This window comes from Coffea eugenioides, chromosome 8, assembly GCF_003713205.1.
Source record: "Coffea eugenioides isolate CCC68of chromosome 8, Ceug_1.0, whole genome shotgun sequence".
In the NCBI taxonomy this organism is placed as follows: Eukaryota; Viridiplantae; Streptophyta; class Magnoliopsida; order Gentianales; family Rubiaceae; genus Coffea; species Coffea eugenioides.
Genome location: NC_040042.1, coordinates 36,196,821 through 36,268,909, shown reverse-complemented (window position 1 = coordinate 36,268,909; position 72,089 = coordinate 36,196,821). Strand labels below are relative to the sequence as shown.

General features: G+C 35.2%; 3 protein-coding genes and 2 long non-coding RNA genes across 7 annotated transcripts; all 5 read left to right on the top strand.

Moving 5' to 3' along the window:
* Positions 1-7,885: 7,885 nt before the first annotated feature.
* LOC113780656 lies at positions 7,886-8,575 on the top strand. Its single transcript, XM_027326437.1, has 2 exons — positions 7,886-8,302; positions 8,486-8,575. The coding sequence occupies exons 1-2, from the start codon at positions 7,886-7,888 to the stop codon at positions 8,573-8,575; spliced, it is 507 nt and encodes a 168-aa protein (XP_027182238.1).
* Positions 8,576-21,642: 13,067 nt separating this feature from the next.
* LOC113779287 lies at positions 21,643-27,578 on the top strand. Of its 2 annotated transcripts, none has more exons than XR_003469473.1 (3): positions 21,643-21,839; positions 23,105-23,165; positions 27,169-27,578. It is a non-coding gene; the product is annotated as an uncharacterized LOC113779287 (long non-coding RNA). The 2 variants fall into 2 exon arrangements; XR_003469472.1 differs by lacking the exon at positions 21,643-21,839 and adding an exon at positions 22,368-22,568.
* A 9,806-nt stretch (positions 27,579-37,384) lies between these two features.
* LOC113780655 (geraniol 8-hydroxylase-like) lies at positions 37,385-39,609 on the top strand. Its single transcript, XM_027326436.1, has 2 exons — positions 37,385-38,278; positions 38,998-39,609. Exons 1-2 carry the CDS (start codon positions 37,385-37,387, stop codon positions 39,607-39,609), a joined length of 1,506 nt encoding a protein of 501 aa, XP_027182237.1.
* A 12,318-nt stretch (positions 39,610-51,927) lies between these two features.
* LOC113779286 lies at positions 51,928-52,851 on the top strand. Its single transcript, XR_003469471.1, has 3 exons — positions 51,928-52,110; positions 52,202-52,241; positions 52,400-52,851. It is a non-coding gene; the product is annotated as an uncharacterized LOC113779286 (long non-coding RNA).
* Positions 52,852-66,583: 13,732 nt separating this feature from the next.
* On the top strand, positions 66,584-68,369 carry LOC113779282. Of its 2 annotated transcripts, XM_027324831.1 has the most exons (3): positions 66,584-67,094; positions 67,451-67,516; positions 68,109-68,369. In XM_027324831.1, exons 1-2 carry the CDS (start codon positions 66,748-66,750, stop codon positions 67,509-67,511), a joined length of 408 nt encoding a protein of 135 aa, XP_027180632.1. In that variant the 5' UTR covers positions 66,584-66,747; the 3' UTR covers positions 67,512-67,516; positions 68,109-68,369. The 2 variants fall into 2 exon arrangements, with proteins under 2 accessions (XP_027180632.1, XP_027180631.1); XM_027324830.1 differs by lacking the exon at positions 67,451-67,516.
* The last annotated feature ends 3,720 nt before the right edge of the window (positions 68,370-72,089 follow it).

The window sequence follows — 72,089 nt, the reverse complement described above, 5'->3', positions numbered from 1 at the left end:
TTTACAGGCGTTTCATAAAAGATTTTTCAAAAATTGCTCAACTATTGTCTCGCCTGCTTCAAAAGGAGGTGCCATTCATCTTTGGAGATGATTGCAAATTGTCCTTTGACACACTCAAGGGTATGTTGACCACGGCACCAATCATCCAACCCCCAGATTGGAAGCTATCCTTTGAGCTCATGTGTGACGCCAGTCAGTATGCCGTAGGAGCTGTGCTTGGACAGCGGAGTGGGAAGTGTAGTCACGTGATATACTATGCGTCAAAAACATTGACACCAGCTCAATGCAACTACACCACCACGGAGAAGGAGCTTCTAGCCATTGTTTTCGCTTTTGAGAAATTTAGATCATATCTATTGGGGTCAAAAGTAACGGTTTACTCTGATCATGCAGCTTTGAAGTATCTCTTGTCAAAAAGGGAGTCCAAGCCAAGACTCATTCGTTGGGTGCTCTTGCTGCAAGAATTTGACTGGGAGATCAAGGATCGGAAAGGGGTGGATAATTCAGTAGCTGACCATTTGAGTAGGTTGATAAGAGAAGAGGAAGCAGTTCCCATATCTGAGGTATTTCCTGATGAACATCTTTTCTATCTCAAAGGTAAGGAACCTTGGTATGCAGATATTGTGAACTTTTTGGTCAGTCATAAATTCCCTATTGGCATGAGTAAGAGTAAGAGAGATAAGATAGTCCATGATTCTCGATACTATATTTGGGACGAGCCATATCTGTGGAAAATAGGCTCTGATCAAATTATTCGTAGATGTGTACCTGAAAGTGAAACTCCTTCTATCCTTACTCATTGTCATAATTATGCATGTGGTGGCCATTTTGGACCTAAGAGAACTGCTAGAAAAATCCTTGATTGTGGCTTTTATTGGGAAACATTATTTCGTGATGCTTATGCATTTTGTAAAAGCTGTGAAAAATGTCAAAAATTTGGAAGTTTGTCTCATAGGGATGAAATGCCTCAAGTGCCTATGTTATTTTGTGAAGTGTTTGATGTTTGGGGTATGGACTTTATGGGACCTTTTCCTAGCTCTTTTGGATTTTTGTATATTCTGTTAGCAGTTGACTATGTATCGAAATGGGTAGAAGCAAAGGCTACCCGGACTAATGATTCTCAAGTTGTTGTAGGATTTCTCAAATCCCACATTTTTAGTAGGTTCGGGGTGCCGAGAGCCATCATCAGTGATCAAGGTACCCATTTCTGCAATCGCACCATTGCAGCTCTCATGAGAAAATATGGAGTGCACCATCGTGTGAGTACAACATATCATCCTCAGACCAATGGGCAAGCTGAAGTCTCCAATCGAGAGATCAAGAGCATATTGGAGAAAACGGTTAACCCCAACCGTAAGGATTGGAGCTTGCGATTGGATGATGCTTTGTGGGCATATCGAACGACGTATAAAACGCCCATTGGAATGTCCCCATATAGGTTGGTGTTTGGTAAGATGTGTCATTTACCTGTGGCTATTGAGCATCGTACATTCTGGGCAGTCAAGCAATGCAATTTGCATGCGGATAGAGATGGCAAAGAGAGAAAGCTCCAACTCCAGGAGTTGGAGGAAATTCGTCTTGAAGCATATGACAATGCACGTTTGTACAAAGAGCGTACCAAGCAGTTTCATGACCGCCTATTGCGTGCGAAACACTTTTCTCCAGGACAAAAGGTACTCTTGTTCAATTCACGGTTGAAATTCATGCCAGGTAAGTTAAAATCTCGTTGGATTGGACCATATGTGGTAGCTAATGTTTTTCCCAATGGTGTGGTTGAAATCCAGAGTTTAGAGACTAATAAGAGTTTTACAGTTAATGGTCATCGTTTAAAACCTTTTGTTCATGTTTCAGACATTGGCACTGTGGAAGAGGTACACTTGATAGATCATATCTATGCCTAATTGCTCACTGAGGAGTTGTCTAGCCAAAGACGTTAAAGAAAGGCGCTTCTTGGGAGGCAACCCAAGGCTTCGCTTTCGTTTTTCGTTGATTTTGGGTTGTTTATTTTATTGCAAGTGTTCTTTTTAGTGTTGGGCAGGAGACTTGGATTTACAAGGCGTGCCCACGCCTTATAAGTGATGCTCTTGAACACCGTAGAAATGCTTGGGCAGAAGACTCTGCCTTGTAAGGCGTGGGCACGCCTTACAGTAACTCTGGTCCACTCTGGCGACACAGGCTTGGATTGAAGACTTCCGCTTCCCTCTGAAGCAACGCTACACCACACTACCGTCGGAGGCTCCACGGTGCCAGTCCCTGACACCTCCTCTACCATGGTGTTTTGCTGCAGTTTTTATTCATTCAGGGAAGTTTTTTGCTCCCTTCACTTGACTTCAACTTTTCGTTCTTACATTGAGGACAATGTAGACTTTAGGTGTGGGGGGAGTAGTCTAGCTTTTCCTTCTTACTGCTTTTCCTTCTTCCTTAAAAAAAAAAAACAAAAAACAAAAAAAAAACAAAACCTTTACCTTACCTTTTGGGATTTTTATGGTTAGCCCTGATAAGCCATGGCTAGATTTTCAAATTTAACTATTGTTACGTTTTAGATGATAATATGTTAAGTATGATATGGTAAAATTTTAGGATGACTCTCTGGTAAATATTTGAGATTTTGTGACTCTTGCAATTTCTTTTGTTTAACTTTTCTAGGCATTGTAAATATTTGTCTGACATTTTTGTGTGAACTGGTTCAATTATTAATCTTAGTTCTCCATGTTAAGGAAATGAAGCAGGCTTGCATAGTTTTAATTTTACTTGGGTGTTTATTTGTGAATAACATCACTATACTCATTCAGTTTTGGTAGTAGGTCTAATATAAATTTTATTTTTTGTGGTTTGACACCCACCAAATTTTGGCGCCGTTGCCGGGGAACTGGTGTTTTAAGTGACTTATTGCACAGGCTTTAGTTTTTATTTCTTTTTTTATTTTTATTTTTATTTTTATTTATTTTATCGATCTTCTCGTACAGGAGAATTAGAATTTGATCCAGAGATTGAGAAGACTGCAAGAAGGTTGACCAAGGAGGCAAAGTTGCGTAAGCAGCAAGATTCAACGTCACCTTCAGAATCTAAGCAAGAGTTTGTTTCCAGTGATTCATCAAGTGAATCTGAAAAAGAAGAAGTGCATATTCCCCGAGTAGCAATGGCAGCCCCAAGAACTTTGAGGGAGTTGGCAACTCCTAACGTGAACCAGCAGCCATTATGCATTACATTTCCTAACACGGAAGAGGTATTTGAGCTTAAATCTGGTCTTATTCACTTACTTCCTACTTTTCGTGGTATTGCAGGTGAAGACCCACATAAACACTTGAAGGAATTTCATGTGGTGTGCTCCACAATGAAATCTCAAGGAGTCACTGAGGACCACATCAAGTTGAGAGCCTTCCCTTTCTTTTTGGCGGATAAGGCTAAAGATTGGTTATTTTACCTGCCATCTGGATCCATCACTACGTGGGAAGAATTGAAGAGAAGATTCCTCGAGAAATTTTTTCCTGCCTCTAGAGCCGCCAATATAAGGAAAGAAATATGTGGAGTTAGGCAGGTAAATGGGGAAGTTCTATATGAGTACTGGGAGCGCTTTAAACAACTGTGTGCCAGCTGCCCGCATCATCAAATCCCTGATCAGCTCTTAATACAATATTTCTACGAGGGATTATCACCCATGGATAGGAGCATGTTAGATGCAGCCAGTGGCGGTGCTCTGGTTAACAAGACCACAGACGAAGCCACGTTATTGATCTCCACCATGGCTGAAAATTCCCAACAATTTGGAGTGAGAGCTGAGGGAGCAATAAGAAGGGTCAATGAAGTGAATCACTCTGACTTAGAGGGTAAACTATCTGAGCTTACCTCTCTGGTACGTCAAATGGCAAGGGGGCAATTACAATCTGTGAAGACTTGTGGTATCTGTGCTACTCCGGGACACATGACTGACATGTGTCCAACTCTCCAGGAGGATTCACCTGAACAAGCCAACATAGTGGGAGATTTTTCTGGACCACCTCCACGAAGGAATGATCCTTTTGCACCCACTTACAATCCAGGGTGGCGAAATCATCCTAACTTTAGCTATGCTTCAAAACCCCCTGGCTTTCAACAATATTTCCAGCCACGGCCACCAGTGCAACAACCATCCACTTCCAATTCAAACATGTCTCTTGAAGATATAGTGAAGTCACTGGCCCAAAGCACGAGTCAATTACAGCAAGAGGCTCAAAGATCTCAACAGGAGTCTCACAGATTTCAACAAGAGACTCGTGCTAGCATTAGGAATTTGGAAGTACAGATGTCTCAATTGGCAACTTCCATGAGCAACCTGGAAAATAGCAATAGAGGAAAGTTACCATCTCAAGTAATTCCTAATCCCAAGGAGAATGCCAGTGCAATGCAATTACGGAGTGGCAAGGAGGTACAGTCTCCTAGGCGTGCCCACGCCAAAGAAGAAGAAGTGCCCAGGAAGGGGGAAGAGGAAGATGAGAAACAATCCTCTGAAGTCTCAAAGAAAGTTGACATTCCTCCTTTTCCTGGCAGGTTTACAAGAGCCAAAAAGAAAGAATCTGAGCAAGAGATTTTGGACACCTTCAGGAAAGTGGAGATCAATATTCCTTTATTGGATGCTATTAGGCAATTGCCCAAATATGCTAAATTTTTGAAGGGCTTATGCACTAACCGCAATAAGTGGAGTCTGGATGACAAGGTGAAGGTGGGGGAGAATGTCTCAGCGATGTTTCAAAGGAAGTTGCCCCAGAAATGCAAGGATCCAGGTATGTTTACTATACCATGCATAATTGGCAATCAAAGAATTGAAAAAAGCATGCTTGACTTAGGTGCTTCAATAAATGTCATGCCTCTCTCAATTTTTAAAGTTTTGAATTTAGGACCCCTCAAAGAAACTAGGGTAATCATTCAACTAGCTGACAGGTCGAATGTCTACCCTGAGGGCCTAGTTGAAGATGTTCTAGTAAAGGTCAATGAATTCATTTTTCCTGTGGATTTTTACATTGTTGATATGAATGATGCATACTCTACTGATTCAGCAGTGATTCTTTTGGGTAGACCCTTCATGAGTACAGCAAGGACTAAAATAGATGTACATGAAGGGACTTTATCTGTGGAATTTGATGGAGAGAAGGTCACTTTTAATATTTTTGATGCAATGAAGCATCCTGAGGATACTGAGTCTGTAAATTTTGTTGGCATGACTAACACTATTGTGCAAGAGAATTTTGAACAGAATTTCATGGGGGACAAGTTGGACTTTGTCTTGCAACAAGGCAAGACCAATTTGGAAGTGGACGACATGGAGGAGGAGGAAGTCAAAGAAGCTATCATGTCCTTACATTCACTACATCCGCTTCCAGGCAGGTTTGAAAATTCTTTTCTACCATTACCCACTTCTAATGAAAGGATTCTACCTTCTGTTCAACAGGCACCTAATGTGGAATTGAAGGAACTGCCCCAGCATTTGAAATATGCTTACTTGGGAGATAACAAGACTTTGCCTGTAATCATTGCCAATGATTTAACTGCGTTGCAAGAAGAGAGGCTCTTACGGGTCTTACGGGAATTTAAACCAGCAATTGGATGGACGTTAGCAGACATCAAAGGCATCAATCCATCCATTTGCATGCATCACATCCTTTTGGAGTCGGACGTAAAACCCGTGAGAGAGCATCAACGCAAGCTCAATCCTGCAATGAAGGAGGTGGTGATGAAGGAGATTCTCAAGCTCTTAGAATTAGGAATTATTTTTCCTATTTCTGACAGCCAGTGGGTGAGTCCAGTCCATGTTGTTCCCAAGAAAACTGGAATCACGTTGGTGAAAAATGAAAAGAATGAGTTAGTGCCAATGACATTGCAAAATGGGTGGAGAATGTGCATTGACTTTAGGAAGTTAAATGCCGCAACTCGGAAAGACCATTTTCCACTCCCATTTATTGATGAAATGCTTGAGAGGTTGGCAGGTAAGTGTTTCTTTTGCTTTTTAGATGGTTACTCTGGATATTATCAAATTATTGTTGCTCAAGAGGACCAACATAAAACTACTTTTACCTGCCCTTTTGGAACTTTTGCATATCGCCGTATGCCTTTTGGTTTGTGTAATGCTCCTGGAACATTTCAAAGATGCATGATGAGTATTTTCTCTGATATGATTGATAATTGCATTGAAATTTTCATGGATGATTTTACAGTATACGGTGATTCTTTTGATCAGTGCCTAGACCATTTAACAAAGGTTTTGAAAAAATGCATTGAAACAAACTTGGTTCTTAATTATGAAAAATGTCATTTCATGGTTAAGGAAGGCATAGTTTTGGGCCATGTTGTTTCATCAAGGGGTATTGAGGTAGATAAGGCTAAAATTGATTTGATCACTAGTCTACCTTACCCTACTAATGTCAAGGATATTCGTAGTTTTCTAGGCCATGCAGGTTTTTACAGGCGTTTCATAAAAGATTTTTCAAAAATTGCTCAACCATTGTCTCGCCTGCTTCAAAAGGAGGTGCCATTCAACTTTGGAGATGATTGCAAATTGTCCTTTGACACACTCAAGGGTATGTTGACCACGGCACCCATCATCCAACCCCCAGACTGGAAGCTATCCTTTGAGCTCATGTGTGACGCCAGTCAGTATGCCGTAGGAGCTGTGCTTGGACAGCGAAGTGGGAAGTGTAGTCACGTGATATACTATGCATCAAAAACATTGACACCAGCTCAATGCAACTACACCACCACGGAGAAGGAGCTTCTAGCCATTGTTTTCGCTTTTGAGAAATTTAGATCATATCTATTGGGGTCAAAAGTAACGGTTTACTCTGATCATGCAGCTTTGAAGTATCTCTTGTCAAAAAGGGAGTCCAAGCCAAGACTCATTCGTTGGGTGCTCTTGCTGCAAGAATTTGACTGGGAGATCAAGGATCGGAAAGGGGTGGATAATTCAGTAGCTGACCATTTGAGTAGGTTGATAAGAGAAGAGGAAGCAGTTCCCATATCTGAGGTATTTCCTGATGAACATCTTTTCTATCTCAAAGGTAAGGAACCTTGGTATGCAGATATTGTGAACTTTTTGGTCAGTCATAAATTCCCTATTGGCATGAGTAAGAGTAAGAGAGATAAGATAGTCCATGATTCTCGATACTATATTTGGGACGAGCCATATCTGTGGAAAATAGGCTCTGATCAAATTATTCGTAGATGTGTACCTGAAAGTGAAACTCCTTCTATCCTTGCTCATTGTCATAATTATGCATGTGGTGGCCATTTTGGACCTAAGAGAACTGCTAGAAAAATCCTTGATTGTGACTTTTATTGGGAAACATTGTTTCGTGATGCTTATACATTTTGTAAAAGTTGTGACAAATGTCAAAAATTTGGAAGTTTGTCTCATAGGGATGAAATGCCTCAAGTGCCTATGTTATTTTGTGAAGTGTTTGATGTTTGGGGTATGGACTTTATGGGACCTTTTCCTAACTCTTTTGGATTTTTGTATATTCTGTTAGCAGTTGACTATGTATCGAAATGGGTAGAAGCAAAGGCTACCCGGACTAATGATTCTCAAGTTGTTGTAGGATTTCTCAAATCCCACATTTTTAGTAGGTTCGGGGTGCCGAGAGCCATCATCAGTGATCAAGGTACCCATTTCTGCAATCGCACCATTGCAGCTCTCATGAGAAAATATGGAGTGCACCATCGTGTGAGTACAACATATCATCCTCAGACCAATGGGCAAGCTGAAGTCTCTAATTGAGAGATCAAGAGCATATTGGAGAAAACGGTTAACCCCAACCGTAAGGATTGGAGCTTGCGATTGGATGATGCTTTGTGGGCATATCGAACGGCGTATAAAACGCCCATTGGAATGTCCCCATATAGGTTGGTGTTTGGTAAGATGTGTCATTTACCTGTGGCTATTGAGCATCGTGCATTCTGGGCAGTCAAGCAATGCAATTTGCATGCGGATAGAGATGGCAAAGAGAGAAAGCTCCAACTCCAGGAGTTGGAGGAAATTCGTCTTGAAGCATATGACAATGCACGTTTGTACAAAGAGCGTACCAAGCAGTTTCATGACCGCCTATTGCGTGCGAAACACTTTTCTCCAGGACAAAAGGTACTCTTGTTCAATTCACGGTTGAAATTCATGCCAGGTAAGTTAAAATCTCGTTGGATTGGACCATATGTGGTAGCCAATGTTTTTCCCAATGGTGTGGTTGAAATCCAGAGTTTAGAGACTAATAAGAGTTTTACAGTTAATGGTCATCGTTTAAAACCGTTTGTTCATGTTTCAGACATTGGTACTGTGGAAGAGGTACACTTGATAGATCATATCTATGCCTAATTGCTCACTGAGGAGTCGTCTAGCCAAAGACGTTAAAGAAAGGCGCTTCTTGGGAGGCAACCCAAGGCCTCCATTTTTTGTTATAGTCCTCTTTCATTTTTCGTTGATTTTTGGTTGTTTTGTTTCATTGCCAGTGTTTTTGGTGTTGGGCAGGAGACTTGGATTTACAAGGCATGCCCACGCCCTATAAGTGATGCTGTTGAACATCGTAGAAATGCTTGGGCAGAAGACTCTGCCTTATAAGGCGTGGTCACGCCTTACAGCAACTCTAGTAAACTCTGGGGACATAGGCTTGGATTGAAGACTTCCGCTTCCATCTGAAGCAACGCTACACCACACTACCATCAGAGGCTCCACGCTGCCAGTCCCTGACACCTCCCCTACCATGGTGTTTTGCTGCAGTTTTTTATTCATTCAGGGAAGTTTTTTGCTCTCTTCACTTGACTTCAACTTTTCGTTCTTACATTGAGGACAATGTAGACTTTAGGTGTGGGGGGAGTAGTCTAGCTTTTCCTTCTTACTGCTTTCCCTTTTGCAAAAAAATAAAAAAATAAAAAAAAAAACTTTACCATGCCTTTTGGATTTTTATGGTTAGCCCTGATAAGCAATGGCTAAATTTTCAAATTTAACTATTGTTACGGTTTTAGATGATAATATGTTAAGTATGATATGATAACATTTTAGGATGTCTCTCTGGTAAATATTTGAGATTTTGTGACTCTTGCAATTTCTTTTGGTTAACTTTTCTAGGCATTGTAAATATTTTTCTGACATTTTTGTGTGAACTGGTTCAACTATTAATCTTAGTTCTCCATGTTAAGGAAATGAAGCAGGCTTGCATGGTTTTAATTTTACTTGGGTGTTTATTTGTGAATAACATTCGGCTATACTCCGCTGGTTATCATTGACTAGTAACCGGGGGTCTTCACCTAAAGTGTCGATTTTCGCGTCAAAAAGCAGCGATAACTATGAGTATATGGTCTTTAAGCGGTTAAAGTTGAGTAACCGGGCTCCTTCATTGGAGAGATGTCGGAGTTCGCGTCAAAAGACTTGAATGGCTCAAGACTTAGCACTTCCTTCAAGAAAAAGAAAAAAAAAAGGAAAAAGAAACAAAAAAAAATGAAAATGATGAAAAAGAAAAAAAAAGAAAGGAAAAGTATACGAGCATGAAAGTATGTGAATAATTATATTGCCTGCGGATCCATGAGTCTTTATGTTGAGATTTTGCTTAATAGTTAGACCAGTTATTAAAGAATGTTGGTTGGATATTTTCTATTCTTAGATTAGTTAGTCGGGATTTGAAAGAATCATTGGTTTTAAAAGCTAGTTGGAGAGTTATCTCGTAAAATTTGTCATTAGTACTTGACAGTTATCTAAATCATACATTGGCAATAGTTGCTTTGATTAATAGCCATTGTTTTGAATCCAACTGTTGCAAAAATGTTTGCTCGCTGGGTTGTGTATTTAAAGTTTGAAATGCCTGAGGACAAGCATTGTCTTGGTGTGGGGGAATTTGATAGGAATATAATTATGCACTTTATTTGTGGGTGTTTGGTCTTAATTTTGGCAGTTTAGTATGCAAAGTATTGGATTTCTGTTCATAATTAGTATTTGTGTTAATTACAGGCAATTAGTGTTGAAAGTGACAAAAGGGAGGCAAAATCCAGAAGACTCTTGCTTCTAAGGCGTGCCCACGCTAGACAATGCAGAGTTGCATGAAAAAGCCGGATTGCGGGTCCTATTCCTGGGGCCACCGCCTTTCCTTGGAGCCATACTTTAAAACTTACGTGGGATTAGGAAATAGAATGGGAAGAGGACTTTTTGGCAACACTTCAATAAGGGAAATAAGAAGAAGAACTTGGGAATTCTTTTCCAACAAAAATCCCACTTGGGAAAGCACGTGGGTGGCGGCGCAAGAATAAAAGAAGAAAACAGCAACAGACTAGGGATCATCTTCGTCTTGGACTTTTCTTCTCTCGGCTTTTGCTTTATCATTGTTAGTCGCTTAGCGGCCGCATTGTTTTTCACTTCGTCTTGGGTTCAGCAAAAACTTCATGAAAACTATGAATTGCTTCGTCGTTATGTGGCAAGGCTGAATCTTTTATCTAGTTGAGGAATAAATCAAGGATTGGAGCACCATAACTGTGAGATCGTTTTAATTGTTTTATTTTTGATTTATATGTTCATGGGTATTTGATTATTCTCTATTTTTCCCTGAGTTATTACTGTTTAGATTTATTGGATAATTAGGCCTGTTATTCGATTGTCTAAATAATTGATAGCCAATTAGGATGTTGGCGCGTCGCCTTTAAGTATCTTGATTAGTGGCAAACGAGACAATTTCACCGCCTCGCAAGCGGTTTAATTTGGATCGTGGGGATAATTAATCTAGCCTAAATAAACCCGCATGTGTGTTTGTCATCTAGAATTGGGTCTTTCTAATTCCTAATGCTGTGGCTACATTAAATCCTGTGAGCATTCCTGGGGTTGTCTAATCACAAGAGGGTAGTTATGAGCGTCTCTTGACTACCATAAAATTAAGGAAAGATTGGTGGTTGGGCGCGTCGCTTGACCACTATAACCAGTTTATTCGTGAGTATATGAATTGTCCCTTGTATCTGTGATCAGTTGTGTGTTTCGGTGCCAAGATTAATTCCTTGACTAGGTTGTTTTAATTAATTGTTATTTGTGTAATTTGGTTCCTGCTATCTTACTCAACTTTAAATTTCAGTTTTTATTCCTTTTAAATTAGTTGGTACTACTGCTAAAATCTCCCCCCATTTTCCTGTGTGATTTGCCTACCTGTTCCCTGAGGAGACGACCCTACTCACCACTATACTCATTCAGTTTTGGTAGTAGGACTAATATAAATTTTATTTTTGGTGGTTTGACACCCACCACAAACCCTCGTAGTGTGTTTGTTGGTTAGGATTGGGCCTTTCTAATTATTAATGCAATCTAGAAATTAAATCCTACGGTCGTACTTAGGGTTATTTTTGGGTTAGAGAAATAGTTAACGGTCGTACCTTAACTATCGAGAAAGTAAGGAAAGGTTGGTTGTTTATCGCGTGCATGGCAACTATAACTAATCTATTAATAAATGTGGAATTATCTGTGAATCAATGATCAGTGCCTGAACCATTTCTGAAATGTACCCTTGGCTAGAGTTTCTCTTAATTATTTCTTTTAATCAATTATTTTCTGCACTTAATTTATTTAGTTAGCATTTAATCCAAGAACCTCCCATACTCTGGACTCTAGAAGAAACGAATTATCCCCAATCCCTGTGGATTCGACCCTACTCACCGCTATATACAAAATCTGTATTTTTCTCGAGTAAATATTTATTATTGTACAGGTTCGGCACTTGTCACCGATCCATTGACATGCATATTTACATCCCATATAAATTTAAGTTAATAAATTTTGGTTTCAATCTTAATTTTTTTACAACTTTTTAATTTGAAAATCTCCATATGGCCAACATGTAGTTATTTTTATGTACAAAAAAAAAAAGTTAGATCCCACTTTTGTTGTGGCTAAAATGAATATAAATTGAATTAGATCCCACTTTCTTGAGAAAAAGAATGAATATGATTCATGTCAGATCCTAGTTTTTTAGGGGCAAAAAATAAATATAAAGGGTCATTTATTTAAGGGTTAAAAACATAAAAGCCCCCTGTGGTATAGCTATTACACATAAAAACCCCTCGTAGTTTCAAATCATGCCTATCGGTACCCCATGGTTTGAAAGAAAGTGCATTTTCGACGGAAATCGTTAATGAAAACGGAGGTCAGTGAAAAGACATAAATGCCCTAACGATATAAGCGAAAAATTGCTGAAGGAATTAGTCAGTTTGCTGAGACAGAACGATCGAAGAGAGAAACAAAGAAAAAGCCCTAGAGAGAGAGAGAGAGACAATTATCAGCCAAATTCCCGATTGTTATAGCAATCAAACTCCGACAGCGACAGGAACTGATAGGGTATAATTTGTTAGTAAATTTATTATTGATTTCCCCTTCTATCCCTGACAAATATTGTGTTAATTGCTGATATTTACTCATATTTGGTATTTGGAATCAATTTCAGGAGTGAAGCAGAAAATTACCAAAAAGGAGGGACTTGTATGGAAAAATGCAGACTTCTAAGGGCTTCAACCTTTGGGTCCTTGAATTGGTGGGGACCACAAGCTAGTGCAAGGCATTTAGTCATTTGGGCTTTTCAAAGAAAGCAACGTAGAGAGATTTGGAACAACAAGTACTTTGGAGGCTTTGGCCACATGTGCGAGGACCACGGATAAGAAGCATGAGTCATTTGGACTCTAGGAAAAGAAACGTACAAGACTTTGAATTTGGTGTGGGGACCACTAGAGATAGCATTAGACTTCCTTTTGGCTTTAAAAAGGGGGAAACGTACAGAGAACTCTTATCAATCAATAGTTTTAGTTTTTCTTTTCTGAGCTCTTTCGCATGGTTGTTCTCCATTAATGGAGGACTAACCTCTTAATTCTAGTCAAGGGGACAACTGAAGACTTGGTTCAACAATTACTGTGAGATCTAATTTATTTTAATTGCTTCCTTAATTTATTGGTATTTATATGTTTCCTGCTTTTAATTGCTATAGCTCGTGTGAGTGATTGAATAGATGCGCAATATTTAATTATTCATATAGGTTATTTTGCTAAATAGGGGTAATTGAATCCGTAATTGTTCGTTATCCCTATCTCAGTAGCAACTGGCGTAATTGGGTTTATGACAGGGGAACATACGATCTAACTTAAACAAACCCTCGTAGCGTGTTTGTTAGTTAGGATTGGGCCTTTCTAATTATTAATGCAATCTAGAAATTAAATCCTACGATCGTACCTAGGGTTGTTTTTGGGTTAGAGAAATAGTTAACGGTCGTACCTTAGCTATCGAGAAATTAAGGAAGGGTTGGTTGTTTATCGCGTGCATGACAACTATAACTAATCTATTAATAAATGTGGAATTATCTGTGAATCAATGATCAGTGCCTGAACCATTTCTGAAGTGTACCATTGGCTAGAGTTTCTCCAATAATTATTTCTTTTATTTATTTTCTGCATTTAATTTATTTAGTTAGCATTTAATCCAAAACCCCCCATACCTTGGACTCTAGAAGAAACGAAATACAAAATCTGTATTTTTCTCGAGTAGGTACTTATTATTGCACAGGTTCGGCACCTGTCAGGAACTACAAGGAAGTGAAGATTTGCTGAAAATATCGAAGAAAAATGGGTTTGTATGTCGTCCCTCATCTATTTCGATTTGGGGTTTGGGGTAGTTTGGGATTTTTATTGTGATTTACTGGTTTCATACTACATTTTAAGGTCATTATTTAACAAAAATAAGGTTTTTGATATATATATTAATGTTGTTAATGAATTTAAGGTTTTCGAAGTATGCCCTACATTTGCTATTTTGATTATCAATTGGCAAATTTGTTAGGATATTGTGTTTGGTTGACTACGAAAAAGAAAAGCCTTATAATCTGGAGTTGTTAGCGGACATTCTTAGTTGCTGAATCTGAATATGTGATTGTCTTTGAATCTCAGTCAACTAAGTTGTTCGTCTTTAAATCTGTTGTACTATCGAATTAGAGTAGTTGGCAGAAGACTGAATCTGTCCAAATTTGTATCGTTATCAGTTTTCAGGAGTTAATGAAAACATGTTGTAGTCAAATGTGGTCCCCCATCTCATGTATAATGAATTATTTGTTCTGGATCTGTTGTATTATGTTAGCTTTTTGTATAATTGTGAAAGATAAATTACTGAAAAATGAGTACTTTATTGTTTGTCATGCAATAGCAGAGGAGAACATCAAGGATAAAGTAGACATAAAGATGTACTTTGGTGGAAAATTCAAAGAAAAACCAAGGCTCCACTACACGGGAACTCACATGGCCATTTTCAAAGAAAGAGTTGAAGATAAGGTAGACATAGTGAGTTTGTGCAGAATGTTTAAGAAAGTAGATGAAGGAGCAACGAGAGTAACGTTTTGGTTTTGTGCCCCCTTTGTTGATTTGGATGGTGGCCTACATCCAATTAGAAACAATGATGATATTAAATTGATGAATTTGGCATATGAGGGGACACCAGAAAGACTAATTTATGCTTGTAGTGGGGATGAGCCATTTGAAAAAGAGCCTGAAGATGGTGGGGTCAATGATGGTACATCTACAAAGGAAACATCCAGCAACACAACAATAAAAAAGAAAGGCAGTGATACAAAGGATGGTGGGGTAGCTATAGTTACTACAGGGACAGATACAAGTACTGATGATAATGAAGAGCCAGAATGGTTAAAAGAGGGGTTGGAAACAATAGAAGATGAGGACATATTTGCACCCAAGAAAGATGCCGCAGGAGACAACAACCAGACCAATATAACTAGTGGAGGCAACAACCAAAAAGCTGATGGAGACAAGGACAAAGCTGATGGGGCCACTGTTTCAGCAAGACTCCCTCTGCACGTATTCTCATTTGCTGAGAATAAAGATGAAAAAAGTGCTGCTAAAAGTGCGGATGCAAGGAAGAAAAAGACAAGTAAAACCAAGCAATCAAAAGGGCCTGATGTGATTCAGAAAATTCCACCAACTATTTCAACTCAAATACCATCACAAATTCCATCAGAAGATGAAGCTGTTAGAACTGAAAAAGACCCTTCAACAGTTGGAGATCCAGATTTGAGAGCAGGCATACAACAAGAAGTGAATGATGATGTCGTTGAAGAGAATTGGCAGGAACCAGTGATTTCGGATGAGGAGTTGCTGGATGCAAAAAGATGTGATGGTAGAGAAGATGATGATTGCCTTGACTTTAATCCTGAAGTTGAGTTTAAGAAGCCAAACTTTGAGCTGAAAGTGGGGCAGAAGTTTACTAATTTCAGAGTGTTCAGATTTGTGTTGCGTGAATGGCTAGTCAGAGAAGGATATGAAGTTACTTGGGTGAAAAACTACTCCAAGAAAATTATTGCCAAGTGTGCGAAAGGCTGTACATGGAGGATTCGTGCAACACCAATTCAATTTGAATCAACCTTTCAAATAAAGTCATTGAAGGGTGAGCATGTGTGTGCTCGAGAGTATAAAAACAAGCATGCAACAGCTGCATATTTGAGCATCAAGTATCAAGATAAGATCAGGGATAATCCAAGAGGTGATTTGATGGGGCTGAAGAATGACATCAAGAGAGACTTAATGATCAATGTTTCAATTGCTAAGGTCGGCAGAGCTAAGCGTAAGGCAAAGGATCTGATGCTTGGTACGGACATGGAGCAGTATCAGAAACTTTGGAGTTATGCAGCGACAGTCCGAGACACAAATCCTGGAAGTACTATCAAGATTCAGATGGACAGACCAACTGAAGGTTCAAATGGGACATTTGAAAGATTATATTATTGCTTGCATGCATGCAAGCAGGGTTTTCTTGATGGTTGTAGACCAATAATTGGTCTAGATGGCTGTTTTCTTAAAACAGCATTTGGTGGCCAATTACTGTCTGCTCTTGGGAGAGATGGCAACGACAACATGGTGCCAATAGCAGTTGCAGTGGTTGAGGTAGAGAGGTATGACTCCTGAAAATGGTTTTTGGAGTTGTTAATGGCTGATTTGGGCATGGGAAAGGATAACATTCCTTGGACATTTATCTCAGATAGACAGAAAGGGCTAGTACATGCTGTGAATGAACTTTTTCCAGATTCGGAACATAGATTCTGCTTGAGACATATGTACCAAAATTTCAACCAAAAGTTCAAAGGAAAGGAAATGAAAGACATGTTCTGGGCTGCTGCAAGTGTTGGCAATGAAAAGGAATGGAAGGTGGCAATGAATGACTTGGAAAAGGCAAACAAAGAAGCTGCTGAATGGCTGAACCGGATTCCACCAACTCTGTGGAGTAGATCACATTTTAGAGGAAGTAGTAAGTGTGACATTCTAGTGAACAACCTAAATGAGTCATTCAACAATTATATATTAGAAGCAAGAGAGTTACCAATCATTGGGATGCTTGAATGGATAAGGAGGAAGCTGATGCATAGAATTCAAACAAAAAGATCTGGAATGCAAAAGTTTCATGGACAAATCTGTCCAAATATAGCAGAAAAGATTGATAAGAATCAAAGGTTGAGCCGGACATTTGTTGCGACATGGGACGGACATCAGAAATATGAGATAGATTGTGGTCCGAGAAAATGTGTGGTGGTTGATTTGCATGAATGGACTTGTACCTGTGGTTATTTTCAACTAACAGGTTATCCTTGTGCCCATGCATGTGCTGCAATAGGAGTGTGTAGATTACCTATAAACGATTATGTTCATGCTTGCTACACTAGAGTAGAATATCTGAAGATATATGCACACACTATCACACATGTTCCAAGTGATACCTACTGAATAACATGTGAACAAGAGGGCTTAAACCCCCCTGAAGTTAGGAGAATGCCTGGCAGACCAAAGAAGATGCGTCAAAGAGCACAAGATGAGCCTAAGAAGGGGCAAATATCTACTAGAAAGGGTCTATCTGTGCATTGCAAGAGGTGTTTTCAACCAAATCATAACTCACGGACGTGCAAGAATCCCATTCACCCTAACTCCAAATTTTACAAGGTAATCTTTCATTGTACACTTAAATGGCATTGTTACAGCATTTGTATTTATTATTACTAATGTTAAATGCTCTTTGTAGGCACCTGAAGCAAGTGCTACAGCTTCCATGCAATCACAGCCAATTGTTGAGTCATCTACTGAACCACAGTCATTTACTGAAGAGGCTGCTGCAACCGGGACTACTACAAAGACAAGCACTAAGGCTCGGAAGGTGTACACTCCTTCCATAACATTCACTGGTTGAAAGACTTATCAGTTCAGTGGGACATTTCTAAATTGTCTTTTTGTTTTAATTTCAGTCTGTAGCTGGTACAAACCAAGGGTGTAGCAGGGCTGATGACACCACTGCACCAACAAAAAGAGCTCTGGCTCGTACTGTTACTGATGTCCTGCAGAAGTTAAGGCCAAAGAGAGCAAAAGCTGTCCAGCCTTAATTACTTGCCTAATATTTGCCTATCTGTATTTAGACTTTCATTTTGGAATATTACATCTGGTTGTAATGATGCCTGCAGAATGATTGGTTGCCTGCAGAACGTCTGGAATTCTTTTGTCTAATTTTTTGTACACTTGACTTGGCAGTAGTTGCCACTATTTGGTTGTACCTTTTGAATGAAGTTCTCTGTGCAGCCAGGTTATTTTACAGAAATTTTCCACCAAGTGCTAAACCTTTTGTCTGTAATGGCACTTCGTGCCTCTTTGATCACTAGTTATTTTACAGGTTATTGAACGTCTAGAAATCTTTTGTCTGTAAAGGCACGAATAATGGCACTTCGTGCCTCTTTTATTTTTTCTGTTCATTTTTCTAAAACATTTGCTGCTTATGAGTATTCTATTCAAAGTTTTAAGTTACAACATTTTGAAAGCAGTTGAAACAGTCGAATTATACTTCATCAAGAAAGCATAGCATTACAAGGTTCTAGCTGAAACAGCCAAATGATCAGCTTTAGCAACTCCATACAACTGGCTACCAAATTCCAGAGTCTTATTTGGTAGATATCAACAACAGTAAAATAGAAAAAACAGATACCATAACACAACCTCTAACTAGCAATTTTAAGTTCTTGAACTCATTATCCAAATTTTCCAGTTTTGAGAGCACGCCATCCACATTGGAATGTTCTGCAACAGGTTGGCTCACAAACTGATTTTCCCGATCTGGTTCATCTCTGTAAATGGGAATACACCAAGAAAAGAACCTACATTCATCTTTTTCACACACAAAATATAACATTCCCTTTGATGGCTTTTCCGACTCAACAATCTTTAGTTTCGCCTTCCTTCGACAATTACACATCTTGTACTGGTATCGAAGATCTCTAGCTCCGTTTCCCCCACTGCCTGGTCGAGAGCTTGAGGAAGACATCGTCGTACGGTTTCTTAATTATTCCTTTCACTATTTACACAAACAAAAATATAGAGCTCATTATAAGAATTTATTGATATTCCAAATGGTTAAAGGTTTTACCTTTTGAAACTTGCACTTAAGGAGGCACAAGCCTGCAGATTTTCCTCCTGAGGCACGAGAGCTTGAAGAAACCTTCGGTCAAAGAAGCTGGGTTTCTCCAAAGTCCGACGAAAATGATTGGAAATCAAGTTTTATTAAGTTGTCAAGGGCACAAGAGGAATATCAGCTCAAACTTTGAGTTAAAAAACCATTTTCCGAAGCAACCACGCTCTTTTTCAGCGCGTGGTTTATAATCGCGTTTTCATTAACGATTTCCGTCGAAAATGCACTTTCTTTCAAACCATGAGGTACCGATAGGCATGATTTGAAACTACGAGGGGTTTTTATGTGTAATAGCTATACCACAGGGGGCTTTTATGTTTTTAACCCTTTATTTAACTACAAATGGGATCTAACCTTTTTGCTCCTAAAAAATAACTATATGCCAATTACATGATGTATTCAGAGTAAAAAGTTGTCTAGGTTGGGGTCAAATTTTACTGACCTACTTTCGTAATGGACGTAAAGTTACTATTTTAAAAGTGAAGGATAAAAAAATTCATTTAGTGAAATATGAGGGACATTTTATATGATTTTTTCAAGTTTTAATATGGTATTAGTACTCCTAAAAAATCTCAAAGCACTTTGTAACAAGATATTTTCTCTTTTTTATGCCAAAACTATCCCGAAATATAGTCAAATAATCACCTAATCCCTCAATATCAACTAATTTGGCAATGCTAATACACGACTTTTTATAAAAAAAAATGGATTAATCTTTTCTACACTGACAGTGTATACACTATCAGCGTTGGATGAATGACAACTATGCAAAATTTGAATTTGAAATTCAATTTTTGCACACATGTCATGAATCCAACATTGATAGTGTATACACTGTCAGTGTAGGAAATATTTACTCAAAAAAAATTAGTATATTCTTATCAATTGAACCTTCTATTGACCTCCCCTGCACTATCACATCTTCAGTTTCTTCAAATTGGTATTTCTAGTTACCAAATTATTGCTTGTTATCAACAATTGGTACATAAACTCTGTTTTGATTTTGAAGAATCAACACCATTTGGTTTTGCAAAAGTAGAGTAACAACCTAGTGAATTTGTGACTAGTATAGCAAATAATCATAGTGATAATAGCAACACACTAGAATTAAACCCAATTAGACACCATTAACAATAGCAACAAAAAGTTTAAAAAATAGCCAAAAGAACCATAAAAATGAGAAAAATAATTTCAAAGTTATAGCCCAGTGAATTTTTCTCACTTATATTTGAGCTTTTACTTTATGTTGCTATCTTGCCTCTCTTTACTCAGGGTCAAAATTGTGATTTGATTATCGTAATATAAATAAGATATTATGTTTGACAATCATAATATAAATAAGATATTATGTTTGACAATCATAATATAAATAAGATATTATGTGGCTAATAAGATTAACATTTTTGGATGCATTAATAAGAGGAGCAAGAGGTTTTTAATGATGATTTTGTGTACTTCTTAAAATGCCTCCTTATTTCTTTTTTCAAGTTACAATAAAAATATAAGCATGCAAAACCCTTCTTATTTTCATGTTGGATTAAGGAACGAGAGGTCAACAATGATTTTTTTAATATAATATTTTTACACTTGATCCTATATTAGGGGAATGGGGTAGTCCGATAAGGATGGATGCAATTAAATTATTAAGAATTCGGAGGGAATTAAACTACTTTCAAAAGTATTTCAAGAAATTTTGAACGGAAAATATAAACAAGGAATTTCGAACTCCTTACCTACATCCAAGGAGAGACTTTTTGTCTCTCCCTAATGATCAACTAAATTAGCTTAATTGGTTAATAACGGATTGATGTATTTTTAACATTTCATCCCTTTTTTCGAACAATAATGTCAAACATATAATAAATACGAGAGGAGGAATGAATTGAATAATGTAAGGAAGAATGTGTAATTGAGAGGTCTAAATTTCAAATTTTTCACTAAAACTTAAAAGGAAAGTATAGTAAATGCATGCATGCAAAGCCAACTTCCTGTAACTATCCTCGTAACTTCTCCATACCTGTTCTGTTTATCTTAAAATAGTCTCACAAAATTAAGTGGCAGACACAAACTGTACATTGACCACTACTTTGATTAAAGTGGCAGCTTTATCTCTCACTCTCTAGGCAAGCCTAACTACTAGAGCTTGAATTAATGTGGATAAATCCCCACTGGTGATGTGAGGCATGACTATTCGCATCTGTGATACTTTGAGCAAGGATAACTACTAGGGTTTGGCTTAGTGGCAAAAAAAAAAAAATTGTGTTTGGATTACATTTTTTTAGATTTTTTATAAAAAAATTACTATAACAATTTGATATATATTAAGTAAAAAGATGATTGAAAAATGTGTTCACGAAAAACATAACGCTATCCAAACAAGGCTTCAATTATAGGTCGTGATGGATTCGAATCTTATGTGTAATGAAAAAAGTTTAAAAGTAATGTTAGAGCACTTATTTAATCTAATATATTTTTATACTTACTAGCACTTTATATACAGTTTTTTAAAACTTTCTTTCCCTCTAAATTAGGATAAATTAAATTCTAAAAATGAAATCGGTGCTGTAAAAAAAAGAAGAAAAAAAAAGCTTTGAGCAAGGATCCAAAGAGGCGAGTGGCCTACATTTTCATCAGCTTAGAAGGCCTTTCTTTATCCAAATCCTAAACGAAATTCGTTAACTTTTAAGTGTTAAGTTGCTTTCCAAAACGGTGCTTTTAAATAATGTGATCTAGAGACTAGAGAATAGTATGCATCATTTTGATTAGTGGGATCTGGCAAACAGTAACCTCAAAGCAGAAAATAAAAAGAAAAAATGTTAATCCAACCATAGTGTAATTATACACATTCCCTTGTTGAGTTTGCGAAAATATGCCAAGGTTCTTACACTTCTATAAAACAAAGTTCACCGCTCCGCTTCCTCTAAGCATACTGTTCTGCACATAACAGCACACGAGCACTGACTTCTCTCTCAGCCTTTTCTCCATTTCTACTTCCCTGTTACACCTGCACACGAGCACCTGGAACTTCCCCTCTCTGTCGGAAAATGGGAAATAAGCTTACCATACTAGAAAACAGGACTTGGTTCAACATAGAATTCAAGATGTGGGTGGATGGCTCTAGGCCTGATAGGTTCAAGAAAATTGTTAGGATCGAACCAGGCAAGTCTATAAGAGTAAAGGCCTCAACTTTCAACAGCGATGATCAGGGCAGTCTTGAACATGCCATCCTGCTGGTTTATGCAAATGGAAGTTGGACGGGAAAATACATTCTTCCTCAGGACTTGTTCGCTTGGGCGGCAGTCTTCTGCGACAGTAACCGACACGGTCAAGTCATTCTTCGAGCCAGAAGAGCAAACTTCAACCTCTTCAGACTCAAGTACTTCTTCTGTAAAGTTGACGTCTGATCTCAGGCTGCTTTTGATAGATTAAATGCTCTCCCCCTCCTCCCAAAAGTGTTTGTGCATTTTTTTTCTTGTGGGAACACAACAACTCATGTTGTGATCAAATTACCTTCGTTTGGATTACTATTTTTCTCCTCGTTTTTTTCAATCAAGTAGGTTTTTTTGTATTTTTTTTTTTTACAAAAATTTTAAAAAATAGCAATCGAAATATTTGTATTGATATGTTTGGTGTTTTTCAAAGGTGTTTTTGAAATATTTTAATGTAATAATGTATATAAAAAAATTTTATTGTAAATATATTTTTTGTGATATTTTTAAGGAATTTTTGGAATATATTTTGAAATAATTTTTAAAACTAAAATATTTTTATGATATTTTTTAAAAATTAATATTATCACGTACAACCACCACCACCACCACTATTTTCAACGACCATCACCATCACCCGCTACCGCCACCACCGCCTTCCTGTTCCCCCTTCCTCTTCTTCCCTTTTTCATTCTCTTTTCCTCCTTTCTTTTCTTTCCCTCACCCTCTGGCCCTCCCTTGTCCCTTGATCTGATTTTGACAAGATCGAGACCTCTGGTCTCCAGATCGCGACCAAAAAGTCGTGATCAGAGATCTCGATCTAGAGGGTGAGGGGGAAAGGAGGAGGAGGAGGGCGGGATGGTGGCGGTGGTGAATAGTGGTGATTGTAGTAAGAGGTGAAAAATGTTGTAAATTTTTTTTAATTTTTTGTATATATTTATGAGTTGTTTTTGATCTATCGTGTGAATCATATATATTTTTAAGTTATTTTTTTGCTTGTGTATTACTGTAGTATTATATTTGAAAAACAGGTCAATCCAAACGAAGAGGTTAACAAGTTTGATCATTAGTCGAGAAGGTTAACAAGGCTTCATGCGCATCATTTGACATTATTATTATCACCATCATGCACTGAACCAGTACTAATTATTTAATTTCAAATAATAGTGGTGGATCATACATAATCTACTACTTGTAAATTTGACTTATCATCGTTTTTTGGTTATGATTTGTATTAATTTACTATGCAGTAACGTCTAATTATGCATGCTAATAACTTTTCGGCAGATCGGATGGGGTAGTATTTGTTTCCTTTTTTTTTTTTTTTTGTGTTTGTTTATGGGGTGTAGTAGTATGATCTGTGAAACTCAATTAACTTATTTTATTTACCTTGAAGGTTTTAATGTGCTTAAATACACTACTTTTCTAACAGATGTTTCGCGTTCCTTCCTGCAAAATACGGGGGACTAGGCATGGCTGAAGAGGAGATTTAGGTATGGTATCACTAATTATCGAAGCTTCTTCAAAATGGTACAGCGGTTTCTACCATTTCATTGGTATTAGACTGACACACAATTGTACATGGTATTCTGCCGCACATCAAGTCAATAGGAACCAAACGACAACAACTGACAAGGGTGACTTCACCTTGAAAAATGAAGCACAAAATAAAAGAATAGAAATAAAAGATTACCGGTAACCTGATAAAGAAGTGTGCTGAGAATGGCGCACAAGATAGGCAGGTCATGAATGTGAATGTTTAGTTACATATTAAAATGATAATATTTCAATAAAAATAAATTTGGTCTCTAAAATTTATAATTTTAAGCACATTTAAAACAATTGATGGAACTTAACATTTACTCAAAATCGATTTAGCAATAAAATCCTATTTCAATTTTTCCTATACTACAACCTCCTATATCAAATGTGTATTATTATCCAATTTTAACTTATTTAATGAAGATATACTTTCTAGCTTAGATGATAATGTTGTGCCTATATTATTCTATATAAAGTACATAGTGGTTAACAACATTGTGTCATCTTATTTGAATTATTTATCTATTGAACCAAAGAAGTAAAACAATCAAAATATATTTCATAAAAAAAAGACTATAGTAGGTCAACTACATATAACCAACAGACATTTAAAATACTTTGAACTCGTGCTAAATTGCTCTCTTAGTGGGGACACAATTTATTTACTTTTCAATCTATTAAATCCAATTAATTTATTTTTCTATCTATTAAATCCAAAGTTTCAATGGAAAGTTTTAAAATAGTTACTTGGCTATTTTGTTTACCTTAATATTTTACCCTACACCTTCCCCCCGTTACCTTAATAATTTTATTGAATGATTCAAACAATTATACAAAATATTAATTTCATCTTAAATTCAACTGATAATCTATTAAAATTGAAAAAAGAAAACGAATCTGATTTACTTATAGTTCATATTCTTTATAGTTTGAATGGATATCTAATTGAGCATTTAAATATCAACACAAGTAACAAAAAAATAATAGAATTCTTTATCAATTAATTCTCCATAATGCAAAACCATACATACATATATTATGCTACATTTGAGACCAGTTATGCAAGAGTAAAAGTCTATGAGAACAAATGGGATGAATACACAAATAAAAAAAAATAAAAGAAAGAAGTTTCTTGAACTTTTGCACATTTTCAACATAATTTTAATCTAATTTGCATTTCTTTTCCTTTGAAACCATTAATATCACTATTTAAAATCTAAAATACCATGATGATCCAAATTCGAAACATTGCTATAAAAAATGCAAAGTCAAAACTATTGAGTAGTGGCAAATTGACTTTGATCCTTAATCATCATTTTTTCGTCAATTATCCTAAATATGCTTAAGATTTGAAACGTTGGGAACCAAATTTGTTTTTATCCAAACATTAATGATCAGTCCTACACACATGCAAAGTATTATAAACAAAAATTGTATTTCTTCCAAAATTTTGGATATATGTCATGTATTGATTTAAGAAATAATCTTTCCTACAATGACAGTGTATACATTATCAGCGTTGGATGAACGACAACTATGCAGAATTTGAATTTGAAATTCAATCTTTGCACACATGTCATGAATCAAACGGTGATAGTATATACACTGTTAGTATATATAAGATTTACTCTTGATTTAAATTACAACTTTTAAACTTATTTTCTTCATAATGGTTGGTTAGTAATGATTTAGTTTTAATATTATTGTGATATCATTTTCTAATAAAGTGGAGTTGATTTTGTCACTTAATCATAAATTTTTATCTCCTTTTGCCTAAAAATATGTTCAAGTTCGGGAGTAACAACTGTAAAAAGTTTTTTTATGTTGTTTGAAAGAAAATTATTCATTCATTAGTAAATTCGGGCATGTCATCTTGTATTATATTATCCATGAAAGTATATGGAATACTTTTAATGTGAAGATTGTTTGTTGTCATACTTTTAGAATAGATAATGAGGAATTATATTTTTGTATTTACACCTATTAAAAATATTGTTAACTGTATCACTACATAGTCTAATCAATACGGATATTTGATTTCAAGCATGTATACATTAGTGCAAATACCATTAGTATTACTAGTGATAAAGGGCACACTCAATCTATGTGTAATTTAAAACAATCACTTTATTTATGGAAGAAATTGGTATAAAATCTTAATAAACAAATAAACTTTGATCTTTTAAAAGCTTTTTTAATATTATTTTATGAATTAGGTAATTATAATGTTTATGGTTGTTTATCGATGAAAGTTAGTTGTGCTATTGAATGACAATACATAGACAATATGTTAATCAAATTATAAAAGTATAATTAAGTGATTATGATGATAATGTTGAAAATTTAAAAGTGACAAGTGTGGTCTAATTAAATTTCACCTATTTGCACTCCGGTTATTATGTCATCACTTTATTCTCATTAATTTGGACTAATATCATTACAAATGCATTTTTTAAACATTTATTTATGTTCTACCCTCAAATATAATAAAAGAATCATATTAATTACTTCTCATATAATAAAACAACATATTACTTCTCCTACAAATATTCTATCTCAACTAATTAATTAACCATTCGTTTACTCCTTTACAATTATTAATTCCTATGATTGGTTTAATTAATTGTACATATTATTCCAAAATTTCTTCTAAAATATTTAAATTATCTACTCTTTTGTCAATTTATGTAATTAAATGAATCAAAGTTTATCTAATTTTGCACATACATATATTATTTATTTTTTTAAATTTCTTTTTAGTTATGTATCTAACTTTGCATTTTCTTCATTATGTCTATTGTTCAGAAATTAAAAAACAATAATAATGTCTTGGGTCTTTTCACATGGGTTAACGTGGGTGAACCCACAGTGGAGGTGAACCCAAGGGATGTGACTGACAAATTGTCTTGGGTCACTTCAATGTGGAACCCACCATTACAACACTCATTTTAAGTTCCGGCAGCCATAGCCCACACCAAAAACAACCTTCAATTTTGCTTTTCCTAACGTGTCTTGCTCCTACCACATCCGTACCACATCAAACCACTTTACCAATGCATTGGTACAAACCACTGTACCAATCCTTAGAATTTTCGCACTAATTATGCCAATCTTTCCTAATTTCTGTTGCTCTCTGGTTTGAGCTTTTCTACTTATGGAAAAAATAATAATAAAGGAATGATAGTGGGATTGTGATTAATAAAAAGGTTAATTTTCTATATATTGACAGTGTATACATTTTCATCATTAGATACATGACATATAATCCGAATATGAATTTGAAACTCAAATTTTACGTATGTGTCGTATATTCAACCGTTGTAGTGCTGTATATGACATTTACTCTTAATAAAAATGGGAGTGTAAATAACATTTACATTTTTTTTTTTTTTGACGCATGAGGTCATTCCTTTTTGAACTACTGGTCTCTATTCAAACCCTTTTTTAACTTCCCAGTTGGTACCTGGTCTGAGTTTCAAAACACTAATTTATAGAACATATTTTTCCTGTTGTTGATGTTTTGTATGGAAGGAGATATAAGGATCATGAATAAACAATGGGGATCTTTCTCTATATCTCATTGGAGCTTTGAAACCACTGCTTATAAAGACTAACTTTCAGACTTAGCAAATCAAATAAAACCAACCTAAAGTTATACTAGTTGCACTTAGGAGCACTGGTGCGAGGTAATGTTTGGTAGTGGTGCTATGTAGTGTCTTTGTTTTAAATTCAATGTATAGCATATGTTTATGTGCCAATTAAAAACATCAATATCTTTTTAAGTGTTATTTGAAGCTAGCTATGACGTAGATTAAAAGGATGAATATATTTTTCTAAAAAGAGTTTTTATTTGCCTTAACCGAGTGTCTAATCTTACAAATCATTTTTAATGGCTTTTAAAGTTTGCAGCTTGATTCAGATTGATTCCAATTTTGTATCTGATGATCCTTGCAGGTCTCCAGGAAAACACTTGACCGTGTTGTTTCACTCTTTTAAGGCTGTGGATGGTTTATTGAGAGAATTGTTGGAATGTGTGTAGAATTAAAATTGAATTCTACAAAAAATTTTACTCAAAATTCTGTAAAATCCAATTTTATTGCCCACACAAACTCCAAGCCTCTCCAAAAACCAGAAACAGCAGCAAATGTTCTATGTATCTTTCGTGCTTGTGAGGTGATGGATGCCAAGCACGCACACCTGTTTCAAAGACTAGGGAAGGCTGGCTGTGCATTCCCACCTCAAGTTTATTAGTATTGCTGCTTTGTGTACTTTTGATCATGGATTTGGATACAATAATCACGTGGAATGAAATTCATGAACTTTCCAGTTTATTATCATGTGTTTAGCAAAGGCATTATGTAAAGTAACGGAATCTTGAGTGTGTTTGAAGTTGTATGACATTCATGCATTGCACGTATCAGTTTTTTTAAGTGTTCTGATCACTCAAATATAGTTTCCTTTAAGCTCTCTTAAATTTTTCTCATGCCTGGGATTTGCGCATTGCAGTTAACTACTACATGATTGGAGCTGACAATTTCTAATGCTTCATATTTCAACTTTCTGCAGTCTTTCTTCCAAACTGCACCCCTCCCCCCAACCCCCCACCCCCAAAAAAAAAAAAAAAGCAGTTTATGTAAATCAAAAGCAACTTATGGTGATCCTTAGATATCTAGGGAAGACGTACAGAAGATATTCACAGTAGAAATACATAGTTATGTGACACTGAAAATGGTTCAAGTATACACCAATTTCCCTTGCTGTTATTCTCTACTGGCACTTGAGCATTACCCAGTACCTGTCAAACCAAAAACTCCTTGAGATTTCTGCCAAAAGCAACTAAATTTGACACGCTGAAATATGTAGAACATGGGAGGGAGTATAAAATCGAACTTGTCATGGGCTGAAAAATGTGGGGTCTCCTTTCTACTACAGAAAGTCTAGCATCTTCGAGAATTTGTTGATTCCTTAATTCTGTTTGTCTAGTTCTCTGCTTAACAACTTATAAAAGATTACTATCAAAGGTTCAGTAAGATGGTCAATGATATTCTGACATTAAAAGAACTAAAACTCCAAAGAAGTATAGAAATGTATACAGAAAAAGAAAAAAAGACTTGCCACAACCAAAAAGAAGAGAGAACTGCAAACTCATCTTAGATTACCACAACACTCTCAAGAGATAAGTGTATCTTTGTTATCTTCTCTTAAAGCAGAAGAAACGCCGGAAAATATTTATCACGAAACATGGATCCTTTAATACAGCTCAATCACTTTCGTCACTAAAAATCCTTTACAACAATACGTTAATTTACTAATTATCAACTATCTCTGGATTTATTCTATTCTCAAATCAAGTATTGAGTCAAGAAAGGAGACACTATCCTGAAACTAATATTGACGAATGCCGTCTCAGATTCCCAGCACCTTACTTAAAAAGTTACAAAATCCGCATTGCACTAAACAAAGCGGGGAAGGAATTTGAAGAGATGCCAGTGAACCAATTGCAGAAAATTTCATCTTAACTGAACAACACAAAGTCTCAATGTAAATCCATCACTTCGTTAATATATTTCTCACGTTTACTCCAATGCTCCTAGCTGAATGATGCATGTTGCATATTGCCAGAAATTCAGAAGAGAATGGTCAGCCCTGCAGACTCAGACAAAAAACTTTTTAATCTTTCTATCTTTGTAACTCCATTATCCATTCCCCCCAAACTCATCTCAACAATCCAATACTTATTTAACACCGAAAAAACTATGAAGCCACGACAGAATAAGCATCCATTAATAGTTTTCAACTAATAAGAAAAGCCGAAAACAATCCATATCAAAAGTTCGTAATTTCAGATGCAAAGAGAAAGAAGTTCAGCAATATGAAAAAGAAGAAACATCGAGAAAGAATTACACCACAAATCGAACTGTTACAGCAAGAGGGAAAACAGAAGGAAAAAAAATGGAAGGGAATCATATGCACCAAAGTCATGAGAGAGAAAAGCTAAAGCTTTCAAATAGTAAAACAAAAAAAGCAAGCACTACATTAGGGTGCAAAAGAGGAGGACATAGTGGCATGGAAAAAGAAGGTGAAGTACCTCAAGGAAATATCTACATTAAAATCATGGTATCCATGGTCTCTTACTCTCCACTCAAGATAGGACCCGACATTCTAATGGGATCACAAAAACAGCACAGGATATTTCTAAAAACACCCACCAAAATAGAGTAGAAAAGTAATTACAAACCAAGATTTCTTGCAAACTTCAAGCCTTTAACCTGATTCATGAATCCTATTCACTATGAAGAATGCATTTTTGCCAACACAGTTTGTAAACCAAGGTTTCTTGCAAATCTGATACATCTATCATCTCTGCAATAAAGGGTGCATACTAGCACCCAACCGAAGACATACTAGTTACAAGTTGGATTGGTCGACAACAAGTCCAAACAAAATGTATAAATGAGAACAGAATCTGCCATGGACCACAGAAGCTCCATCTGTAGTTTTACTTAAACTCCGTCAACTAACATCTGTGAGTGAATTTCAAATTTGACTTCCGTCTAATGAAGTTACGAAACCAAAAGCAATATTATTGGACAGACCTATTCTATCACCTGGTAATAAACAATATGCTGATAGGAGTAGTTGAGGTTACAAGATTGTGTTCTTTATCTAGGTCACCCTTAACAAATCTACCATCAAAATACTCCTTTTTCCTCCATCTAGAAAACAAAATAGAAAGCGAAGGTTATAAAAAGATATGTTGATGAAATATACTGCACTGAACACATGAAAATCAAGGGAATGCAGCCTGATTAAACAAGCCTCAATACACAAGAATCTCTAGAGAAGCTTTTGGCAATATCCTTGTCAAAACATATAACGGTAAGTATCATGAGATGACTGAGCTGAAATTATGTAGAGACCTAAGATTGATCAAATGCAAACACTTACCCAAACTGAAACATATGAATAAAAGTTCCTCTTGACCAGAAGAGGTCTTCTCTCCCAAAGTCTTTCCTATCAGTTTCACTGAGTCTATCAAAACTAAGTCAATTGATTGATGTCAACTGAAATATCACAAAGTCTTGAATCAAATCATATTTTTGATGTACAAAATTCACTTGGTTTAGTAGACAACTGAAACTAATCACAACCCTATAACCTGCTTTTCAGATACATTATCTAACAACTCATCTTTGGACCCATAAGAGATAAAAAATTGCATTATGTAGGAAATGAAAGGCTTCCATACCTCATTTAGCAATAGCAGCTTGGCCCAGTAATGCTAAGCTACCCGAGAAACAATCTAATTTGGCAAAGCAATATATTCTTCTTGGTAAAAGAGAACTTCCAGATCGCATTGAGCAATAGCAACTTGGCCTGGTAATGCTAATCAACATTCTTCCAGGTAATAAAAGACTTCTAGATCTCAATTAGCAATAGACTCTTAGCTTGGTAATGATAATCAATGCAAGAATCACACTAATATATCTAAAATAAAAACACATTCATCAAAGACAAACATTGATGTACAAATTTTTGTTAAAGTCATTGATGTACAAATTATTAGCCTGGCTCCAGATTTCCATCAAAACAGGGGAAAATACTGATTTGGAATAATATTACGCAGCAAACAATTTTTGGTTGATTCTCGTCCAAAGCTTTAGCCCATCTACAGAAGTGTGGTAACATATCGCAGCATAATCCCATCTGACTGGGAGGTCAGATGCCTACAAATCGACTTATATGCATCTAATCAACTGCTTATATCAAGACAAAAACTGCTCACCAGAGCACAAAACACAAACACAAACACACGACGGGCAGAGACATTTGGCAGTCAATACAGCTAAAACCAACCCAAAATTAAAAATTAAAAAAAAAACAACCACCAAAAATAAAATCGTGGACACCTGAGTAGAGATTCGCCCAAAATTGCCTTTGCTCTTCAATTCTTCGGCTCCCCTGCCACAGGTGACCGGCACCTTAAAACAAGAAAAGCCCCCATTTTGAAAAGATTGGGAATATTGGGAAGCGAAAACAGGGTTTGTTTTCCTAAGGCGCCAGTCTCCTGCGACAGAAATTAAGCAGGAGAGATGAAGAGCAACGGCGTTCGGGCGGCGAAAAGCCATAGCCGAGGCGAGCTCAGACTGAATGTTACGTCTTATTGTTGGAACCCACTTTTATAGAGATCAGTAGGGCACTCGCCTTTAGGGCACAAGCATAACTCAGATCCAAAATATTTATTTGAAATAATTATTATAACACTTTTTATTTTTTATGATGTAATATTATAATGTATATGAGATAAAAGCGTGATTGAAAATTATGTATATGATGTAAGTAAAACAAAATTTAAAATTTTTATTTAAAAATCTTGGAATCCAAACACAAAAATTGTTTGGTTTTTTATTTTCTTTTTTTCCCAATGTTTTCAGGATAAATTGTCAATTTCATCTATAAACTTTTCACTAATGTTAATTTAATTCTTATTTTTTATTTTTGACCAATTTGATGCATCAATTTAATTTTTGAATCTAATTAAGACCTTCTGCACCTACAGTGGCACCGCCACCTAAAAGATATTTGACTCCTAATTCATCAACTAAATAAGGACATTTTGGAAACTTTAGGCACGTGGTTATAATAAAACCAAGTAAACAAGGAAAAAAAAAAAACAATTAGTAAGCATTTGGCTTGCAGACTCATCTAGCTTGCAGAGATCAAAGCTAAAAGTCAAGAGCTGTGGGATTGTTTTTGTAACCTTTGTAAATCACTAATCTCCGTGTGAAAATTTCAAGATGAAGCAGCATGAACTTGCAAGAATTTGTAAGCAAGCTAGACAAAGCTATATTGTTGGTGGGCTCAAAAGCTAAAATGCCTTTTAGATATTGGGGAACTGTTAGTATCAAAGCAAAGGTGGGCATCAACAAAAGGCTGCATTGAAGAATATGACAGTGCACCAATTGCAAGTTTGCAACTAACAAATGCTCCAGCAGCGATTGTGCAAGTGGCTTGGATCTTCTTTTCTCCATCAGCCATAATGGTGGCAAATATGATAAAAATTGCATATTTATGATATTTTCACTTGAGCCATAAAGCATTTGCAGATTTCCTCTTCAACTTTCTCAATTACAAAATAAATTCAACAGTTGGGGAAAGAGAGAGGAGAAGGAGAGCTGGGAGGAGAACGGTGGGAGAAGGAGGAGGTGGGTAGCGAGCAATGAAGGTTGGAGGTGGAGGGAGGAGATAATTCACAAAGTTTTCAAAATGCCCCTGTTTAGGTGTGAAGTTAGGAGCCAAATTTCTTTTAGACGATGGCATCGCCTAAAAGAAGTCTTAATTGGATCCAAAAATTAAGTTCAAGTATCAAATTGGTTCGGAACAAAAGTTAGGAAATAAATCGGTATTAATGATAAAGTTTAGGGACCAAATTAACTAAGTTTCCTTTAATTTTTCTAATCTAAGTTTAATTTTTCTTTTTCGTTTTTGCCATTGGGACACAATTGTGTATGCGGTTGTTAATATGGTACAGGTATTTAACTCTTGCATTATCACGATTTTTTTATATTAGTATTACTTATGAATTTATGAAAACATTAATAATTCAATAAAAAATAAAATAATATTCTTACTTATTCATGAATATTTATTTTAGAAAATGAATGTATCTAAGTATTCAAATATCATAGTAATCTTTGAAAACTTTTATACATAAGTTTATTTTAATATAATATTATTTTTTAATTAACAATTAAACTTTTATATAATTCAAAACCTAAAAATGCATATTTATCTTCAACTAAATACCAAATATGCAAATAGATAGTATATATTTTCTCGATGAACAAATATTAAGGTTCAAACAAAATTAATTAAGTAACAAATAAAATAACACTAAATAAAGTAAATGCATATGGATGCAATAAAGTAAATAGATTTATAAATAAAGATATAGTTTGTTAGAAAAGAGAGAAATTATGAGAAAATTTGATTAGAGAAGAGTTGGATACGAATATGAATAAAACCTAAGTATTTAAATGACGTATCAATTAGGCATGCTACCTAGGAGAGAAAAAATAAATCATATGTATGTATACGCTGTGTGTATCTATATATATATAAGCTGCAATCTTTATGGTATAAGGATGGTGGGTATCTGTCAAGGATTGGTTTGTTCCTATGTATGTAAAAATCAATTAACTTGCATAGCGGAACCCATCAATAAAGAAATCCAAGAAATTGTCTGATTGCCAGTGTAGATTAAAGAGTGGAGAGCCAGAGTTACATGGGTTCGTCTACGATGAGTCTAATGATGACTACATAGTAGTTGAACTTTGGCTTAACCAAGGTAGAATGTGAAAGAGTTGGTTCAATGTGCATAGTCGAAACAGTGATGCTTGGAAGAGTATTCAGCTTCTTAAGGAATTTTCATTGCTCGAGAGTGAAAACTGGTTTTGCGCCTGCAAAATTTGGTTTTATTTGGTGAATGGGAAGATCCACTGGATCATGAATCCTAGGAAATTATTTAGTCTTGATTTGTGTTACGAAAAGGTTAACATATCCGTACAAGACCCAGAAATTCCATAACAAACGCCCCTCCTTAGAGGCCGACGTCCTCGACGGCCTGGTAATTTTGGGACTCCCCCTTCAAGGAGGCAGAGCCTCTGCGAGATTCGAACCTGGGACGTTGGGTTCGTTGCCTGGCTCTGATACCACTGTTACGAAAGGCAGGAAGAGACCAATAACTCCCTACCAGAAGAGATGATAAACGAAGAACACCTCTTGGTGATAAGGAGTAGATATTATAGCTAATCAGATTTTAGACAAGGGATTTGGGAAATGAACTTGTTACAAGCTGTTTGACACCATTCTCCTTGCACTACCTATCTTTTATACTAGCAGAGGGGTGGTGGGAGGAGAGTTAGTTATAACTAACCTCCACTATCATGGAATTCCCTCCCTTTCTATTTCGGGCGCTTATGCATGTGATCAGTACGTACCTTCCATGCATGGCCTTACTATTTCTGTTAATTGGTTACATAAAATCTAAACAGCAGAAACAGACGCATAAGAAACAAATACAGAATGAAAATACTAAATTGCCCATGGTGAACATTTGGCTCATAACAATTTGACAGGTGAAACATGCATAGAGGCTGAGCAGCCAGAATGTGGAGAGGGTTCTTCTAAGCATGGATTAGGAGCTTTAGGAGGATTCCTTTGGATGTGTTGTAATTAACTATGAATTCAGCCATTTGGATGTTTGGATTATGAAAGAGTATGGTGTGAAAGAATTTGTGATTAAGAAACCTTGGTTTGGTGTCTACAGACACTTTTTTCTATCAAGGGATGGAAGGAGAAATCTTTCTTCTGCACAGGTCAAGCTTGAAATTTGCAATACAAAAAGCAACCCAGTCGAAGATCTTCCTATTACTGATTTCAGATATATTTCATGCGGGAACTAAGAAGATTTTCTCCCATAATGTATAAACTCTTATAATTTTATTGTAATCCTGATTGAGGGCCTGTTAAAAAACAAAACATGTAACTTATCGTGCAATGTGTGAAGTTGTAGTTGATCTAATTAGTGATGTAGTTTGGATTAATTTTTGGAGATTGCTGAGATCTAAAATGCTTTTATGCCATTAAGCGCTTGGTTTATTACAGTTTTTTTTTTCATCAGTTGATAGAAGGCATTTTGATCAGAATTACATTAATCCCTACAATTCACGAATATGAAAAGGGCCGGGGGGGATCTCAGAATATTAGAATGGTTCAAGTCAGAATACTAGAATTCATTTTTTGGAACAACATTAAGACATTTTGTGCAAAATTTAATGAGGAAAAAAAAAGGGACAAATTACATTTTACCCCCTTGTGATTTAACATTTTTTACATAACCCCTCTATAGTTTCAAAATCTATACATAACTCCCTCATGGTTTGGATTAAAGTGTCAAAGTGACGGAAATAGTCATTCGTAACGGAACTTCTAAAAATGTCGAAATTACCCTTTTAAATACATGACACATTAACCCCATATGATTTTTATATTTTATCATATAACCCCCTTATGATTTTCAAAATATACACATAACCCCCCTTGGTTAATAAATAATTTTCAACTTTACATAAGGGTATTTTTGACATTTTAGGTGATTCCGTTAAAAATGATCATTCTCGTCACTTTGACACTTTAATCCAAACCATGAGAGGATTATGTATAACTTTTGAAATCATAGGAGGGTTATATAAAAAAATGCTAAACCACATAAGGGTAAAGTGGAATTTGCCCCAAAAAAAAGAAGGAAAAGGACCATTTAACTAATATCGGTTGAGGAGGAGAGTTTAGAGGCTGAGAGAGAAGAAAATAATTTTTTAGCAATATGGAGAATCTAATCCACTTTCTCATTGGTACATTAGCATCAACATTGCCTCCCCAACAAAAATTGCAGATTCAATTAATTAATATAGGTGCCAGCTTGTTTCGATTTTCAACTAATGGAGTCACAGAGACCAGACGAATATCCCCACCAAACCAAACCGATACCGATAATATATTCCAACATAGTAGCCAAACCTTGCGTTGCAACTCTTTCAGTCCTTTTCTTGTATATTGTTTGTGGGATAAATAACTAAAAGGGCAAATTATACTTTACCTCCCTATGGTTTAATATATTTTTTCATAATCCTCTATGATTTCAAAAACTATATATAACACTCTTATAATTTGAATTAAAGGATTAAAGTGACGGAAATGATCATTTGTAATGGAGTTACCTAAACTATCAAAAATACCCTTATGTAAAGTTAAAAATTATTTATTAACCAAGGGAGGTTATGTGTATATTTTAAAAACTATTAAGGGGTTATACGGTAAAGTATTAAACTATAAGGGGTTATACGGTAAAGTATAAAATCATATAGAGTTAGTGTGTCATGTATTTATAAGGGTAATTTCGACATTTTTAAAAGTTTCATTACAAATGACCATTTCCGTCACTTTGATACTTTAATTCAAACTATGAGGGAGTTATGTATAGTTTTTAAAAGGGTTAATCACATTTTATCCCCTTAAAGAATACCCCATTTCTCAGTTTACCCCCTAACCTTTAATTTTGCTCACTTAACCCCCTTTAGGACAAAATTGCCCTTGTATTACTTTGACTTTTTATTTACCTTGTTTTCCTTTCTTTTGTTTCTTTTTCTCTTTCTTCTTTATTTAATTCTTCCTCTTTCCCACAAAAAATTTCACCTTAATGATTGAAATTAAAAAAGAGGAATTGCAAAGATCTATTTTCTTCTTAAATAATTAAAAAAATATTCAAATCACTTTCCTAAAATACAATTTTTTTAGCCTTTCAATTCTTTTAATTTTGAGTTTTCCTCTTTCCTTTCTAGTTTCTCATTTTATTTTCAAGAAAATATCATAAGATGAAATTGTTTTCCTTTCTTTTATTTCTTTTTCTCTTTCTTCTCTCTTTCATCCTTCCCAATAGAAATTCCATTTCAACGAAAATTTTTGTTTTGAGTTTATAATTGCATATTTCTGGGTGAAGGTTTAAAAGATATCAAAAACTAATTTTGATTTTTTGTATGGTGCCACATGTCACAAATTTCAATTGATGATTATTAATCAGATCACAATTTCATCTTAAGATATTTTCTTGAGAATAAAATAAGAAACTATAAAGGAAAGAGGAAAATCCAAAATTAAAAGAATTGAAAGGCTAAAAAAATTATATTTTAGAAAAGTGATTTGAATATTTTTTTAAATTTTTTAAGGAGAAGATAGATCTCTGCAATTCCTCTTTTTTAATTTCAATCATTAAGGTAAAGATTTTTGTGGGAAAGAGGAAAAATTAAATAAAGAAGAAAGAGAAAAAGAAATAAAAGAAAGGAAAACAAGGTAAATGAAAAGTCAAAATAATACAAGGGCAATTTTGTCCTAAAGGGGGTTAAGTGAGCAAAATTAAAGGTTAGGGGGTAAACTGAGAAATGGGGTATCTTTTAAGGGGATAAAATGTGATTAACCCTTTTTAAAACTATAGAGATTATGAAAAATACTAAACTACGGGGGGATAAAGTGTAATTTGCCCAGACTAAAACAGGGTCATGTCATCTTCTTTTTTGAGGCCTTGATATGACAGTACCTCCGCCCAGAGTTGGCCATGGAGTTCAGTAGTTTACTTCTCCTTTCTCCTCTATTGATCTGTATTACCTCCATCTTGCTTCATGTAGCTAATCGATCAAGCAACAAGCAGAAGAGGCTTCCTCCAGGTCCCAAAGGCCTCCCAATTATTGGGAACCTCCTCAAAATTGGTAACAGACCCCACGAGTCCTTGACTGGCTTGGCCAAAATTTACGGTCCACTCATGACAGTGAGAATTGGCTGCGTCACAACCGTAGTTGCATCTTCAACTGATATGGCTAGAGAAATTCTCCAAAAGAATGATCAGGCCTTCTTGGGCAGGTCAATCCCAGATGCAGTGACTGCAGAAACTGATTACGAACGTTCCATTGTTTGGCTTTCTGGAGGAACAAAGTGGCGAAAGCTTCGAAAACTTTGCAACAGCCAAGTTTTTACCACCCAAAGATTGGACGCATTGCAAAGATTGCGGCATCAGATGATGGAAGACATGGTTCACCGTGTTTCCCAAGCGGGAGAAGCTGGAGAAGCTCTTTATATCGGGAATTCAGTGTTTGGTACAACGTTGAGCTCATTTTCCAATATGATGTTTTCGGGTGACGCGTTTGATCCAAACTCAGAAGAAGCTAAAGAACTAAAAGAGTTGTTTAGGAGGATAATGGAACTTGCTGCAAAGCCAAATCTTGCAGATTTTTTTCCTGTCCTGAAGCCATTTGATCCTCAAGGAATTAGAAGAGATATTAAATGTTGTTTTGATCGTTTTCAAACGATAATTGACAGCAAGATTGATGGTCGCATGAAACGTAGGGCTTCTGGATCACAAAGATCTGGGGATTTCTTGGATGCTCTTCTTGATCACAGTGAAGAACATGGCCCGGATGAACTGGACTGCCATGATGTTAGACTCCTGCTCATGGTAATAACTAATTCAGGCTGCACTTTGCATTCATCCACTCTGGTGCTTGAATTTGGTTAAAATCATTTGGAAATCATAATGTAGTTGCTAGATGTTTAGTTTCTTCTAGTCAAATTTGCTTGAGATATAGCAATCCTAACTATCCCAAAAACAATTCAAACATAGTCCAAGTTCCAGAGCCAAATCCCAGTTTTCCTGGTTCTTTTAACCCCCGTCACTTGGCCACTACACAGCCAATTTCTTGTTTAAGATACTACGAATTGCTTACATGGGAAAGAATGGTACTATAGAAGCCAAATTTGATGTTCTTTATCTAAAAAATGCTGAAAAAAGCAGCTTATAATATATAAACAGATTAATTAGACTCAGACATCCGTATTTTTTAGAAAACTGTGTTCAACTATTACCTTTAAATTATCTGGCCAAGTATCTCTTGCTCTGGAAGGTTTTTATCTTGTTACTTTATGTTGCAATATGAATTTAGACACAATTCACATGGAATTTTCTGTCATACAACATCCACAATGCAACTTGTGAACTGAGAAAAGAGTGATAATGTGACATCAATGTTAACTTTTTTTTTTTTAATTTTTTTTTGTCACAGTCCAATTGGAAGAATAGTGCAGTGAATAACATTAGTAAGAAACAATTCAAAGAATTTTCAATCTAATTGGCACTTTGTTCTCCAAATATTGACAGCATTTGTATGCAACCAACAGGATATGTTTGTAGGAGGTACAGATACTACCACCGCCACAGTGGAATGGGCATTGACAGAGCTTATTCGCAGCCCAGAGAAAATGGCAAGGGCAAAGCAAGAATTAATCAAAAAAGTTGGCTTAGGATTTAGTGTCAAGGAGCAGGACATCCTTCAACTTCCTTATCTAGATGCAGTCATGAAAGAAACAATGAGGCTTCACCCTGCAGCTCCATTTCTCCTCCATTGTGCCGAGACAGATGTAGAAGTTTGTGGTTATATCATTCCAAAACATACTCAAGTGTTAGTGAATGTATGGTCAATCACGAAGGACCCGGCCTATTGGAAAGAGCCCACCAAATTTCAACCAGAAAGGTTTTTGGATACAGGTATTGACTTCAGGGGCAGGGATTTATCTTTCATCCCTTTTGGTGCGGGACGGCGAATTTGCCCTGGAATGCCACTGGCAGCGAGGATGGTGAAGTTATTGTTGGCTACTCTTGTTCATAATTTTGATTGGAAACTCCCAAATGGTATGGAACCGAAAGATTTGGACATGAAAGATAAGTTTGGGCTTACAGCTGAGAAAGCTGAGCCACTTGCTGCCATTCCTGTGAGGGTTGCAACATCTTGAATTCTTCCTCTTCATGCAGTTGGCCTGGTGGAAGAATTTGGACTAGCTAGTATCGAAGTCAATGTCATTTTTGAAAATGTGTATACCCTAAATTCAATCAACTTCTGAGATTTGATGTACACTTAAACTATTTATGTTATAATAAATGACATTTTTGTGACATTGATTGCAAATATATTTATATTTGTATAATAAAATTTTTAGAGTAAATATAATCTATGAAATCACAAGAATTATGATGGTGATGTTTGTTTGACTATAGATAAAGTTTATTATTAAATATCTCTAATCAAAATATTAACAAAATAGGATATTGTTAATATGGTAAGACTATGCCGCTTCCATATTAGAAACAGTAGATCTCATCTCCTATAGTGTGTGAAACACTTGAGTTAGTATACGGGTACTTAATAGGATAATCAAATTCACTAGATTGACCCATATAAATGTATCCTCCAAATGCCAAAGGATCAATTTTTAAGTGACATTCATGTAAATTATCCTTAGACTTGTCATGATATTTGTATGACAAATGTTTTAGAGTAAACCTACTTGATGAAATCATAAGAATTATGATGGTGAGTTTCATTCGATTATAGATAATTTTTAAATATTTCTAGTCAAAGTATTAATAAGATAGGGGCATTGTTAATACGGTTAAATTGCCATATACTATGCCAGTCTATATGAGAAATAGTATATCTCATCTACTATAGTATGTGAGATACCTAAACTAGTGCATGGGGTACTTGATAGGATGATCAAATTTATTAGATTAATAAGTTCCAAAAGATTAATCTTTAAGTGATGTTTGTGTAAATGATCATTAAATTTAAGGTTATCATGATATCTTGAATATGGATAATTATACTTTATTTGTTATAAGATTGCTCCTATAATAGGTAAATACTCACATCATTAACAAATGGGTATATATTTGAAGTATGTAAAGATAATGAATAATCTATAAGGATTTACTGCCTCTTATGGAAGAGGAGTTATCTCTTATCTGGAGAGGAGTTAACATATAAGGCTTTGGGTGGTCCCTCGAGAGGATTGGAGTTTTTGTAGTATTAATGGCTCCGTTTGTATTTAACATTTTTTTGAAAAATTATTTTTGTCTTTCACATTTATAGTAACAAACTCTAAAAACAACTCAAAAAATATAACACATCTCAAATATTTTTAAAAAATAAAAATAAATTCCCTTTTTCTTCTTCTACATACTACCCACCACCACCCACCACTCTCCACTATCACTGCTGCTACCACCCCTACACTCATGACCCTCGCTCCTCTCTCTCTCTCCTTCCTTCTCTCTCCTTCTCCTTCCTCCTTTCTCCTTCCTCCGTTCTCCCTTCCCTTTCCTCTCCCCCAGTCCTCCTTCCCCTCCACTGACCTTGGCCTTTCTGGTGATGACCAAGAAGGTCGCGACTAGAGTGGTGGTTGGAGTAGCAACCACCACTTGCATATAGGAGAGGGGTTTGGAGGCGGGGGAAAGGAGAAGGGAGGAGGAAGAGGAGGAAGGAGTGGGGAAGAGAAAAGGAAGAGAGAGGAGAGAGGCGAGGAGTGAGGGGGTGATGGTGGTGAGTGATGTAAATTTTTTTTTTTTTAAAAAAAAGCGCCAAAAAAGTGATAAATTGTAAATATACCTCAAAATATATTTTAAAAACTGATAAAAATACTTCTAAAAACGCCTCCAAAAACATTTACAATAAAAGTTTTTCGTATATACTGTATACTAGTTTGGATTAGCTGTTTTTTGGGGTGTTTTTGAAAATTTTTGTTGTAGCAGAGTTTTTAGAGTACATTTTGGAATATTTTTAGAAAATATTTTGGGATATTTAAGAGTAGAAGAGTTTCTATAATATATTTTGAGATATTTTTTAAAATTTTAAAAAAATTTAAACTAATTTTTAGATTACCTTTTAGAGTACTGTTTACAAATTTTTATTGTATTTGAAAAACTAGTTTTTGAAAAATATCCCCAAAAACAACTAATCCAAACTATTATATATAAACTATATACTAAATTTTTACAAAATTCAATTTTAAAAATTCACACAAATTCTAAGTCTTTCACAATCCTGACCAATTACTTGACAAGTCTGATAGTTAATATGTTAGCAAGTCTAGTAGTTAGGTTTGAGGGGCTTGTGATAAAGTTAGAGGAGAAAAGATGTAACAACAAAATAGAAAATTTTGTCATGGTGGAGATTAACTACTTGACAAGTCTAATAGTCGGTTGATATGCAGCATCTCAACCCCTATGATTTTACATAATGCCAGATAATCCCCCTAAAGTTTTTCAAAATAGCCACATAACTCTCCTATAGTTTTATGTAAAGTGGAAAATGGTTGAAATGTACAATCAATTACGGCATTTACACCAAACGTGCTCTAAAACCGCGTAGGATAAAATATTAATCTCCATGTGACCCGCCTATGATTTGTATAAATATTTACTTTATCTCCTTATGATTTTTGCATTTGTTCATGTAGTTTCTCTATGTTTTTATATAAGGTAGTTAAACTGTCAATTGATTTAGAATTTAAGTAAAGGCACCTAGTATTTCAATTGATGACATTACATTTTGAAATATTGGGGGTCATGTAACAATAGACGAAATCATAGAGGAGTTATATGTAATTTATCCAATGAAATAAGATAAAAGGTGCTCAAGTTTTACTATTATCCTAAAAATTTCATCTGTTGTAATCTCAATGCAATCGGCTTTTCTTCTTTGTCAAATGCTTTCATGGTTGATCCAAATTCTAATTGCTCCTTAATTTTTCTTTAAAAAAATGCGTTTTAAATAGCCAATAATATGGTAAAAAGCAAATTCTCTCCCAATATTTTTTTTTTAAAAGATTCTCTCCCAATATTTAGGCAGAGGAATATCAACTTGAATATATGTTGCCAAGGAATTAAAGGGTGCTTTAGTTTTTTTTTTTTATATAGTTTAAATCAAACTTGTGGAATATTAATTATTCAACTAAACCCGTTGAGCTCATGTGCAAATTGAACTTCAGGGAGCAAATCGAAATTACACAAAACCTTCCAAGGTACAAAGTGGAAACCACCTCAAATTAGTATTCAGTTTCCAAGCGTGTATTTTCCATATCTTATCATTTCTTAATGTTTTCACTGTTGCAAGGCAACTGGGGTGGGCGCCGGTGAGTGCTGAGCCACTTTTCAGAATTTTAGATGCTGTGGGATGTTGGGCCAGGGGAGCGGATGAAACTTGTGAGGTGAGGGTCTTGTACCATCCCCTGAATCTTACCCACAATACTCACTAAATTTTACGTAAACAGCTAGTGAAGTGCCAAGATTAGTTACAGAAAAATTGAACCTCTTCAGCACAACAATAAGCTGTACAACATCAGCTTAGCATCTACAGGTTTCAAATAATAAGCTATACAACAAAAGAAATTACATACTCAATCTGAAACTAGTAGTCCAGGACACTAGATACTGCATAATTGCAAGTGCAGTTTACAAACCAAACTTTCTTGCAAGGAGGATATCTTTAATCTGATACATCAATCCTGTCTAAAATAAAAGATGCACGGTAATAAACAACTTGGCCTGTCTTTCAACAAGCTTAAAATCACTTAGATCCAAAAGTCCAAAGAAGATGTCGACACAAAAACCAAATCTGCCAAAGACCATAGAAGCTCCATCTGATGCTCGAGTAACAATTACTGCTGACTTCTGTGAGAGAAATGGGAACTTCCACCTGCAGTCCATAAAGCTATGCAAGGAAAAGCGTCCATATTATTGGAAAAAACTGTTAAATCAACTGTTGATTACAAATCTGTGTTCTCTATGCAAGTCATCCTTAAAATAGCCACCAACAGAAAGCATTTTCTTTCCTCCGTTGGGAAACAACATAGGAGTCCAAAGTACAAAAAGTAACATAGAATACGTATACTACACTCCACACACAGGTTGAACAATTTTTAACAAAAGAGACAGTGATAAGCTCTTTTCCAATCTCCTTTATCTTATCAACTAAAATGCACGTAGTGCCAGTTGACCAGATATGTGTTCAAATTATGTGAAAAAAGGACAAATTGATGTCAAAACAATTAACTAAATTTCAATACAAAAAGACACATATTACTAAAAGCTCCTCACAACCTGAGGCTGTCTTGCTGCATAACTCTTGCCTGTCACTTTCTTCAAGCCTATAAAAACTGTCAGGTCAAGTTACATAAACTCTTGAATCAATTCATGCTTTTTCAGCTACAACATTTACTTGGATCAGTAGACAAAAGAAACTAACCAAGCCAACATTATCTGTACTATCTGCTGATATATCTTTGGACCTATGCGAGATAAAACAGTCCCATTACTAAGCCCAGGAGAGAAATCTAGAACTCAGTTAGCAATAGCAGCTTGGTTTGGTAATGATAAACCACGCATAGGAACAATCTCATCTAGCAAACAAGTCTCATTCTGCTAAGTAATAAAAACACTTGTACATCCCATTTACAATCCACAGAACAGACGCATCAATTCTTTCATATCATGGCGAAAATAATGCTAATCAAATTCAGGCAGACATTAAGTCACAAAAGATTATGCATCTAAAAGAAAAGAACCATCTTGTACGAAACTAGTAGATTCATGGAATCAATTATCCCGATATAAACATGGATAAGCAAATTAATTAGCCTAACTCTAGATTCGACTTAAAAAGGGGAATGTTGTGCATAAATTCAATTAATAGTTAAGCAATGTATAAAATTTGATAAATCTATTAAAAAAATTTGAATCTATGTACTTTAAATGTGTTAAGAAAATCACAAACTGGTGGCCTCTGGAACGTGAGATGATTACAAAAACTGACTTGCGTGCTCCTAAAATACATATACGTCTGCTAAACATCAAGACTTACAAATGATTAATCCCCCAATCGAAAAGTCACCGAAAACAATCTAAAAGCCAGAACTACTCACTGAGGCATCAGCACAAACACCTGGAAAACAGAAATATTCCTCTGAAAAATCAGCCCACAACAAAAAAAAAAAACTGTTAAAACCATCATCATAAATAAAATCGTTGACAACAGACTAGACGTTCACTCAAAGACGCCTTGGCTCTTCAATTCTACAGTTCGCATCTGTCGCGCGGTGACTTTGGCCTAACAGTAAAAGAATCCCAATTCGAAGGATTGGGAATTCTGGAGGAGGAAAAAGGAAGGGGTTGTTATTTGTTGCTGAGGCGAAAGTCACCTGCGACAGAGAGCAAGCAGAAGAGGTGGAGAGCAACGGCGTCTGAGCGATAATAAAGGGAACAAGCAGAGACTACAGAATCCTCCGAAGCTTTGGCCGACCTTTATAGAGGGTCATCACTCGTTAGGGCCTCCCATCTTTGTTATTGTCATTTTAATTGTGTACTTTTCGTTAATTAGACTGTTTGATAAAAGAATTAACCTTCTGTACATTAACAGTATGCACTTTCACCATTGTCGTGCATGAAGCATAATTTAAATTTGAATTTAAAATCCAAATTTTAGGTGCATTCCAATCGTGATAGTATATACATTGTCAATGAATATAAGATTTACTCTAAAATAAATGATGAGGGTAAAAAATAACATATTTCTTATATTTTTGGTCAAATAAATTTGACATGTCAGATAGGAATTTTTTTCTTTTTTTTTAACTTTTGTAAATGTATTGAAGACTGGTAAAAGAAATAAATAAAAAAAGTTTCGATATGTTTAATTGCTTGATTATCGATGTTCTTATTTTGGCCAAAGAATACCCAGTCTTTTTCGTTTTTTTGTAGGAAAAATGACAAATCTGCAAAGAGTACCTAGTCTATCTCAACTTGTAGGGACATTAGTCAAGTGCTTAAGAAATTGATCCTCAAGTTTTGCAATTTCTCACAAAAAGCTTGAAGTCGCTTCTAGCAGGGAAAAAAAAAGGTACCTTGTAAGAAGTAGATTCTTTAGTTAAAGAATTGTGTAATATGAATGAATAAACAAATCCCCTAGTCCAGTTGTATAGAAAAAGAGAAAAAAGAAATAAAAAACAATTTATGGTCGCAAGAGAGTCAAAAAGTAGCTGCATGGCATCTAAAGCCATGAACTTTTTGTTATTCCAAGTCCAAAGTAACCACGTGAGAAAATCGTTTAAAACATTTCTCACATTTTATAAAATGATTTTTTACATCCCTCACTTTAAAAGTATGCTTTTACGTCCCTTACAAATTCACATTGATTAAATTTGATTCGCATCTAGGTTTTTGACTAGTTTTTGGGTGGAATTCATCACATGCCTTGCACGTAATCATTTTTTAAAAACAAAATTATCAAATCAATATTTACATAATTCAATCCATAGTCCCTCATATTTTATAAAATAAATTTTTTTATCCCTTACATTTCACAAAATGAATTGTTTCATCTCTCACATTTCACAAAATGAATTTTTTCATCCCTCATATTTTACAAAATAAAAATTTTCATCCCTCATTGATCATGTGTATGAATAACTTTTTTTTTAAAACTCATATATTTATCTATTTGATTTCACGTGAACAATACGAATAGTTTCTAACATATCTCTATTTGATTTCATCTGAACGTACTATTCATGTGAAATTAAATAAATATATACAGGGGTTTAAAAAATTGTTAGTTTTTCACTCATATTCATTTCCTTTTACTCGAAAATTAAAAACAAAGAAGGCATTTCATCCTAAACATTATCAAGTGTTTATATCGAATTAAATTTGGACAGAAAAATAAACAAAATAAAAGTATGACAAAAAGAAGTAAGTGATTGACATTTTCAAATTTTAAAACAATCACAAGGTAAGAAATTCAACTGTTAGTCTTAAAAGTGGCGAGTAAAAATTTCAAATTTAAACTGCAATTTGTTAGCATAACTATGGAATTCGAGTAAGAATCGATTAATTAGATGGCCTTATTACACAACTCAATACATGAATTATTACCAAAAGAGAAAAAGCTACAAATATTGAATAGATTCATATGGTGAAATCAAATAGATATATATATATATATATATATATGTTTAAAACAAAATTGTTAGATTTAAACTCATGTATATATCTATTGAATAGCATTTGCACAACTACAATAAGTCTATTCAGGTGAAATCAAATAGAGATATATTATATGCTATTTGTACTATTCAGTTGAAATCAAATAGATATATACATGAATTTAAAAAAAAACTATTCACACACATGGTCAATGAGTGATGAAAAAATTCATTTATGAAATGTGAGGAATGAAAAACTTTATTTTGTGAAATATAAGGGACTATAGATTGGATTATGTAAATTTTGATTCGATAATTTTACCCCTAAAAAATGATCACCTGTAAGGCACGTGATAAATTTCGACCAAAAACAAATCGGAACCAAATTTGACCAATGTGAATTTGAAAGTAACGTAAAATTATACTTTTAAATGCGAGAGACGTAAAAAGTCATTTTACCAAATGTGAGGGACGTTTTGAACGATTTTCCCTAAAAAAAATTATTCGCATACATGATCAATGAGGGATGAAAAATCCATTTTGAAAAATGTGAAGAATAAAAAAATTTATTTTATAAAATGTAAGGGACAAAAAAAATTATTTTGTAAAATGTGAGGGACCATAAATCAAATTATGTAAAATTGATTTGACAAATTTGTCCTTAAAAAATAATCACATGCAAGGCACGTGGTGGATTCCGACCAAAAACTAGTCGGAAACCTAGATAGGGACCAAAGTTGATCAGTGTGAATTTGTAAGGAATGTAAAATTATATTTTTCAATGTGAGAGACGAAAAAAGTTATTTTGTAAAATATAAGGGACGTTTTGAACGATTTTTTCAAGATTTAATTCAAGGGTTAAAAGCACTAAATCCCCTCGAACTTTACTCTTATAGCTTGTTTGGATGTTTAGATTAGAAAATAAAAGATGGGAAATGTTAAGTTATGAAAGAAAAGAAAAGAAGAGAAAGGAAGAGAAGAGACTTTAATGTTGTTTGGGAGTTAAAGTAGGAAAAATGGATGGTTTTGGATATATATATATATTTATATATATGTAAATAAAAATTTGTTCAATTCACATTGAGGACAAAATTGGCATTTAGAAAAATTTTATTAGGCATTCTCAACTTGTCTAATGCTTTCCGCCCAAAAAACTTTGGTAACCATAACAGTTGCACCTCATTCATCCAAATCAAAAGCTTTCCATCTTTTTCTACCCCTCAAAAACTCCTAAACGCTAGAAAGAATGTCTTTTTATTATTGGAAGCAATAATTATCATAAAATCTATGCTATAACAAAATATATGTCATCTATGCACATAAACTATTGCATATATTACTTAATTCAATGTGTCTAGAGTTTAGAATAAATTAATTTTTATTAACAATAGTAACAATTTTAGATTGTAAAAACATAGTCGTTAATCAACTATACATTAAAAAAAGTAAACAAAACTACTAGTTACTTTATTTTTTGGGATATACTTTAAAATATTTAGTAATTTAATATTCTAGTTTTCTAATATCTTTTTAAATAATCAAATTACTAGTAATATACACTTTTTCATTATGACATGCATATATTAATTTTTCACGGGGATAATTTCAGAAACCTCCCTTGAGATTTTTAATAATTTCATTTAACTCTCTCGGGGTTTTTTTAATTACACATACCTCCCTTATCATTCAAAATGACAATACTACCCCTAACTATTTTAATGAAATTCCCTTGTTTGGTATACTTATACTTAAAATGACTTTTAAAATTATTTTTTCATTATTTTTTCTTCTTATTCCTTTTTATTTTAATTTTTGTCAATAAAATTGTAAAACTACTACTATTACCTCTAGTTTCTATTATAACCAAATGTCAAACTAGTGATTTTTTATTAGTTAATTTTATATGTAACCCAATGTTTTTTGCTAAGATTAGTTTCTACTTTTGGCATTAAAATTAACAATAAATAAAAAAGAAATGGCCCAAAATCACTTCTAAGTTATGATAATCCTACTACTTGAAAAATTCATAAACTCTAAATCAATTATTTCAACATTTTCTTTTCTATCTTATAAATTTAAATCCATAATAAAATACCATCAAAAGTATCCTATCATAGTGATAAAATTATTATTATAGTTGTTTATCAAATAGTATGTATGGACATGAAAAATTTGGCACCTTTTCCTTATAATTATACTAGATAGTCTAATAATTGTATAGGAAAATAAATTAAAACTCATTACACAAGGGCATTTTTGGATATTTATTTAAAAATTTGACCAATTCAATATTATTTTAAGGCTTTGTTACTAAAACTATCAAATCAAGGGAGGAAGGTATAATTTTCCAAACCTCTGGGGAGCTCAGTGAAATTGTGAAAAATCTCAGGGGAGGTTTCTGAAATTATCCCTTTTTTATGCCTTTACAGTTTGTCTTGAATTTTCTAATAGTGTAAATAAATAAAACAAAAACAAAATGATAAATGATAAATAATTATAGTATTATAATAACATGCAAATTAGAAATACTAATAGGAAAGTGAAACAAAATAGTGATATAAGAGAAGTGAGAAAAGAAAATAGTAAAAGAACAAAAATAAAAAAATAAAAGAAAGTAGTGGAAAAGGAAAACTAAGGGAATAAATAAATAAAATCAAATAGTAAGGGCACTTTTGTCTTAAAATATCAAATAGGGGGCAAAGTATTTATTTAATGAGTTTAGGGGAGTAAAGTGCAACTAAGGATAAAGTTGCATTTAACCCTTAATTTAACTAATAAAGATATTACTCAATTAAAAATGAAATCTTTGATTTGACTCTCAAAGTTTTCCTTTTGCCCCTTCTCCTTTCTTCATTTCCCCTTGTAAAATTTAAAATCTCTGTAGACCAAGAAAAAACAATTATTTTAGATTATCTAAGAAGTTGGCCGAAAGTTACCAAAATTCCTCTTCCCCACTCAAGCGAAAGAAAAGTGGAGAGGGCAATGACCTAGCAGTTTCAAAGGTGATGGTTGCTGTTGTTGAACTTTAATCATTCTGTTGGCTTTTGTGCTTTCGCTTTTTGGTTTTAACTTGCATTTTCACACCATAGATATTCCCCATCAGAAACGAATCTAATGATTTTAGGCTCGACCAATTGTCCAGCAAATTTGTCAAATTCGCATAATTATCTTAACATATTTACTCATTAAACCACTGTCGCCCAAAAAAAAAAAAAAAGGAGTTCAGACAATTGGACAAAGACTCAATTACTATGCAAACGATGATATTATAACTTTTTCTGTTTTTTTTTTTTTTTCGGTTTGGACCGTTGGTGGCTTTAATTCCCATTGGAGAACATATCTACTAAATAAAGAAGTCGGAGATATCTATACCACAATTCTGCTGATGGACCCAAGAAATTTCGAGAAAGCTTCTTTAAGGTCTTTAGTTTCTTGGCTCATTACTTTACCAAAGAATCCCACTACTGACTTTAGTATTTTATGTTAGTCGTCTTTTTTTTTTTTTTTTTTGCTATTTAAGTGATTAATTTTGGGGAAATCAAGTAAGTACCATTTATGAATCAGGTGCGTTATGGCTCCTATTGATTACTTCAGATTGGTTTTTTAGTTTTTTAGATGTTCTGGCTTGCTTTTGTATCTATATTTTTCAATTGTCAACAAAAGTTAAAATGTAGAATTTACGAAAATCAAATTAAATTTTATTATAGTTGTTCTCTATAGTCACTTTCCACACTGAAGGAACTATTACAAAAATCTAGAGAAACAGTGGACAGATTTCCTCTATAAATTGGTAGTAATTAAAATGGGCATCCGCTTTCCTCAATAATTTTTTTTTTTTAACAAAGGGTGTTACAAGCATAGTTGGTGCTAACACCATCAGAGCACTTTGTAATGTTTAATCTGATTGTTTTTACGTTATGTGCCTTTGAGTTTGCAAATTCTACCCAAATTTCAGTTGTGGATTGATGGGAAAAATGGGTATAGAATTGAGAATGAAAATTACTCAAACAGGGTCTTCTTGAATGTGAGAAAGTACTAGTAGTTGTGTATGCAAACAGGGTCTCCTTGGTATACAAAAGTTTTTTTTTTTTTTAAATAGCATTCTATTTTTTTGGTAAGTAATAATTCCTTATTACAAAAAAAAGTGGAAAATAAATATTCATGAAAAATATTTCACACTCATTTTTCCTTGTTTGTCCTTATTAATATTTCCTTCTGATATATACTGATATTTTGTCATGGAAAGCATTTAAAAATAAATAAATCATCATAAGAAACTAAAAACTTTTAGTAAAAAAAATATGATTTTTATAATTACATCTGCAGTTGTATACTAATTCTTGGACACTGCAATATTTTTGAATAGAAAAAAATGTAATAACTTAAAGGTAAACCTTCAAAGCATTATGCATATGAGGATATGAATCCCTTATCACACTTACCAAACACAGAAAATCTTTTTTTTTTTTTTGGATAAAACACAGCATCATTTCATTAAATCTGCACTATTAACAGAAATTACATCAACCATACATAGATACAAACATATTTGAAAAACAAATACTTAATCCTACAGATCTAGAACGAACACTTGATACTACAGATGTGGAAAATCAATAGAATATCACATTAAAACTCCAAAAAAAAAAATCAAAAGATAAAATCTAAATGTAATCAACGTGTTTGAGCATTTGTCGAGTCAATTTGTATGTTTTGGATGGGCAAATTACTAATCAATCCACATTATAGGGCACAACTTGCGACTAAGCCTCAAAATTAAGCAATCAAGCAATGAAATGGACATCTTACATGGTATTAATTCGAAGTTTAAATTGTAGCTCCGTCTTCTTTGCTAGCCTATGCAAATGATGACTTCTGTAACTTTTATCTGTTTTGGTCTTGGCACCTTTAATTTCCAATAGAGAATCTATCCAGTCTAGTCAAAAAGAAAATTTCAAGGAATAAAGTTGTCGGATCATTATGTCTATACAATATGGCCATATCTGTCCTTCTGTAACTTCTCAATAAGGCATCACAAAACTATACTGATTACTGACCAATCCAAGAAATTTCGAGAGAGCTTCTTTAAAGTTTCATTGACCTGATTTTTGGTCTCTCATGGAGTACTTTTTGGCTGTCCAACAAGTGCTTAACCAAAAAAAAAAAAGCAGATTTTACTAATTTACCATCTACTGATTAGATGGATTTCATTTGGTTCAATTTCTCAGTTGACAGGATAAGAAACAGTGGACAAATTTTCTATAAATTAGTAGTTAAAACAGGCATCAACAAGGGTGTTGGATGGGCAAAATGGCAGATATATCTTTCCACTCCATTTGATGAATACTGGTTCTCTATGTTTTGTTTGGCGTTCCTTCATGGATAGGCAAAATGGCAAATACACCTTTCCACTCCATTTGATCACTTGTGCGAAAGTCACCTGGACAGAAACCAACACGGTCGAGTGTCTACTCGAGCGTAAATTTCTGACTTTTGCAGACTCAATTTCTACTCTGACTCCCTCCTAATCTTCCCTCCGAGTGAAAATTTTTATGTTTGGATTTTGCAGGTGTTGTCCCTTCATTCCTGCAAAATATTTGTGTGATCATGTAAGCAAGATATCGCTTTATAGTTTATATCATCCAGCACGTTTGTTCAGTTTCTTTTGTTAGTTAAAAAAAAATTAGTTGCAGCACCATCAGTGGCATACCAAAAAACAAATCGTACAATGACTGATCAGAAAACTTTTACTTAATAATTTTTGCAGGCCTTGGGAAACACACAATGTTTGCTTGAAGGGGATTAATATCTACCATTTTGGCAATGTCAAGTAGTGTTCAAGGACCAATTATAAACATCTAACTGTGCATTTGCCCTCTTTCGCTGCATAGTTTGATGTGTTATTTGGCGATAAAATGTTACTGTTAAACATTTCCTACTGGTTTGAAGGCTTTTTTGTTCGTTGTGGCAAAAATAACAGGCTTTCTAACGTAGTTACCGTTTAGTAGTCTTGTAACATGGCTTCATGTGCCGATAGTGAAACTTTTTGGAACAATTCTGTAATATGTCCCTGAATAGTAACAACTTACAAGTCTGTCTGTTACTTGGCCTTAAAGCCTTGAAGGAGATTCTATGCGAGATTATTGTACTTGGGGTAAGTCTAAACCAGATTATTCTACCATGTAACAGATATTATGAAAGTTCAGAGTTTCTGTAGCAGATAATGCATAAATGCAGATTATTATGAAAAGGGATCAACTTCTGTATTCTGGTAGCGAAGCTCTAATTGGACAACATGTTGTCAATACTGACGGAAAGTAACAAACCTGGAAGTTAAGAAATTGAAAAATCCACATAGATTGGACGCCAGGCACTATTATTCCCTACGGGCAGTAAAATTTTCATCATTTACAGTTCAAGGGGGAAATGTAGGGTACAAAACATGCGCTAAGGTTTATTCACACGTACATGAAGTGCTTCGTCTTACCAACCAGCTGACAGTTTAATTTGTCACATACTGACATCACTAAACAATAAAAACCGAAGGAGCATCAGGTTCTTTTGTTGAAGAAAAACATATTCAATTGTAACTTTGTTACACCACATTTAAACTTTTGTTACACCATCTTCTAACTCAGTTACACCCAAGAGCAGACTTGTGGGAAATGGAACTTGTGAGGCCTTGTCCGCCGTGCACCTTGTGGGAAATGAAGTGTTTAAGTTTTTTTTACACACACACTATGACGACCTCACCTCCTCCTAGGGCGTACCCCAGGGTTTAGCAGACCGCATGCCTAACTCTCGCCAGAACTCACTCACTTCAAATAAAATAAGTTACAACCTCACGAGTAAACGAAATAACAGTTCCTAAACTTGGAACATACAAATACATTCATTTCTATTTCAATAATCCATACAATCCCAAATATATCCAAAGATATGAGTTCCAGAAATATTCAGCCCTAATCGAGCACTAGCGCGAGTACAATCGCAAAATTTCAAAAACAAGACTATGCTAGCTTGTACCAGTCTTGCGCCTTCGCTCGTACCCCCTGTAAGGAAAACAAATTTAACGGAATAGGGTGAATTAAAACTCAGTGAGGTTCCAAATAACAAGTTGACCATTATTCAAAGTGCAAGTATCAAAGTAGCAAAGTAGCGAGCATAACAAGTTCATAAAAGTGAGCAATAACACTTCAAGTAACAAATCTCAAAATGAGCGAGGGTAAAATTCATTTTTTCTAAAAGAAACAATACACTACGAATAACAATCAAAGTATAAGGATACAGAAGGCTCTCAGGAGCCAAATTCCCGTTGCTTCACCAGAGTTTGATCAAGTAGTAGTTGACACTCCGTCAACTTTCGAGTAAAGTAATCAATCCAGTAGTGCTTCACTTAACACCAACCCATCCACCATTCAACCCCCTTACCGGACCCGAACACCAACTAAACACTGGTGGTAATACTCGAGCATACCGATTAGTCGATGAGGTATCACTCCACTCGACAAAACAAGAGACCCATGGTTCGTTATCTAATCGACCAAGCCCTTGCCGGCTCGACTCAATTAACTAGCCAGTGGGGTTTGGGTTCTCAAGTAGTCAACATAGTTGATGACCAATCGACTTAGTCAAGAGAAAAAGTACGGAGACGAGAATGAGAGACACCTCCCTCTCGAATAAAGTATGGTACATACTGCCGCGCAGCACTTACAAGTCAAGTACAAGTACAAATACAAGTACAGGTCAATGCAAATCAAGTTACTTGTACAAGCATGAATGAGATATCAAGTGTTTAGTTGAGTTAGGTCAAGTGCGATAAAGTACACACTTGCCCAACCAAACCAAGCAAATCTTATCCGATCACATTGGTAAAGGATTTAAAGCAAGTATCAAGTTCAATCATGTATTTGGAAGCACTCACCAAAGGTCTAGTGCTTTTCAAAATCACATTCAGGTTCAACTCCTTGGTTGGAGTCCAAATCTGTGATAAAATATCATTTAAGAATGTAGAACTCTCTAGAGTTCGAAACATAGGAGTTTCGCTTCAAGAAAATCAAATAAATGAACTCATTTAAGTAGTATTCATTTGGCTTATCACACCTTAGAAAACTCATGCTCACTCTTTTAGTTTCGATAAGGAAGCGGTTAAAACGTTTAAGTTCGTAAAGTGGCTAAAAGATGAGGTCCGAATGGTCGCTACTTTCATTTTTCCAAGTGTACGAGTTTCGACCAAATTTTAGCTTATATACCTCTACGAAAGAAGACACGAATACCATAGATAATCCAAATTCAATTCGACCTCAAATCTTCGCTCAAGTCGCGAGTACACACGCTTAACCCTCGTGTGAAAATTTGGGCGGCATGCCCTTTGTATTTAGTTATTTTCCAACCATTTATGGCTTTATTATTTTCCTCAACTCAGCCCAAATTTACACATGAGCAATCTTAACACAATAGCCCTTCAACTAAGCTCAATGTCATCCAAATACAAGGCAATTCTAGTAATGCAACAATCAAAATCAAAGCTGGAACTAGTTTTAAAGACAAATAGCTAAGTAACAGGTTTGACATCTTCCAGTGTCTTGGTCACAACTGAAACTACGCTTATAGGATTGGGGTAAATTTTATGGCGTTTCGAAGCTAAGACAGAGACCTACATTTCCTATGAAGATATCAACACCCAGTTTGACAGGTGCCGAACCTGTACAATAATAAATACCTACTCGAGAAAAATACAGATTTTGTATATAGCGGTGAGTAGGGTCGAATCCACAGGGACTGGGGATAATTTGTTTCTTCTAAAATCCAAAGTATGGGGGGTTTTGGATTAAATGCTAACTAAATAAATTAACTGCAGAAAATAATTAATTAAAAGAAATGATTGGGGAAACTCTAGCCAAGGGTACACATCAGAAATGGTTCATGCACTGATCATTGATGCAGAAATAATTGCAACATCTAGCAATAGATTAGTTATAGTTGGCATGCACGCGATAAACAACCAACCATTCCTTAATTTCTCGATAGCTAAGGTACGACCGTTAGCTATTTCTCTAACCCAAAAATAACCCTAGGTACGACCGTAGGATTTAGTTTCTAGATTGCATTAATAATTAGAAAGGCCCAATCCTAACCAACAAACACGCTACGAGGGTTCGTTTAAATTAGATCATATGCTCCCCTGACATAAACCCAATTACGCCAGTTGCTACTGAGGTAGAGATAACGAACAATTACGGATTCAATTACCCCTATTTAGCAAAAATAGCCTATATGAATAATTAATTATTGCGCACTAATCAATCATACACAAGGCCATAGCAATTAAAATCAAGGAACATATAAATACCAATAAATGAAGAAAATAATTAAAACAGATTCGATCTCACAGTAATTGTCGAACCAAATCGTCAGTTGTCCCCTTGACTAGAAAAGCTTAACCACGCCTCATGAGAAAATCTCCCCGTTGGGGAATATTGTCGAATACCTGGCGTGTGTCAGAGGCCAGTCCAAAGAAAGAAAACTAGAACTAAACTAAAAAACTAAAACTAAAGCCCTAGATATCTTTTTCTTCTGTACGTTGTCCCCTTTTAAAGCAACAAAAGAAAGATGACTAAAAGCTATCTAGGTGGTCCCCACACATGTGGACAAAGCCTCCCAAGTACTTCTTGTTCCAAGTCTCTCTACGTTGCTTTCTTTGAAGCCCAAATGACCAAATGCCTTTCACTAGCTTGTGGTCCCCCACCAATTCAAGGGCCCAAGGATTGAAGCCCTTAGAAGTCTCCATATTTTTCACAAAGTCCCTCCTTTTTGGTAGTTTTCTGCTTCATTCCTGAAATTGATTCCAAATACCAAATATGAGTAAATATCAGCAATTAACACAATATTTGTCAGGGATAGAAGGGAAAATTAATAATAAAAATACTAACAAATTATACCCTATCAATTCCCCCCACACCTGAATCATGCTTGCCCTCAAGCATGGGAGCAGCAATTGAACACCAAAATTTTGACAATGGCTATCGCTCTAACTACCTAATTGCCAAGATACCAAGAAAAATAATAATCAAGCATCAATGGTCAAGTCCAAGAAACATCACTCCTGGTTAGCTTCTAAACCATAAACTCTTCCAATTTCAGGTTAACGAATCTAAGAAAAAGGAATAATGTACAACATTTATCAGCAAATGGTCCAATTATTAACCAAAATCTCAACATTAAATCCATAATTCGGCAAGCTGATTTTTATTACACACTAACACAACCTTCACTTTTTTTCACATTTTTTTTCCTACTTTTCTCTTTTTTTTTTCAATAGTAACAAAAGACTTAGTCGCTAGCCATTAGAGCCTTTTGACGCGAACTCCAACATTGGCAAGATGAAGGAGCCCGGTTACTCAGCTTCTATCGCCACGTGACCACGTACTCATAGGAATTACTACCTTTTGACGCGAAATCAACACTTTAGGTGAAGATCCCCGGTTACTCAGTAGTAACCACTAGCGGAGTACAGTCAACTCTTATTTACAACCATATAGCACAATAACTAAAAATGACACAAAATAACAGCAGCCAGCCTCAAATTTCCAAATATGGAGAACTAAAATTAATAATTGGACCAATTCACATGAAAAATGCCAACAATCATTCCCTATGCCTAGGAAAGTTAACCAAAAATTATAAGAGTAAAACAATCATCGATATTCACCAAAGAGATATTTTTGGACTCAACCATATTAACTTGATACCCTTTTATTATTAAAATTTGGCAATAGCAGAAATAGAGGCAACAATCCAACATCAAATTTTGGCATGCACTTACGAGCCAATCACTAAAAAGAAGAAAATGAAAATGAACGAAAGATACTAGCACCATAACTGCTCCCCCCACACCTAAATCCTACATTGTCCTCAATGGAGGAATTAAAGCAATTAAAGTGAAGAGGACAACGAAACTTTCCTCTTTGAGTGGCCAAGAGGTAGGCGGGGACGGTGGAGGAAACCAATGTGGTGGAAGTACGCGCCCAAGTTCTGAGACATCATACTCAATTCAACCAGCAAATGCAAAACTCTGTCCTCCCAAAATCTCAACAAATAGCTCCAGTTGGCCAGTTAATGCCTCTGCTAGGACCTCGGCAGTAGGCGGACAGAGGAGCTGTAGTGGTGGCGGGCAAGCTGGAGTTTGAGCAGGCGGCGGCGCGCAGCTCAGCGGAGAGGGGCGCCAAGCTGGTGGAGGTGAGCTGAAGTGCAGCTCGTTCGCCAAGTGGAGAGAGAGCAGAGGGGGAGCTGGGTGGCAGTTCGCGGAGCTTGGGCGAACTGTTGGTGGCGCGAGCTCAGGAGGCAGCGACGCGCTTGGAGTTGCGCGCGGAGATGTGGCGAGCTGGTGGAGCTGTTGGCGGTGGAAGCTGAACTCACGGCGAGAGGAGAGTTAGCTGGCGGTGCAGAGTTGGTGGTGAACAGCAGCGGAGAGAGAGGTGAGAGAGCGCAGGGGGCTGGTAGAGGTCCCCTGCTTGTGCGCACGATGCAGCGCGGCGTGTTGCGGACGAAGCTGGGGAAGAGCTTGCGGAGGAAGCGCAGGTGGAGATGGCGCAACGGGCTCACAGGGGAGAGGGCTGCGCGCGAGGGCTGCAGCGTTGCGGGTAGCGCGCGAGGAAGCTCCTGGTCGCGTGCGGCGTGGTGGTCAGCGGAGCGCAGGTGGGGCGCGACTTGGTGCTGGTAGCGGCGCGCCGTGGATGATGAAGAGGAGGAGGTGCTGCGTGGGTGAGGTTGTGGCGCAGTAGCGGCGGATGAAGGAATAGAAGGAAAAGGGGAAACAGGGGAGCGGTGGAGAAGAAGAAGAAAAATAAAGAAAGAAAGAAAGAAGAAGAAAAGAAAGAAAGAAAGAGAAATTTTTTTTTTTTTTTTGGGATTTTTTTTTTTTAAATTTAATTGAGATTGGAAAATTCGATTTTTGAATACCAAAACTGAAAATGAAAAAGGAAATTACTGTTATTTAAAGAAAGAGGGAAGAAAAAAAAAATTTTTTATTATTTTTTTTTTTTTGAAAGTGAAAAATTATTTCCTTTGTTTTTGGGTCGTCAAACACCGCGTGGGCACGCCAAGATTGGTCTTCGTCCTCTGACCTCAGGAGACGCAAACACCGCGTGGGCACGCCAAGACTTCACTTCCTGATAACAGTGGAGGAAATATGAAAACCAATTACTACTCAATCGAGAAACGAAAAACGAAAGAAATGAACAACAAAAAATAATAAAATCAATATTTGGGTTGCCTCCCAAAAAGCGCATTTCTTTAATGTCTTTAGCTAGACATTATCATGTTTTGCTCATGGAGGATAAAATCTTGTGGCTCGCTTCAATGCTTCATCTTCAATGTGATTCTGGTAACCCTCATAGATGGAGTAATTCTTGAGTACACGAGCTACAGTCTTCCATGGACCAGTAGATTGCGCCAAACAATCAAGCATTGATCGCAATTCTTCATCCACTCCTCCATCAAGAGCATTCAATGGTTCAAGATATTTTTTCATTACCACTTTTAACTTATTCCTGTCATGAAATTTCAAATTTTCTGGTATAATAAAATCAATTTCAGTAACAGGGGTTGAAGAATAGGAGTCAGGAAAATATTGATTAAGGAGTGGAGAAGATGTCACCGCATTTGGAGATTGTCCACTGGATTCATTCACTTGGATGGGTTGCGGTTGGGGTTCCATTTCTTCATTTTCGGCTTCTTTTTCAACTGCATCTGTAGATCTCTCATTTTGACACTCTTGCATCTCCTCATCACTAGTCAAGCAAATTGCACTCTTATTTTCTTCAAAATCAACAATGGTTTTCGAGGGCAATTCTTCAATTTGAGAAACCACCAATCGATTTATTCTGGATGTCAATAGACATATTTGATCTTCCAGATTACTCATTGCATCCTTCATCATCTCATTTCTCATTCGTGTCTCCTGTTGGAATTGATATGTATTAGTAGCTAATGATTCAACTATTTCTTCAAGAGACATACCTGACATAGATGATGATTCTGGAGACTCATACTGCTGAAAATTCATTGGCCCTGTTGTATAATCATAACTGGAGTTATCCCACCATCCTTGATCATACCCGTTTGGATTAGGGTCATACCATGTTTGAGACCAGGGTGAAAAATCTCCATAATTATTGAGGGGGACACTCAGATTATCTTGATATTCGGGGCACATACCGGTTGAATGATCCCTGGCATAACAATTTTACAGGTTGCAGCAGCCATTCTTTCTCTAATAGAGTTCAGTGCCTCTGAATATGCAAACTTAGAAAAGAAACTAGTCTCATCGCCTTCCCCGAAAACAAAATCCATTATATCACCAAAATACGGAGTGTTAGAAGCCATAAGCTATATAAAAAAAAAAATAATAAGAGAAAAATAAATTAAAAATCAAAACAAGGTGAACTCAAAAAGAAACAAATTAATCTGACACCAGTCCCCGGCAACGGCGCCAAAAATTGACAGGTGCCGAACCTGTACAATAATAAATACCTACTCGAGAAAAATACAGATTTTGTATATAGCGGTGAGTAGGGTCGAATCCACAGGGACTGGGGATAATTTGTTTCTTCTAAAATCCAAAGTATGGGGGGTTTTGGATTAAATGCTAACTAAATAAATTAACTGCAGAAAATAATTAATTAAAAGAAATGATTGAGGAAACTCTAGCCAAGGGTACACATCAGAAATGGTTCATGCACTGATCATTGATGCAGAAATAATTCCAACATCTAGCAATAGATTAGTTATAGTTGTCATGCACGCGATAAACAACCAACCATTCCTTAATTTCTCGATAGCTAAGGTACGACCGTTAGCTATTTCTCTAACCCAAAAATAACCCTAGGTACGACCGTAGGATTTAATTTCTAGATTGCATTAATAATTAGAAAGGCCCAATCCTAACCAACAAACACGCTACGAGGGTTCGTTTAAATTAGATCATATGCTCCCCTGACATAAACCCAATTACGCCAGTTGCTACTGAGGTAGAGATAACGAACAATTACGGATTCAATTACCCCTATTTAGCAAAAATAGCCTATATGAATAATTAATTATTGCGCACTAATCAATCATACACAAGGCCATAGCAATTAAAATCAAGGAACATATAAATACCAATAAATGAAGAAAATAATTAAAACAGATTCGATCTCACAGTAATTGTCGAACCAAATCGTCAGTTGTCCCCTTGACTAGAAAAGCTTAACCACGCCTCATGAGAAAATCTCCCCGTTGGGGAATATTGTCGAATACCTGTCGTGTGTCAGAGGCCAGTCTAAAGAAAGAAAACTAGAACTAAACTAAAAAAACTAAAACTAAAGCCCTAGATATCTTTTGCTTCCGTACGTCGTCCCCTTTTAAAGCAACAAAAGAAAGACGAGTAAAAGCTATCTAGGTGGTCCCCACACATGTGAACAAAGCCTCCCAAGTACTTCTTGTTCCAAGTCTCTCTACGTTGCTTTCTTTGAAGCCCAAATGACCAAATGCCTTTCACTAGCTTGTGGTCCCCCACCAATTCAAGGGCCCAAGGCTTGAAGCCTTGAAGCCCTTAGAAGTCTCCATATTTTTCACAAAGTCCCTCCTTTTTGGTAGTTTTCTGCTTCATTCCTGAAATTGATTCCAAATACCAAATATGAGTAAATATCAGCAATTAACACAATATTTGTCAGGGATAGAAGGGAAAATTAATAATAAAAATACTAACAAATTATACCCTATCACAGTTCTTGCATCTTCAAGGTCAAAAAATGAAATCTCAGAAAAAATAGAAAACTGTCGGTTAAACTGGGCATTTGGCAGTCAGGAGTATTTTAGTCATTTCACAAGCTACAGTGCTCCGATTAAGCTGAAATTTTACAGGTAGCTAGTTAACTCAATTCCCTACAACTTTTATGTTTTGAGCAAGACCTGATTTGGCCTTTCTCATGGATACAGTGCAAAAACAGGGCAGATTCCACTATCAAAGTTGGAAATTCACTTCTACTCTAAATTTATATCCTAACTCACTACTATCAAGTACTATATCATCAAAACTATCAATTACCAGCTCAATGCCATCAATTACTAGATAAACAACCATAAGCAAGGCTAAAAAATGTAAACCCTAACTAAACATTCCACTATATCATCCAAAATTAAATGATCAACCATAGTGAACCAAGGACATAGGCTTCTTTCCCGATTTTAGCAAGAATAAGTAAGAGAAAAGGAAGGGCAAGCATTATACCTTCCAAAAACTGCTTGTAAATGAAAACTAAACCCCTTTCTTCCCAAAATTTTACCACACAAAACTGTCCCAACACCAAAAGAGAAGTTTAATCGGTTTAGTTTTTGAGATTTCACTCAAACAAGATGGATTCAAGGTTGGAGTTGAAGTGGTTTTTCTCTCTTTTCCCTCTCTTGAAGCTCGGCCAACATGAAGAAGAAAGGAAGAAGAAATGAAGCCAAAAGAAAGATAAGAAGATAGGAAATTCAAAATTGGATGGATTGCCGCCAAGTGTCACCGCAAGATTAATCGATTTAGTTTTTGAGATTTCACTCAAACAAGATGGATTCAAGGTTGGAGTTGAAGTGATTTTTCTTTCTTTTCCCTCTCTTGAAGCTCGGCCAACATGAAGAAGAAATGAAGCCAAAAGAAAGATAAGAAGATAGGAAATTCAAAATTGGATGGATTGCCGCCAAGTGTCACCGCAAGATTAATCGGTTTAATTTTTGAGATTTCACTCAAACAAGATGGATTCAAGGTTGGAGTTGAAGTGGTTTTTCTTTCTTTTCCCTCTCTTGAAGCTCGGCCAACATGAAGAAGAAATGAAGCCAAAAGAAAGATAAGAAGATAGGAAATTCAAAATTGGATGGATTGCCGCCAAGTGTCACCTCAAGATTAAGTCTAAAATTTTTTCCTTCTTTTCCTCTTTTCTTGGTCAACATTTTTGGCCACTTTAAGGCTAATGAAGGGCTGATATTTCTGATATAATAGCAAGGAAATTAAGGTAATAAAGTAGTGTTCAAGTGGTGTATTCAATCGGTAACAAACGGTACATGTCGGTTCACACCGTTTTTCCTTAACTCGCCCGTACTAGTGTTTTAACTTATGATTCACTAACTTATTATTATCACTTCTAATCACACACTTTCTTTTATCTAAAACTCACTCTTAACCACCGAATTTAGTACACACACCTCCATAATTAATCACACTACCAAAAGTCGTGAAAACCCTAATTTGCCCTAATTATAAAACTAAGGGCAAAACTCTTAATTCTATTATTTCTTACAACTATTGAGGGAGTAAATGAGTAATAAAGATATTATAAAATAATTTAATCAAAATAAGAGGGAATTTTAAGAAAATATAAGCAAATTTTCCAGTCATCACACACACACACACATATATATATATATATATATATATATATTGACTCGTGCCTTGAGGAAACTTTGTAAACTATCTTGGTTGGTCTGTTTGATTTTTTACTTAATTTTAATATGCACCTGAATTGTGATAGAGAATATGATGGTAACCTCAGGAAAAAAAAATTCAAGGAGCAAACGATATGGAAAAACTTGGGAGTGACATTATGTTTTTTCTAAATTTTAATTGAGTTATCAAACTGCCGTCAAAACAAACAAGTAACAAATTCATTTTATCCAATCAAATACCGTCACCTAAGCAAACAACTGACTATTAAAACTTGATTTAGTAGCCTACACTAGATTTCTTCTTCTGTTCTTATTACTAGTTTCTCGTTTCTTCTTCTTTTTTTTTGGCGGTTAAGTTTTGGAAATTTCACCAGTTGGACTTGTATGTTAATTGGATTCCAATATGAATTTAAGAACCGATGTCAATGTATATAGCTCTTTGCTTTGTGCTATCGACTAGATACTCGCAGCTTTACAGAATATTGATGATTTTCCTGACGAACTTTCCACCACCGGTATAATTATATAAGTTATATACTTCTAGGCTCATTTGAATCTTCTTGTCATGTTTGAAATACATTTGTTTTTTATTCACTGGCATTCCAACTTCTTTCTTGTGAATTTCTTCCAACGATTTTAAATTGATACAAATAGACTAATTGAAACAGACGAAAAAAAATTGAGCCCTGGGAAATTGACTAATGTATACTTAGAGGAAAACCCTATAATTTAACTAATTGAAATTGTTATAATCTAACAGTTAAAAGTCACTTATTTTATCATTTAACGGTGAATTTAACTTTGGATTAACTTTTTACACACTGACAATATAGTAATTTTTTTTTACACTAACAGCTATGAATATATGCCACATGTGTATGTTTTGAATTTCAAATTTAAATTCATGTTATTGATATGATCTAAACTTGTTAATATATAAAAAAATTGTACACTAACAGTGTATAAAAAACTTACTCTTTAACTTAAAAATATGATATTCAAAATTTTCATTATCGAAACTACTAAGGTGATAGCTTGATGTTCCGAATTCGAATTTAGCTACTTGGGGCTGGTAGTGGTGGTTATGGGGACAGCTACTTGAGCTGTGGTCAAGCTTGACTACTAGTATTAGGTAATTAGCTTGGGCTGGCCGGAATTGGAAAGCCAAACGTGCTGTCAGATGAATTTGTACGCATCCGGTGCCATTCTAGCAGGAGATTTTGGGACAAAAAAAAGTAGGATTTTTTTTTTCTGTTTATATATATAGATTAATTTCACATTTCCTCTTTAATGGACTAGGAACTTGTTTTGTTATTGTTCTTTCATGGAAGGAGCCCCGATGCTCGATCTACTTGATTTTCAAGAAAGTGATTAAAAGCATGCGTGATTGTGGGGGAAGAAAACACAAAGAAGATTCTCACTCTCTGGAAAGTTGGAGACTGCCTTGGTAGGTCTATTTTAGCTTGCTTGCTACTGAAGGAAAGAGTCAAACTAGTGACATTTGAGAGAAAGAAAAAGCGGATAGAAGAAGCTTACTCGTAACAAATAGGATGAGCTTTGATGCTTTCTTACATGGTATCATTTTTCCCTTTTTCACGTCAAAAAGAGATGTGGATATGTGTCCTTGGTAGCCAGAATTCACTTCATAACAACTGGGCATCTACAAAGTGAAAAAAAAAAAAAAAAAAAAGTTGCAATTCTGTAGAAACCACAATTTGTTTACTTTTTAAAAATTTTAAAGTTTCAAAAGAAAAAGAAAAAAAAAGACGAATTTCAAAGGAAAATCAGTTGCTATAGCTGCCTTCCAAAGCAAGAAGCACAAAGCTGTGAAGTAGAATCAAACTTTTGCACCTTCTAAAACATATGGGCTCGTATATTACCACTTTTGCGTACTTGCATGTACAGTACTATGAAGCAGAATGGACCGCTTGAAGGTAATGTACAACTCCTTGTCATGACAAGAAATCAAATTCTTTTGTTGACTTCGAAAGGTTATTATAAGTACAGTCAAAAAGGTTATTCTTGATATTCAAGAAAGGGAGAGTAATTGAAAGATGAAAGATGCAGATCGATTTTTTGTCGAATGTGCTATATATATGGTCATAATTAAGTTACGTGTTATAAGCAATATATGTTCTCTTGCCTTTCTTTTTTTTTAAAAACAAAAACACATGTAGTTCCTAAATTCTTCTTCTTGTTCCTTTTTTTTTTCTGGGTTTTAATTAAAAGGTCCATGTTAAATTATTTTTTTGGCTAACAGCCGTCGAGCACTCATTAAGAGGGGTTTTTCGAAAAGTGTTAATTAATTTAGAAAATGTCTAGATGCAAGGGTGTAATAATGGTAATTGTGTGTATCGACATTGATAAATTTGGTGTAATATAGGTATGTTAATGAGTGTCGAATATGTACTCATTCAAAAAATCCTTAAAACTATCTAGGACTATTTATTACCTCATAATCATAGTGAAATCTAATTATCTAGAACCACTTGTTGCCTTACAATCACAATGCAACCTAATTATCTTAGGACCATTTATTGAGTTTGGCTTGAAGCCCTTGATGCAAAGATGTGTAATTTTTTCCAACTTAATAAACGCTCACTAGGGATGGCAAGTCAGTCGTATGTGTAAAGTTGCAAAATTTTGTTGATTGCCGTCCAACAATTGAAAAGGAAAGTTCGAGGAACCAATTAAGACCGCACCAAGTTGCTGGACTTTCTTTCTTTTTCGGATTTTGTAACTTGTAAGCCAGTTTATCAATCATCAAAACAGACAAAATTTCCAGAGATAAAGCTTCTGTGATTCCTTCAGTTCAATGCCGATCCTACATTTTTAAGTCCACATTGGTGGCATTAATACATATGTACGAAGCTTAATTCAACAACATTACAACTAATAATTCCCTTTCTACAAAAAATTACTCTTATAACGGTACGGGGGAAGGAGTGCAAGTGAGAAATCCCAGATTTGAGACCTCTCACTTAAACTTAAAAAAAAAATCCCTTTTCTTAAATTTTAGTAATTTATGTGGTAATTTGAAAACTTAATTAATACATCATGCTTGCGATTTTTGGATTTCAAACTATAACAGATTCTCTAATTTTATTGATTTACTGAATAATTTAAGAATATACACAATAGTATGACAAGTTGAGTTTCCATATTACTTTCAAACAGTGTAAAAATTGACATCTTTGCGTCCCATTTTGTTAAAGAAGTCTAAAAGGTTGGTCTTAATTAATCGTCACAAGCAAGCATCTAAGAACAAAAAACCAATCCAACCGTACAAAGTTAAAAAAACCCACCAAAAAAAAAAATTCAAAAGATAACCTCTTGAAGTGTGACATTCTTTCCAATTGAGTTTTTGCATAATCATACAATTTTCCTTGCTAAGTATGAAAAAATAGAAAAAGGGTCTTCCATTTCTATAATTACCAGGCTTCCACTTCCTCACGAGGCATTATTTTTGGCACATATCAGTACACCAGCACTGACATCCCATTCACTCTTTCTCTCTCAGTTAATTCCCTACTACACCAGCACACGAGCACCTATAGTTTCCATCTCTTGCAATTTTTTGATCAAGTTTAGCCAGACCAAACCAACAAAAAAAGGGGTGTCACGGAAAGGGCAAAATTTTGTGAAAGAATGGGAAATAGAGTTACTGTGCTAGAAAATAGGACATTGTACAATATTGAAATTAGAATGTGGGTTTACCCTGCTAGACCTGATGAATTCAAGAAAACTTTGAGGATCAAGCCAGGTAGATCCACAAGAATAATGGCCACAACTTTCAACAGTAGTAATCAAGATCATGATCACGGTGGTCTTGAAGAAGAAGTAATGTTAATGGTGTATGCAAATGGAGGTTGGACTGGTAGATACATCCTTCCTCTCCACTTGTTCGCTTATGCGAAAGTCTCCTGCGACAGAAACCAGCACGGTCAAGTCATTCTTCGAGCCAAAAGGGCAAACTTCAACTTCTTCAGACTCAGGTACTTCTTTTTCAACTCTTAATTTCATTCTACTTATTTATTCTTCTTCTTTTTTGTTTTTTCATATTACCATTGATTTATTTAGCTTTTCCAAGATATGACTGCAGTATATTGAAGTTTTCACTGAGAACTTTTTATACACGTAAAATTTATAATTTTCAAAAAAATAAAAAAAAAAGATGTAAAAATATGAGGTTTTGAAAATTTATAAGTGTGACCAAAATTCAGCAAGGGCGAAAGCCCAAAAACATTAGAGGGAGGGAGGGCAAGTATGATTTTCGAAACTCTTTTTATTTAATATTTAATTTTCTTAAATGTTTTGATCTTCTTTCATTTGCTCGATGAGTTTTTAACAGGTGTTTTGCCATATGTCCTGCAAAATACGTGGGACTAGGAATGATTGAAGAGGGCATTTAGGCATGGTATTTATCACTAACTCTACCTTTCTTTTTTTTTTGTCAAAACACTAACTCTACCTTTCACAATACCACTTTTGTTTAGTTTCCATTCCATTTCTGCGGCAGGGTTGGGGGTTATTGATAGCATATGCAATCAACATTTATTGTTTTAATGGCTATGGATAGCATCAATACTCTTTAATTACTATTTCAATCGAACAATAGACAAAAAGGGTGTTCTCGACACCCAGCATAGAAGCGGTCAGAGACATTAGCTAAGTGATTGTAAGATTCATGCTTCGACTGTCAAGTTCTTTTTTTTTTTTTTGTGAAAAACATGAATAAACCGGTTGAATAGAGTCCAAGGCTAGGAAGATTGAAGATTACTCTTTTTTTATTCTTTTTTTCCCCTAGGGTACAATGATATACATGACGAATATTATGGAAGATAAATGTGTTATTTTTCATTAGACAATTGTGCATTTAGTGAATATATTTTGTAACTAAATACAGAGGTAGATCTGTTCAAATTTGGTCAAAATCTCATTTTACAAATTATTTTTAATGGCTTAAATTCTGCAGACTGATTCAGCTCTTTAATTGATGATCCTTGCAGGTCTCGGGGAATACTTGACCATGTTTGTTTTATTCTTAAGGCTGTGGGAGGTCCCTCGAGAGGATTGAAATTTGTCTGGAATTAAAATTGTATTCTACAGAAATTATACTACTAAATTCTATAAAATCCAAGTTCATTTCCACACAAATTCCAATTCTCTCAACACTCCAAACACAGCAGCAAATTTTCCTTACCATCTGTGTTTGTGAAGTGACAAGTACCAAGCATACGGTTTCGAATCTTCTGTCCCCAAATTAGTCTCGAAAGTCACAAAGACTACATATTTGGGGATAGAGGGGATAGAGATTAATTTGGAGACAGAAGATTCGAAGTCCAAGCATACATATTTTCCTGTGGCGAAAGTCACGAAACTGCGACAAACTAGTGATGTAGATTTGGTTTTCAGATGATATTGCGTATTAATTATTGTCCAGTGGTCACGGAAGGGCTCATAGAGGCCTTCTCCTAGTCAGATTTAGAGTTCAAATTATGTGTCTGGAAGTTAGGAGTGGCAAAAGTGTAGGGAGAGATGGAAGGATTTGAAAAAGAAAATTTATTAATTGTTGATGTAAAATGGGATTTCCTATCAATGTTATTGTACTTTTATCATAATTCCACATTAGTTTCTTGTTTCATTGAGAGAAATTATTCATAGGGAAAACTCCTACTATCACCATGACTACCTCCTCTCGAAGCAGGGGCACGGACAATTGTCACTGACAATCGTATGGAACGGTGTAACGATATTTGAACGGATTGTAATTCAAATTCAACAGATTATACATCTTTACAATAGAGATATAATATTATATTACTGTTCATGTGAGTCTCATGTATAATAATTACGTGTCTATTGTAAGAATGTACAACAATTCAATTTGAATTACAACTCATTCAGAAATTTTCACCCTTCCATGACAACCGTCCGTGCTCTTGATCCTTTCCTCTCCACTTTCTCCCTTTTTTTGGGCAGGAGACCAAGGTATATCCCTCCTTTGCAGAAAAATTACTCAGCAGGCATGTATACTATCCATATGGTCATTGTCAAAGCAAATCCGCAGAAAATTGTACTGATAATTCTATTAGAGAAAGGAAATGAAAATGTATCAATCATAAAATAATTGAGTAAAAAGGACATAAAATTTGCTCCAGCACCCCAGTGAATGCGGTAACACAATAGTATTAGGGTGAATTCCACTTTGCCATTCGTTTAATTTCAGTTTGCATCCTTAAATTTAAGTATTAGGCAGATTTGCCCCCTCTTAACGATTTTGGTTAAATGTTAATTTCTTTGGCAAATATACAGTTGAAATGGGTTACGTCACCGCGGAAATTCCAATAAAGACAAAGATAAACTTAAATAAACATATAATCCAAAAAAAAAAAAGTAAACTTTCAAAGGCAATATATATCACAAACATTTCAATTTCCTTCTTTTGAATTGAGGCATTTGACGAAAGAAAGGTTTGAAATTCTCTCAAATCTCTCTCAGCTTGTTTGAATTACTTGGGAGGTATTTGGGTTTGCAATCTATTAATTATTTAAAAATATTTAAACCCTAAAATAATTGGTAGATTATAAATCTAAATATCCCTCAATTCATCCGCTCAATCTAAAGGGTTTTGAGAGAATTTCAAATTTTTTGTCAAATCTCTCAATCCAAACTTAACCTTAGTTGATCTAAATTCTAATTGCTTCTCAACTTTTCATAAAAAAAAATGCATTTTAAATAGCCAATGACATTTAATGAGCTAATATTCTCCCAACGTTCAGACAGACGAACATCAGCTTGAATGCGTGCTTTAAAGGCCTTAAAAAAGGTGCTTTAGTTTTTCTATTTTTAGTGCTTGTTTGATAACTCTATTTAATGCTAAAAATTAATTTACTCCCTCCCTTTTTTTATAACTGACGTTTAAGGTTTTGCACACCAATTAAGAAAAGTTTTTCATTGCTTAAATCTGTACACTACTTTCCTTTTGTACCCTCATTAATTGTCCAATTCACTCATATTTTCTCTCACTAGAGTACTAAATGGTGCTGTTTTACTAGGCCAAAAGCAATGCAAACTAACTCCCACCAAACTAAATGTTTCTAAAATGAAAAACTTTCCCACCAAAAATTTTCACCTAAATTTTTAATCTGAAATTTTAAACATTTTTAACTCCCACCAAATATTTTGAGAGGCTATGAGGACTTCACTATATAAACTAGTCTCAAGAGAAATACATTATTTGTATTCTTTTGCATGGGGGGTTCATTCAAATCAATACTAATGGAGCTTTTATGTATTGTTGGCACATTCGACTTCAACTTCTGCATCTTCATCTCTCTTGTTTCTTCAAAAAGAATCTTCAACCACTTGTTTAATTAACTCATCTTCAAATTCTTGTCCATTCAACTTTTCACCCCCAAAGGATGGGTTTGAAGGTGCAAGTGGTTGATGGCGGGGGAGGCGGTGGATGGAGGAAGAACAAAGGGGGTTCAACATACTGCGAGAAAAGAAGAAAGAATACGGAGGGGCAGATAATTACTAGGGTTGTTACAAAGAGAGAAGCAATAATTACTAGGAGTAGTAATTAAGAACCCTGTATTGGAAAAGAGAGATAAAATGGTAAAATTGTGAAAAAATAATTAATACTGTATGGGAATAATAAAATGACAGATAAAAGTACACTAGAGCAAATTTCTTAAACGTCAGTTATAAAAAAAGGGAGGGAGTCTCGCAGTATGTTGAACCCCCTTTGTTCTTCTCCATCACCGCCTCCCTCCGCATCAACCACTTGCACTTCAACCATCTTTGGGGGTTGAAAAGTTGAATGGACCAAGAATTTGAAGATGAGTTAATTAAACAAGTGGTTGAAGATTCTTTTGAAGAAACAAGAGAGGATGAAGATGCAGAAGTTGAAGTCGAATGTGCCAAAATACATAAAGCTCCATTATGTATTGATTTGAATGAACCTGCAAAGAATACAAATAATGTATTTCTCTTGAGACTAGTTTATATAGTGAAGTCCTTATAGCCTCTCAAAATATTTGGTGGGAGTTAAAAATGTTTAAAATTTCAGATTAAAAATTTAGGTGAAAATTTTTGGTGGGAAAGTTTTTCATTTTAGAAACATTTAGTTTGGTGGGAGTTAGTTTGCATTGCTTTTGACCTAGTAAAACAGCACCATTTAGTACCTCATTAGAAAAGGGTTGATGGACATAATGGATAAAGAAAAAAGGACAGATTCAGAAAAAAACTTTTCTTAATTGGTGTGCCAAAACTTAAACGTATTAAAAAAAGGAGGGAGACTACACATACTATAACTCTCATACATAAAACACATTCTCATACATGTTCTCGCAAAAAATACACATTTGTTCTCTTTCTGTTCATACACATACACTCATGCAAATATACACTCTCCTACAAAATATTCACACTTAAACAGCACCTCGAAATTGTTATATTGTTTTCTCTCTCTCTCTCTCTCAAACACACATATACATACTTTTCTTTCTCTCTAGATACACAAATAAAGGCAATTTTTTAAAGATAAAAAATAATATTTCTGCGATATTTCAATTCAGCACTATAATTTGGTTAGTTATCAAATAAATATAACCTAATCAATTCAGTAAATTAATACTTTCAGCATTTAATTGTCAGATTTCGGACTTCAATCTTATTACAGGCCCTTAGGTTGAATCAAACTTGTGGAGTGATAATTAGTCAATTGAAACTGTTAAGCTCACGTAACAAATTAAACTTCATGGACTAAATTGAAATTACGCAAAACCTCCAGAATACAGAGATGAAATCACCTGGAAGTTAATATTCAGTTTCCAAACATAGCAGCATGTTTCACTTCTTAAATGTTGGCACCGTTGCAAGGCATCTGCTGTGGGTGGTCGTGACTGCTGACCCACTTTTTAGAATTTTAGGTGCTGTGGGATGGTGGGGAGAGAACGGGAACTTGTGAGGTAGAGGGCCTGGTA

Excerpts from the sequence above, each read along its gene's own strand:
- LOC113780656 (XM_027326437.1), top strand. The coding sequence starts at position 7,886 with ATGTGTCATTTACCTGTGGCTATTGAGCATCGTGCATTCTGGGCAGTC. Across the intron at positions 8,303-8,485 it reads ACATTGGTACTGTGGAAGAG|GAGACTTGGATTTACAAGGC; the intron begins GTACACTTGATA and ends GGTGTTGGGCAG.
- LOC113780655 (XM_027326436.1), top strand. The coding sequence starts at position 37,385 with ATGGAGTTCAGTAGTTTACTTCTCCTTTCTCCTCTATTGATCTGTATT. Across the intron at positions 38,279-38,997 it reads ATGTTAGACTCCTGCTCATG|GATATGTTTGTAGGAGGTAC; the intron begins GTAATAACTAAT and ends TGCAACCAACAG.
- LOC113779282 (XM_027324830.1), top strand. The coding sequence starts at position 66,748 with ATGGGAAATAGAGTTACTGTGCTAGAAAATAGGACATTGTACAATATT. Across the intron at positions 67,095-68,108 it reads TTCAACTTCTTCAGACTCAG|GTCTCGGGGAATACTTGACC; the intron begins GTACTTCTTTTT and ends TGATCCTTGCAG.